This window comes from Hibiscus syriacus, unplaced genomic scaffold (genome assembly GCF_006381635.1).
Source record: "Hibiscus syriacus cultivar Baekdansim isolate YM2019G1 unplaced genomic scaffold, ASM638163v2 tig00111013_pilon, whole genome shotgun sequence".
NCBI classification, from domain to species: Eukaryota; Viridiplantae; Streptophyta; class Magnoliopsida; order Malvales; family Malvaceae; genus Hibiscus; species Hibiscus syriacus.
This window is the reverse complement of record NW_024062953.1, coordinates 1237165-1298112: the sequence shown is the minus strand read 5'-3', so window position 1 is coordinate 1298112 and position 60948 is coordinate 1237165. Positions and strand designations below refer to the sequence as shown.

The 60948-nt window shown below is 35.8% G+C and overlaps 5 protein-coding genes, 1 long non-coding RNA gene and 1 pseudogene across 10 annotated transcripts in view; 5 read left to right on the top strand and 2 right to left on the bottom strand.

Moving 5' to 3' along the window:
• Positions 1 to 4013: 4013 nt before the first annotated feature.
• Positions 4014 to 7622, top strand: LOC120150016 (annotated as a pseudogene).
• Positions 7623 to 9889: 2267 nt separating this feature from the next.
• On the top strand, positions 9890 to 10999 carry LOC120150017. The gene is made up of 2 exons (XR_005518498.1): positions 9890 to 10356; positions 10489 to 10999. It is a non-coding gene; the product is annotated as an uncharacterized LOC120150017 (long non-coding RNA).
• A 5572-nt stretch (positions 11000 to 16571) lies between these two features.
• Positions 16572 to 17204, bottom strand: LOC120149948 (ethylene-responsive transcription factor ERF017-like). The gene has a single exon (XM_039162666.1). The coding sequence runs from the start codon at positions 17187 to 17189 to the stop codon at positions 16581 to 16583; it is 609 nt and encodes a 202-aa protein (XP_039018597.1). The 5' UTR covers positions 17190 to 17204; the 3' UTR covers positions 16572 to 16580.
• A 2276-nt stretch (positions 17205 to 19480) lies between these two features.
• Positions 19481 to 30741, top strand: LOC120149951 (protein FATTY ACID EXPORT 2, chloroplastic-like). Its single transcript, XM_039162669.1, has 5 exons — positions 19481 to 19489; positions 22400 to 22403; positions 28916 to 29355; positions 29558 to 29692; positions 30496 to 30741. Exons 3-5 carry the CDS (start codon positions 28926 to 28928, stop codon positions 30633 to 30635), a joined length of 705 nt encoding a protein of 234 aa, XP_039018600.1. The 5' UTR covers positions 19481 to 19489; positions 22400 to 22403; positions 28916 to 28925; the 3' UTR covers positions 30636 to 30741.
• LOC120149977 lies at positions 28075 to 28606 on the top strand. Its single transcript, XM_039162687.1, has 2 exons — positions 28075 to 28440; positions 28589 to 28606. Exons 1-2 carry the CDS (start codon positions 28075 to 28077, stop codon positions 28604 to 28606), a joined length of 384 nt encoding a protein of 127 aa, XP_039018618.1.
• Positions 30742 to 32796: 2055 nt separating the features above from the next.
• LOC120150088 (brefeldin A-inhibited guanine nucleotide-exchange protein 5-like) lies at positions 32797 to 56928 on the top strand. 3 transcript variants are annotated; one of them, XM_039162799.1, is made up of 34 exons: positions 32797 to 32900; positions 33057 to 33215; positions 34096 to 34171; positions 34488 to 34740; positions 34886 to 35007; positions 35088 to 35146; positions 35239 to 35296; positions 35371 to 35455; positions 35553 to 35750; positions 35903 to 35961; positions 36064 to 36133; positions 36215 to 36283; positions 36656 to 36778; positions 36863 to 36916; positions 37031 to 37119; positions 37278 to 37374; positions 37475 to 37573; positions 37690 to 37887; positions 38024 to 38134; positions 38206 to 38390; positions 43476 to 44099; positions 44366 to 44783; positions 51814 to 52053; positions 52226 to 52349; positions 52429 to 52577; positions 52923 to 53279; positions 53471 to 53637; positions 53736 to 53977; positions 54432 to 54610; positions 55063 to 55182; positions 55267 to 55403; positions 55518 to 55803; positions 55922 to 56017; positions 56760 to 56928. In XM_039162799.1, exons 2-34 carry the CDS (start codon positions 33113 to 33115, stop codon positions 56820 to 56822), a joined length of 5310 nt encoding a protein of 1769 aa, XP_039018730.1. In that variant the 5' UTR covers positions 32797 to 32900; positions 33057 to 33112; the 3' UTR covers positions 56823 to 56928. The 3 variants fall into 3 exon arrangements, with proteins under 3 accessions (XP_039018730.1, XP_039018729.1, XP_039018731.1); XM_039162798.1 differs by having other exon boundaries at positions 54423 to 54610; XM_039162800.1 differs by lacking the exons at positions 32797 to 32900; positions 33057 to 33215; positions 34096 to 34171 and having other exon boundaries at positions 34600 to 34740; positions 34881 to 35007; positions 54423 to 54610.
• Positions 56929 to 60500: 3572 nt separating this feature from the next.
• LOC120150090 overlaps positions 60501 to 60948 on the bottom strand; it is a 9369-nt gene continuing 8921 nt past the window's right edge. Inside the window, exons 11-12 of one of the 3 annotated variants that reach the window (XM_039162802.1) lie at positions 60646 to 60948; positions 60501 to 60589 (exon numbers count right to left, since the gene is read on the bottom strand). The exon at positions 60646 to 60948 is cut by the window's right edge and continues 27 nt beyond it. In XM_039162802.1, coding sequence (XP_039018733.1) covers positions 60554 to 60589; positions 60646 to 60948 — 339 coding nt within the window. In that variant the 3' untranslated portion in view covers positions 60501 to 60553. Of the gene's footprint in view, positions 60593 to 60645 lie in introns of all 3 variants that reach the window. The other 2 variants (XM_039162801.1, XM_039162804.1) reach the window with 2 other exon arrangements.

Below are 60948 nucleotides of genomic sequence, written 5' to 3'. Positions count from 1 at the left end.
TGTCAACAAACAATTTCCCAATTTCAGAGCCAATTTCAACTTCACGACAAAGGATATTAGACTCGAGACAACACAAGTTCAACTTCACAACGAAGGGATGACTGGTTTGTCAATAAATAATTTCCCGATTCCAGAGCCAATTTCAACTTTACGACGGAGGATATTGGACTCGGAATAATGCTACTTACTTGGATTTCAACTTCACGATGAAGGATATCCAATTTCAGGCTCAACTTCACGACGAATGGGCCACCCGCGGTTTCAACTTCACGACGAAGGGAATCGCGCACACAAACATCATCCATCTTTAGATTGGATTTCAACTTCACGACGAGGGATATCCAACTCAAAGAAGGATTATCTGTCAACAAAGACCTTCGAGTTCGACTACGCTCAGCTCCAAGGCACATCATTTACAGCATAACTCAAGGCTAGAAGGGTTATCTACCATCAAAATTGTCGAGTTCGATTCCATTCAGCTCGATGACACATCAATCGCACTACTTTCCGGTTGCAGTCGAGGTTTTAGAGTCGAGAAGAGGACCTGGGTTAGCCGTGCATGAGTGACAAGCAACCATTTTCAAGAAGCATAGCTTAAGTCAAGAAAAAACTATATGTCAATGAAGATTTTTGAGTTCGATTCCGATCCAAGGTCTTTAAACCGAGAAGAATACCGAAGGGCAACGGGAAGCCACGTGCTGATTCAAATTTCGAACTACGGCTTCAATTTCATATCATTTCAAGATGAACTAGACTTCACGATGGAGGAGTCATCCGTAACTCAATTCGACAGGGAGTTATTGAAACATCAGAGTCAATTTTCAACTCCACTGAACGAAAAGTGTGTCTTTTAATCTTTGCTCTATCCCCGTTACACGACTATGGGCAAAGAGGGCATCTATCAACACATCTTTTTGTCCTACTAGGATTCAAACTCCTAAAAATAGGATATAATTTTGCTAGGATTCAAACTCTTAAAAATAGGACAGAGTTCTACTATTATTTAAACTCCTAAAGATATGATCTACAAGCATTATAAATAGTCATTGTAACTCACTATTGTAACACATTCGGACAAGAGATATACGAAATACCAAGCAAAAAATTACAAGCAACTTGTAGCCATTTTTCGAAGCATTTATATTTTGAAAGGTAAAGTTCATACTTTCGCATATTATTTTTCCTTACCCTTGCTGTGTTTTGATTCGAAAGAAAACCGAGAGAAGTGTTTTTGGCCAATGAATGTGGGCATTTTCGAGATCTAATTTTTTGAAAAACTATTCGGATTTTTATAAACGCGTCGTGTGGATCCGTGTGTTTTGCCTCTACAGTGGGTTAATGCCCATTTTGGTCCCCCTGATTTTAAATACACGCAGATTCATTTTTTCTTCAATTGGCTTTTAATTTCGACCCCTAATTCATTTTTTTTAATTTAACCCTTATTATTTATATGTATATATATATATATATATTTAATTATATTTTATTTATTTATTATAGTTCTCTTTTTTTCATTTTGTGTGTTATATTATATTATTTTACTATTATATATATATATATTAATTATATTATTATTATTTTATCTATGTTTACTTATTTACTATTTTTTTATTATATTTTCCTAACGTTATATATATATATTCTTACTTCATTTTATTTTATATTTCTATGATTACTATTTTTTAGTTAATATTATATGTATATTTATTTTTCATTTATTTATTATTATTATTACTATTTAGTATTTTATTATATTATACATACATTTTTATATTTATATATATATATATATTATTTTATTTATACTATTTATTTATTTTCATTATATTTTTAGTTTCTTTGCTCATATTATTATTTTTCTTTTTTAAAAAAATATTTTACATTTTTTATTCTTTTTGTATATATATATTTTATCTTCATTTATTTTATTTTATTCAATTTCATTTTACTTATTTTTGTTTCATCCAACTATTTTATGTTTATTATTATTGGTTTCATTTATTTCTTTGGTTTACTATTTAGTTTTGTTACTTTCTTTTATTATTATTATTTTCTTTTAACATCTTATTTTTTAATGGTATTTCCGTAAACTCATTAAGGGTAAGTAATTCGGATCAAATTTTACCTTTTAAGTTAACTTGTAATTTTCTTAATCAAAGACAACTGGAAATTACGTAGTACCAAAAGGGCGGTTCAAGGGTGCTCATCATTCCTTGACCGTAACCGACTCCCGAACCTGACACATCTTTGGAAAGACGCAGATCAGATAAGAAATAGGGTATCCGTTCAACCCATTTGTTTTAAATAAATGATCGGTGGCGACTCCAATCCACATTTGTTTTAAATAAATGATCGGACTCCAATTCACATTTTTCAAGTCGAAGCTCAATTCTGGGATCCAACCGAAATACGATTGCGACAAAACCCAAATCTAATGACTCAGTTAAGAGAAACCCAACAACAGTGGAAGGACTTGCAAGAAAATGAATCAGAAAGATTAATTGATATAACAAATTAAGAAAAAAGCATTAAAAATAATCCTTAAAAGAAAGTAACCTTGGCAACAGTAGTTTCAATGCGCTCATGCTTTACCAACTGGGAAACCATTGTTCTGAAAATGAAGGGGGAAAAAGTAACAAAAGATATAAAATAAGACGGAAAAAATCAAACAATCAATTTTGTTATTACAAAGGAAAATGAAGAACCTGAGCATGGACATACGATGACCAGTGGGTCGGTTAAGCTTCCTAAAGTTCGTCATTTTAGTTGGGAAAATAGAAAGAGAGAGGAAGACTAGAGACGCTGACTGAAAGGGTGCGGTGGCGAACGGCAGTTGGGTGTCGCAGAATCGCAGTGTTCGATTGAGAGAGAGGCAGAGAGAAATAAGAGTCGGGCTAAATCTCTAAAACCCAAAGCCTCCAGAGCTATCCAATGGGCTCTTTCATCAAAGCCCGTCGAAGAAATGATTTTGAGTAAATTACGATTTTTATCATTCAACTTTCTTTTTACTTTTATTTTAATTTCATTGAAGTGTAAAAAAATTAATTTCTTCATTAAATTTCCAATGTGTTCTTATTTTGATGATTTCATCGTTAAATATTTAATCATGTTATAATTAGACATTTTTGTTTTTAACATTATGAAGTAACTCTAAATTCTTTTATTTTTTATCAAAAAAAATTAACTTTAAATTTTCTTTGATTTTTCGATGATAATAATTTTTAGATTCTAACAGTGGAGAGGTGGTGAAGAAAGAAAAGAGTTGTATATCTTGATTCCACATTGATCAAATGATGGATATAGATCATAGTGATTTGTAGTTTCACGAGTTTTGAGTTTGAGATTGAATTTTAAAGTGATTTAAGTAAAATTTTAATTGATAGTAGTGAGAGATGATAAGGTGAATTCGGAGGTATCTTGCATGGTCAAATAAAATATGAAAGAATAGTAATTACAACATCAACGTGATACATGAATGAATCTGTAAAACTTTAATCTTTGAAGGAAGAAAATAAAAAATAAATATGGATGCCACTTAAATTCTATATCAATAAAAAAAATATAATCACATGTGGATATCATGTCATTCTTTTATTTATGATTTAATAATTGAATGATTAAAATAAGAATGAACTAAAAAGTTAATAAATAAAATAAAAAAATTTAAACCTTAATGATCAAGATAAAATTTATAATTTATCTTTATTTTTAGATAAATTGCAATCAAAGATTATTATTATTATATATATATATATATATATATATATATTCATGTTTAATAAAAAATCATTTGAGACGTTTCTTAAGTTCAAGTAGATTACAAAAAATTCAGGTACCAAATATGGAAATAACCCTTTGTTGTTTGATACATTTTGTGGTGGGAAAGTAAACTGGTAGTGCCATTAGCTAAAGCCATTTTCGAAGAGGAAAAGAAAAACCTGTGATGTGAAATAAAAAGCTGAGATACTAAGCAGCAGCCAAACAAGAAACGAAAACCAAAGCTCAAATCCCAACAACATAGTGACAAACGAATTCATGGAAACAAGTACTACTATATTTGTTTAATTGCTTGTCTTCGTTTTGCTTTGTTCTTCTCAACTGATCTCTTTAGCTTTGGATCCCTTTTTATCTGTTTCGCAACGGTATAATTTTCTTCTTGGATCTCTTGTGTACATTCTGTTTTATTTCAATTTTTTTAAATGTTGGTTTTTTGGTGTTGGAGTGACTTGAGATTCCCGCTAATTAGTGGCTTGAATAATGTGAGATTATAGTTTTGATCGATGCTTGTTTTTCTTTAATTGTTTGTCTAATAAATGCTTTAAAAAATATATATGATTAGCTTTTTTAATTGAATGATCCTGCTGTTTAGTAATTACTTTAGGAGTTTGTGCGTTCCTTTTCTGTTCAGGTTAAAAGCCTTGTTGATTAGTGAATTCCAGGGTTTTGAACAGCGTCTTGGCGTAATTTTGGTCTATTTATTGCTTTATGAAAATATTGTTTGTTAACGCAGCATTAAATGAAGTTAATTTTGTTGTTATTTGTAAGATATGGTTATCTGTAGTTGCCATTCGGTTGTTAATTAATTGTTTCTATTATGTTTGTTTCATTCAAATCAAGGAATTTTGCATGCATGAGTGCCAAATATAGTTTTCAGTATTTCTGTTATATTTATTGTTGCTTTCGTCATGATTTGTCATCATCGCCGTTTTTATGTAAAAGATTATTGTGGAAGTTTCTATAAAGAGTGATGTTGCGATTTTTGTGGCATTTCTGGGTATTGATCTAATTGTAGAATTCGTTAATGAGTTCTTCTCTTGTTAAGGATTAGTTTTATGCATGTGTGATTGTCTTCAATTTAAGATTCTTTTGTAAATTTGACTTGTTAATAATGCGATACAACGGACGGTTTTGCAGGTTTTGGTTAGAGTTTGGTGGAACTCCAGTGTGTATCCAGTGCATAGTTTCCTTTATCTGTGCAGAATCTATTCATTCATGTTAAGTAAAGAATGAGCTTATCCAAGAAAGGGGCCCAAATCAGTGACACAAAACTAATGCCCCTAGGAAGGTGACAAATTTGAATCCTAATACAGCAGAGTTTGTTCCATTTTCTCTTAGGTCACCATCTTCATCCGGAAGCATTAGTGTGGAGGATGCGACAGCAAGGTTTGCTACCCCTGGGACCATTAGAAAAGCTGTGCTTGACCGGTCGGAGTCTTCCATTACAAATAATTCTGATGAAGGGCTCATCTGTTTTGGCGTTGCCAGTTGCCTGATGACATTACCCCGGACTTTAAGGTTTTGAATGAGGATGATTCTCAAGGAATTGGGTCTGGGAGTCTCTCTGTAGCAGGTATATCCTTGCATGGTGGTAGTGAAGCTTCAAGGTTTCCTGCTACAGTTGGTAAGGAATTTGTATTTTGTGATGAACAGGAACTATTGCATCATTATGGTGATAGTATTGGTAATGGTAATAATTTCACTGAAAATTTGAGATATCCCACTTCATTCTATGGGGAGGATCCTACTTTAGCTAGTCCTTTGCACTTGTCAGCCAAACCTTGGAACAAGCAACTTGTTGACAATGGTCAGATTCTTGGCAATGGGATGGAGGGACAACCATATAATGGAAATTCGAGACGTGGATTCATCAATGAAATGCTGAGTGGGCAGGCAGTTATGGATGATACTGAAAAGAATCATGTGGATTTTTTGGCTTCTCAATTCTCTGGATTTGCTGCCGAAATCCTTGCTGAAATTTATTATGCCAGTGGTTGCGACTTAAATCTGACTATCGAGACGCTCACACAACTTGAAGTGAGTGGCACTCAACCATTTTTAATTGGTCTATTTTCAAGCACTTGTATTTATCTTTTTCTGAATATGAATTGATTCAACTTTCATTTACATTTACATTTACATTTTCATGTTTCATATTTCTTATTTCTTATTTTCTGATTATTGTTGTTAGAAAGTTGCAAAACTGTTTAAGGATTGGTTTGTGGTCAAAACCAGGATGCAGTCTTTAACTTCAAATTTTTATGTTCCTTTACTTTGGCACTGCAATTGCTTCCCCCCCCCCCCCACCCGCTTCTTATGTTGTATTTATGGGATGTCGGAATCTGCTATGGCTGTACTGTCATGGATGATAATGATTTGGTTGGATGCTAACTGTGTTTTGACAGGGAAAACTGGCTCCTCATAAAGTTTTGAGGTGACTCAATTCAACCATGGGCCTTGATATGGGGGGTAGTTGTTTTTATGCGGATTTCTTCTCCTTTCTTTTTTGAAGTTATATCTTCTTAGGTTATTGTGATGTGGTTTCCAGATTTTCAGAGTTTTTGTATGTTTTGCCTGTCTTAATTCTCTTCAATCTTTTAGGTTCCATGGGTCATTAAGTCATTTTTATTTTTTTGCAGCTTCAAGGTGCTGGTGGCTTCAACCAGAACTTGAATTCAAAGACCTTGTCAGCGCCCCATCTGAGCACATTAGACTTTGCTGCACTTACCGTGTCTGATGATCAGAGTTGTACTCCAAAACATGCCGGAGATGATCTTCAGCATGGTGCCAATCCTTATCGATCTTATGAAAAGGAAAATATGCTTATGTTCAAATCCAGATCTTCCCTTCCTTCTAGAGTATCCATAGATTTTGCGTCAGCTGGCAGGAAAATGGCACCTCAAGATTCTGGGATATGGAAGTACGATTCTGCCGATTCAATTGTTGGACCAAGTAGAAGCTCTCATGGTTCAGCTAATTCCTACAGTGTTTTGCCTGGCGGAGGGGTTTATGCTAGTAGGTTGCATGCTCGTGGTTCAGCTCATGTTTGGCTTGAAACGGAAGATGCAGTGGGTAATATACTGCACTTAAGTTCATGCATCCATACTGCTTTTAGAAGGAGCAATCTATTGTTTTTTTGGTATATTTATTTGCTTTAACATTATTGAGCTGGCAGAAAATTTGTACACTGAAATGCGAGAAGAAGCTCGAGACAATGCTTGTTTACACCGTGCATATCTTGAACAGGTATGTCCTTGGAAATCATTTGCACATAGTTAAACTGATACTGGACTTTCTGAAGTTGGGAAGTAATAAATATAGTGAACATGTATAGAAATAAAGTATGAGTCAGTATAATCTTTTTATGTATCCTGAATCAGCTGGCATTTGAGGAAAGTCCGGACTTTCCGTATTTGACGTTATCATTCAACTACAGAGCACACCTACTGTTAAAAGGCAAATAGGTAAAGTGTGAACGCTGTGTCAAAGCTTGCATGTGATGTCTGCTCTTGTACTAATATCTCTGCCCTCTTTCATCCGCAGAACAAAGTTAGTTCTACTTATCCATATCGTTAATTGCTACTACATTTTTCATATAATAAAAATAGGCACATAAATCATTTGTCATTGGCAACAAGGCTGTAGCAAAGGAACTCGGTGTGAAAGGACAATTGCACAATATGCATATGAAGACAGCTCTAGGAAAGGTTGAAGAGCCTATACATCGCCAGAGGTTTGTCATTTCTTTCCTGTTGAACTCGGGCCCATCAACCCATTCTTCTTTTGCTCTTATTTTTATGGCTTGTAATTTATCAATAGTGGTAAGATAATTTTCTGGTGGAGAATAAAATATTGGTTGCTGACATGTTGATCAATCAATGTGTGTATTCCGAATCCTCATTACTTTTGATATCAAAACCAGATCTGGATTTATCGGAATATCGTTTTACTTGGCTAGAATCCGTTACTTTAACCAAACGAGATCTTGTGAAATCAAGTTGTCGGTAGTTTTCATCCTTGCTGCTTTTAAGTTTAATATATTCTTATCCCTCTCTTCCTTCCACTCCTACCTTCATCGTTTCTTTCTCTGTCAATTTGTCCGTTTTTGCACTCCGGTTCAGATGAACTAACTTCACCTGAGTTTATCAGTCGTGAACACTGCATGGTTATTGCTTGTTCTTATTCTAAGTTCTTGTTATGTGTTATTTTAAAGAGATTGGTATACATAAAATTAGGTAAATTTAATAAGACATTTTATTTTATTAAAAATACAAAGTTTGGGTCGATGAAATCAGAAATTAGGTTCAGGAGTCATTTACGCGTGGGGAAGGATTATCACTCCATGGCGCTCAAAATTGGTACCTAGTCGATTATCCTATATTTTAAAATTGGAAGTTTTGAATTTGAAATTTTATTTAATTTAAGATCTACTATGTATGCATATTTTAAAAAGGATGCCCATTTACCAAAATTAATAACAACCACCACAAGCAAAAGCTGAAGTTTATTTATCAATCACAATAAATGGACATTGCCTAAATAATTTAAATGATGTGAGATTTTGAAAATGATGTTGATTTACTTCTAGAATCAATAGCAATTACCCCGAACAAAAGCGGAAGATACATTACTAACCCCTAATAAATGAATAGTGCCTTATTTAAAAATCAAAATACAGTCAACCAATCGATTATGGAACCTAATTATACTAAATGAAATAATTAAGGATTATCTCTAACTTAAAGTGTCAAATTATGAATTTAAAGAACTCAGGGATAAACCCTAAAATTATAGGCTCTAATCTTAACTCAAGTCATTTTTTAATAAATTATTGAATCGAATAATTAAATTGAAACCTCGAGCAAAAGCGATGACCAAATTAAGAATTCACCTAATTTAAGGACTAAATGTGAAATTAAGCTTAAGATGGAGGCTATAATATTAATTCTAATTATTTTTAGTCAATTATTGAATCAAATAATTAATCTGGAACATCGAGCATAAGCGCAGACCAAATCGAGAATTCTCCTAAATAAAAAGTTTAGGGACCAAATTTAAAGGAGTCTAAATTTAAGGACTAGACCTAAAATCTAAGTAATCTAGATTATGACTAAAATATTAAAAATCTAAATCAAAAGGTTTAATTTAAAATCTAAAATTCTAGGACTAAATTAAAGAAATTGAAATTAAAGACAAAAATTAAAAAGCAATTAACACATATACAAGACAAAATTGAAACAATTTAAAAAATAGAACTAAAATGAAAGAAATCATAACATAAAGCTTAAATTAAGAAATTGCATAAAATTAAACGCTGGAAATGAAATGACTAAAATGTAAACAATTAATAATCTTGAGCATAAATTAAAATAACATAATTTTGAAGGGCAAAACTATAAATAACAATAATTAAACAATCGAATATAAAATTAAAATTCATGGGTTAATTTTTAATTGTTACCCGGACCGTGAATAACGCGAATCATTCCCTAGGACAGGTCGTCACGAGGTCGTAAAATGATTCGAATATAATAAAAGTTAGCATTAGAAGTTAGAAAATTAGTGGGTTAGCGGTTAAAATTAAAATTTTACCGGGAGTATAAATAACAAGAATCATACCCCAAGTCGGGTCATCACGGGTAGTATTAACAAGAAGGATTAAAATGGAAAAAAATAAAATAACAGCAAACAAATTGTAAATAAAGCAGTGACTAAAACAAAGGTAATAAACAGATGAATCTAATTTGAATAATAAAAAAGAACAGGTGACTGAAGTGAAATAAAATAGAAAACAGTGGCCAAATTGAAATAATATTCCAAAATTAAAATAAATAAAAAATCAGTGACTATAATGTAAAAACAGTTCTAAATATGAGAGATTCAAACAGGATTTATCATTTTTAACCTTAATAATCACCTAACAAGACAAAAAGAAAAATTAGCATTGTCAGACCTTAGAAATCAAAATAAAATAACCCAAAATCAATTACTAAGATGGAAAACGCGGCAAAGATTAAGGGGACCAGAAGGAGAATAACCAAAAAAAAATAGAATAAACCTAATTTTATTAATCTAAAAAAAACCTAAGACTAACCTAAACTAAGCCCCCCACGCCCCCCTTTTTTTCTACTCTCTATCCCCTCCATTCAACACGTGGCCGCCGCTCTCCCTAGGACTCAAAGGCCAAACGTCGCCGACCAAACGCCGTACATCGGCGCGAACTCACTCCGACCACCGTCGCTCCAGCAAGGAAGCCCAAACAACGACCTGAACGAAAACGCCTCAAATTCTCTTCCACTCTCCTTCTCCCTCAAGCTCGAAACATCCTAGGCCGAAAACCCATGCCGTAAATAGGCTTCAGCCGAAATTACAACCACCACCAACGGTGGTCGGTTTAAACGTAGTCTAGACCTAAACCTCTGGGGTCCCTCTCCTTCCTCACGTGACCGGCGCCCCCAAAGAACTCGGCCACCAAGCCTCCTAGACACGACACCGTCGCCTCCTAGCCGTAAATCGGCGCTGCTCTCCCATGGGCCACCATCTATGGTGGCCGAACGAACCTAAAAACCGACCCTAAAGGTAAACTACTCTCATCTTGTTTTTACTGCTTTCTTTACTGCTTTTTGTTCGATAATAAAAGGAAAAAAAAAGAAGGAAAACCTTGGAAATGTGTTTTTTGTTGTTGTATTCATTTGGTTTCCTTTGAAGCAGGAAAAAGACCCTCTTGCTCACAATTTTTTTATTGAAAAATATGGGAGAGCTATTACAATGGTGTTTTTTTTCGAACGGGGGCTGAGGAGGCTATTACAAATGCTCCCCTCTCCTTTTCTTTTTCGATGTGGGGAACCAGGGACCTCCTCTCCATTTTTATTTTTTTGGGGGTTTTTATACAACCCCTGCTACAATGAAAAAATAAATTTCCAATGCTTTTCTTTTTGTCCTTTCACGTGTGGCTTCGATGGAGATTAGGAGTCTGGTTTGTTTAACTGTTGGAGCGTTTGGGGCTTAGCTGGAGCGTTGAGGAGCACAAGTGAGGGACCACTGTGCTCGATGGAGCCTTGTTGGCGGCTGTCGTGGCTTCGGGACCACTGTGGTGCTCGGTTGAGGTGCTGGCAGCTGGGGAGTGGGGACCAGCTGCTAATGTGGTGCAAAAGGGTTTAGGCTTGAATGTAATGGTTGTAATGGTTACTTGAGTTTGTAAATGGATATTTTTATTTAGACATTTAAATTTGGGTATCTTAAGTTTTGATTTTAATTTAAATTTCTAAATCCAAAAGTAAGTATGTATGGTCTCCAACCCAAATAGATCTAACGCCCGCCACCAAAGCTGCTTGAATTAATTCGATTAAGCAAATACACGTCACCACAGTCACTTGAATTGTATTTATCTTTGAATGTCTTCAATTTCGTTTGAAATGTTCAGACAAAATTAGGTGTTACAACATGGGAGGAAACGGAACACGAATTGGAGTTTGAAAAACAAATGAAAAAGAAGAAGAAAAATCGGAAGAGGGGAGAGAAAAAGAAGTGTATTATTAATGTTTTGCCAGATAATAGCAGCAGTTTTTTTCTCTCCATGTTTTCAGAAATCATCATAACTGGTCTATTGTAGAATTCATGTTTTTCAATTTTCCTTTATAGGATCGAAGCGATAATAACCGGATGAGTTTGACGTTTCTTGCCAACCCTAATCCTAACATGTCTACCGGCTTTCGGGGAACGCTGTCGGCCGAATGTTAGGCGCTATGACTGAAGATTCAATCCATTGTCAATGCGGCTATATATGATGCGTGACGTTTTAGGCTCTAATCAAAAGCTCATATACGTTACTGTTATTATCCCCGCTAACACGCTTCAACATTTCGAAGCTTCTGCGGCTTCCTAAGAAGTCGATTGGTTTGAAAATCACATACCCACCGCATTCAGCCCGTCTCTTTGCTAGATTACACCGCTCGGCATGCCTCGAGTCTGTGAATAGCAACCTCTATTTCGTGACTGGACATGTTCTACACAACAGCAGCAATGCATACAAAGAATTCAGTCCGTATGTTATGCTTGAACATTTTGTGTCAACAACATCCCGATAACTCGAGTCATACCTGATAGAAGGCATAGATATAATCCAAAACCTGCAAGCACGTAAAGCCATTATCACTGAAATGTGTCCGTGCAGAAGGTCCCATATCGGCAAAGCGGTCGACCTGAAATATTATGGTAAGAAAGTGGTTTTTGAATGTCAACTCGTTCCTCTCGCTGCGAACATGTTGCAGGGCGGGTAACTGTAAGACAATGCCTAAACTAAAACACGAAAACAAACACAAATAAATGGGGCATATCTCGTAGTTGAGAGAACAAGGACCTTTCTATAAGAGACGAGTTGTGTTCGTAAATGAGGCCCGGATCATTGCAATCCCCATTTGCATCGAAGAACTCTGATTGATGCTAACTAGCATCTCCGCCACTTCAGGAGTCTATGAAGATCGAAGCAATTGAAGTTGGCTCGGATATTGACCAACAAATCGAATACAGGAGACTGATCGGGCTTATCAGACGAATTGGGATTTTACAAGTCTCAGAAGAAAACAAATGTTCAAGGAAATGCAATGATTCTCAATGATAATACATTAAAACCATTCCATTAAACTATTGTTTACAAATCAATAAGCATATTCAATAAAGAAAACATAAGATTGTGCAGATAAGACCATTTCTAGCTTACATGCTATGATATGAAATATAGAATTCATCGTTTTTAACTTAGAAAAACTCGAGATAAATTTATGAAATTTTAGTTAAATCAAACGAACTATATTTATTCAAGTTTTTTTTTTTCAAATTCAAATACAATCACTACAGCAAAATGGGTTTATATCAGCATTTTTAACGGCGTTTTCTTAACAAACACCGGTAACTTTAAACCTCTTGTGGCGTTTTTATAACAAATGCCGCAATAGTCATTAACCTATAGTATCACAATAAACTGATATATAGGGGCGTTTTTTGTAAAATGCCGCTAAAAAGGGTATTTTAGTGGCGTTTATGGGAAGCGCCGCAATAATCATGTATAGTGGCGTTTTTGATAAAACGCCGCGATATAGTGATATATAGTGACGTTTTTTTGAAAAAGTCTGCTAAAAACCACTAAAGTGAAAGAGGTATGTAGCGACACTTATAGCGGCGTTTTGATAGAAACATAAATAATGGTATGCATATAGCGGCGTTTTAAGCCAAAATGCCAGAATCTGGTAACATTAATGACATTTATGAAAAAAAATCGCTAAAAATTCCACAACATATTCATATTTTAATGGCATTTTTTTAGTAAACGCCGTAAGTTTTGCATTTCTAAGTCCCTTTAACCTTCTTTATTTTTTCCCTTGACCTAGTTGCTACTTCTAAGTTTTGCATTTCATTCCCGTCGTTTACCCAAAACCCACACGCCGTTGAAAACGCTGATCTCAGTTTCTCTTCGCCTAATCTACTGCTTCTTCACCTATTTCTCTTCACCGATCTCACTTTCTCTTCATTGTCGGACATCTTCATTATCGGAAGCAGTTTTTGAAGACCCCAAATTTAGGTGATTCATTTTCTTCTCAAAATTGCTTCCTCCCCTAGCCTTGTTTGTTTTATCCTACTTCTACGGAGAACCCGCTGCTGCCAAGGTCACTTTATTATTTTGTTTCACTTGTTTCGTTTGGTTGCGGGGAAGTTGCGGTAAATAAAAAAAAGGTAACGATTTTTAAAATTTACTGAAATATTTTATAATGGTATCCATTTATTTTTGTTCGTTTCTGGAAACTTGATAAGCTCATGATTTTTTCCTAGGGATCCTTTAACTAATATAATCTCATTTTCCGTTTTCTGATTAAGAACAAGTTGTTGATGAAACAGTGATCGGTTAGCTTTAGCAAGTTTTGTTACGATGCTTGTTGTTTTTATTGATGAAGTTAGAAACAACGGCGGAAAAAGATCTGAGTTGTAGTATGATCCAGACGCGGAAAGGAACGAATTCAAATACTGTGTTCATTTTCTTAATGAAATTTATAATTGAAGTATGAATATTTGAATTTTCCTTGATTTTTGGAATCGCAATGGCCAATAGGTGCTTTGTTGAAGGACTGATTAGATATGATTCAAAATGTTACTGCTGAATTTGTCACAGTAAATGAATTACAATGAAGAATTTTATAGTTTTTTAAATGAAGAGCTGAGTTAAATCATAAATGTGAAAGTGGAATTTTAAAAGAGGATGCTGTAGTGTAATAGCAGAAACCATCAAATGGAAAGAGATATTTTAATTTTGCAGTTAGGGAACTTTAAGCAGAAAATACAAATAATTTATTTTGAAAATGATATATAGGCGAATAATTGCTGCATTATAAACCTATTTCCAATGTGACCCTGTCTTTTGGTCTCTCTTATTCTCTAATGAAGATGGATCTGAATTTGCTAATATAATTTTTGTACTGTCAAAAGTATTCTCTGTGGGACACTGATTTGATGCTTGCTTGTAGGGAAGATCATTGTAGGAAAGTCTTTATCTGATTCGTACTTTTCATCCTTCACTGTTTCTGCATCCAAGAACGTGTTTGCTCTCGGTGCCCAGGGTGATGCTTCTTCATCCTTGACAGATCAGTTGCAAAGTCTTAGCACTATTTCGGATGATCCACAGGTTTGTGAGCCTCTGAGAATACTGAAGAATGTGTTTTGAATATTATGGAAATATTACACTCCATTTCATGAAACATACTTGGAAGTAAATTTGAAAAATGAGATGTCTTTATACCATTTCAGCGTGTTGATTCTTGTGATTCTGAGTCTGAACACAGGTTTGTGCACTGTTTCGGATGTCCCACAAGTTTGGGAATGATATTTTCTCGGTTCTTATATCTTCGATGAAATCATCCAAGCTTGTTGGTTCTCTAAAACAGATTCAACTTTTTTCTTTTAAAAAATGTGATATTCTGATTGTGCATTATTACTCTTTTGGAAGAAAAATTATACCAATAATCTACGTAAAAAGCTGAGGAATAAGGTTGGGGAATGACAGTTTCTTGGTTCTTATTTTTAAGTTCATTAGCAGCTAATTTTGATGCACATTTCAGGTAAATAAATCAAATACAAGAGAAAAATCCTTTAGCAGCAGAAACATTTCACTTGTTTAAGGATCTTTAAAAATCCTTACAAATTTCATAACTTTGTTAACTATGATACTTTATTTTTATCTTCCAAAACATCTATCTTCTACCTCATAGTCCATGCCCCACCATTGATGTTTGAAAATGAAACATGGGCATATAAGACACGGACGCAGGTAAGGATTTTCACTTGTATCACTTGTTTCGTTTGGTTGCGGGGGAAGTTGCTGTTAATTAATTTAGATACACCAATAGAAGTTGCATTATGATTATATTGAATTTTCCATCACTTTTGGTGCTAGTAGCTTTGCTGTGATTATATTGCTTTCTTTAAACTATTATTAACTGTGTTTTAATTTACTCTTCAGCATTCGATCAAGGCTTCAAAGACTTTTTATGTCCTCAAAGACTGCTGAGCTAATGAGGTGACATCATGATGGAAGAATCGATGAAGGTTCTCAAAGAAGTCGTTCAAAATCAACTTCAAGCTATGATGTAGATGATACGACAAAATCAACCCTAGAGTCCACTATAGTAGGTGTTATTTTATATATATGCTTTTGTTTATTCTAGTTAACAATATTAAACTACGTTATATTTATTTTATTGTTAACTTTTATTTATTATTATGAATTTCAAGTTTATTGGATAATTTTACAAGTTAAAATTTTAAATTTGAGTAACAAAAGAGCAGAAACAACATTTGAAAAATTAGTTTTAATTAGCGGCATTTGTATAAAAAACACCACTAAATACATAGTCAATATCGGTGTTTTTAAAAAAATGCCACTAAAGTTCTAGATTTTTTGCGGCATTTATAAAGAAAACGTCACTATAGAAGTAGTCAATAGCGGCATTTTACATTCACAAACACCACTATATGGCACAACCTTTAGCGACAGTTGTAAAAATGCCGCTAAAACACATAACCTTTAGCGGCATGTAGTTCACCAATGTCGCAACTTTTTGTGACGTTTGTTTTAGCATAGTTTTTTGCGGCGTTTGTTTTAGCAGTGCTTTTTGCAGCATTTGTTTTGCGCCACAAGGGTTTTTAGCTGCGCTTAAAAACGCTGCTATATGACTAAAAAACGTTGGTAAAAATCTATTTTGCTGTAGTGAATTATTTATAATGTTATAATATTATTAGATTCTAATTTAAATAATTCTTTAACTATGATACTATATATATATATTCATTTTTTTACATATATAAACAATATTTATAATATTATATAATAAATTAAATATTATCTAAAATTATATAATATATTTATTATATCACGAAGAGTTACGATAACAACAAATAATAATTTTGGCTCAATGGTTGGTCATTTGCCTTTACCCTTGTCTATATATTTTGAAGAAAAAAATATTGAACAAAATTCTTATAAGACTTACACCACCGTATATGGCAAAATATTTCTAGAACATTGGTACTAATACGTTTCAAAAATATTCTGAAAAACCAAAACCTATCGACTCTCTTGTAGCTTCACCGTTGCTCTCGAGCTGGGAAAAAATCACGATTCCGGCAGCTAAAATTCGCCGAATTCATGATTATCCAGCTAGTCTAGTCTTCTACAATGTATTAAGAAAAAGTATCGATAAACAGAAAAATCCGAAAATTCGGATATAGAAAAAACTTTAAATGAGATGTTTTGGCCTTTAGAAGTTCCAAAGAAACGATGACTGCTGAGAAAACCCGTCGCCGTCGCCGTTAACATTATCGTCGGCTTCGTCGTAAACCGGCGAAGGATAAAATTGGTCACCGACCCCCGGATAAAAGCCATAGTCGGACATCCCTTCGTTGATATCCAACATGCTCAAAAACGACGACCAATCCATCGTTTCATTGCACTCAACTTGTATGGCGGCGCCTCCCCCATCCGACGAAGACAACGCGTACTGTCCCGTCGTCGTTCCCACATTGTTGTTATCGGAAGCGCTGTTATTAGTCGACTCGTTCGCGAACTTAGACGCGACCGCTTGGATTTCGAGCGGACTAAGCGACCTTCCCCCGACAATATCCGGAGGATTGTCGGGAAAATTGAACTTAGCTTTGTTGCCACGCAAACAATATTGTGCGGCATCGAACGCCCGAGCGGCTTTCTCCGGCGAGTCGTAAGAACCTAGCCAGATACGTTCGCGGCAGTTCGGGAGTCGGATTTCGGACACCCATTTCCCCCATTTACGTAGTCGTACGCCTTTGTACTTGGGAGAAGAACTAGTGCTGGATTCAACGTGCATGTGTGATTTGGGCTGCGGATTCGCCATGTATTGATCAGAACAGTTTGTTGTTTGGTTCCCGAGAATGTTACTGGGAAAATAGTTTCTTTTGAATGTTCGTACGAGCTTCGAATAATGAAAATGGCGGCTGCTTGACAGAGATATTTATAGGTGAAGCGGGTGATACTGCCTTTTGTTGAAGGATCTAAGCGTGTTGAAGTGGAGTAAATCAGTAAACAGAGCGAGTACGTGGAAGTTTTTGGTGGCCCCAAAATTAAAGTATAACGCGGTTGGACCTTGGAAGTAGGAACCGTTAGTGAACCTGTTCATACATGATTAGGTCACGTATTAGGTCACTACATCGAGACAAAATAGATAGTAAATTATTTAAGTATAATTTTATTAAAGTTTATTAATATTTAAATTGAATTTTTCATCAATCGAAATTAATTATTTGACATTTAATTTGAAAATATCGTAGATAACTCAAAAATAATATATTACATTTTAAATTGTTTAAGTTAAATTATTAATAATATTTATATTTGTATTTTTTAAATGCAGTATGAGGTTTTCATACGTTTAAGATTCATGTTCGAGCTTCAATCGAGCTAAATCTTATAATGCTACGAGTTTAAATTTTTTTGAGTTTCAATTTTTTATTTCGAGTTTAACAATTTTAAGTTCGTGAACTTTCGAGTTGAGTCAAACTCAACTCGTTTACAACCCTATATATAATCTAAAAAATTTAACCGAGTTATTATCTAGTACACTAACGGGTCACAAGTCAAATCGTATTAATATCATTTGTCTTATTTAGTATTTACGATTATATTATTTAAAGTTTAATATTTAAAATTTAAGATTTAGGGTTTAAAGTATGAATTTAACTGTTTAAGATTTAAAATTTAAGATAATTTAGATATGTAAGATGGATTTTGAATAGATGTATTTGTAAATTTTAAATTTTACACAACATGTGTATCAAAATTTTTGAAACTAAATTGTTGGTGATCATTTTATAATAATTTATACGTTTTTTAAATTTTAAAAATAATAAAATCTTTTGAATTTAATTTAGGATATGTCAAGTACTTCATCCAAAGAAAAAAAAAACAGAAGCACTCTCAAGGAAAGAATAAAGAATGTACGTTTAGACATTTGAAATAATATATTTGTGTTAAAAATATATACAATACATACAATATTCGTGTAAAATGTAATAAAAAGACAAATATTCGTGTTAAAAATAATTTCAAGAATAATATAGTAAAATTAGGTTTTATCTTCCAAAAGGATTATAAAATGTAAAATAAATCTGATTTCGATAGTGATGGTCCAATGCATCCATACAAGTAGGAGCTCTCAAAACTGTAAAGGAATTCTGGAAGGAACATAGGGGCGCCACAAGAGGCTGACATTTTTGTCAGCACTTGATCTTATTAGGTTAAAGTCAATTTAAATATAAAAATAAATATACAAGGGAACATAAACGTACTTAAGATTTTGAAGGACTCACTCTAGCCCCGTTATGATACGTGGAGCGACCGAGTCATGATTGAATTATGAGGGGATAATTTATTTAATTTTAAAATAAATAAGGTTTTAAAAAGTAATTAAACCATTAAAAATGAGAAATTAAATGTTTAATTTCATCAATTTTAAAATTCAAATATCTTAAAATGTAATTAAATCAAACAAATTTAGGATTAAGGCTTAATTCCATTAATTTTAAAACTTACATTGACATAAAAAACAATTATATCAAAAAATTATGAGAAAAATAAAGATTTAATTGCAATAATTTTAAAATTACTTATAGTTTAAGAGATAATTAGACTCAAAGTCTGATAAGGTCACTGCCGCTTATAACATGTATCCATCCCTAATATGCGTTTGCGAAAGAAAAATAAATGAAGACGATGATAAGTACATTTAATGGAATTGTCAAATTTTCTTTGGCCGTATATAAGTTCGTTTTCTTTCATAAACCTAATGGAAATGGGATAAACGTCAGAATGATTCTGGAATACCATGTCCCCATCTTTATTGCATGTTATATTTAGGGTAAACTATAAGTTTAGTACCTAATTTATTACTGTTATTTAATTTTGTTACCCAAACTTTATTTTGTTTCAAAATCATATCTAATGTTTAGTTAATGTTTCATTTTGGTACCCACCGTAAAAAACTTAACGGTGGTGTTGATGTATCACCATAATGTAATGTCATATCGTCATTAAAAAAATAAAAAATGCAATGCCAGTATTTCTGTTAATTTTTAAAAGGTAGGGTACCAAATTGAAATATAAACTAAATGTTAGATATAGTTTAAAAAAAAAGTTTAGGTACCAAAACAAAAATAAAAGTAATAGTTTAGATACTAAACATATAGTTTACTCTTTCATTTATTGTGAACAAGTTCCTTTTTCCATTTTGATACCTGTGTACATGTACAATTTGAGTTTTGACTCACTGGTCCCAAACCCCAATCACTCGGGTCATCCACCTGGTTCTGGTCCCAAAAGTTTAGAGATTGCACATCATTGTTGACGCGCTTCCGATTTTAACAGGTCCACCTTGGTCGTGCAAAACAAGGGTGAATTATTAAGGTTTCGAAGTTTGCGTTAGAGAGGCGTTAATATGACATATGAGTAGGAGCAAAGAAATAACATTGTTATGGATAAATGTCATTTTTAATTACTCAATAAGTATGTATTGATAAAATTAAGGAAAATAGATGTCGGAAAATAATTAGGAATTTAAGGATGGTATATGGATGTTTCTATTGTGATTGATAAAGTCATTGACAAATGAAGACAACTTTGATCCAATATATATATTTTTTTACATTTAGGTAGCAAATTGTAAAGAAATAGAAGTAGAGGATTAATTCATTTTCATGAATCAACATTAATTAATGTTTGGTGCCTTTCTTAAATCAACCGTTCATTTTTATTGTAGTATTTTTTGTAAAATTTCATTTTTGTCCATATACTTTTAATTTGATCCTAAAAATACAAAAACAGAATGGAGCAAAGTCGCCAATAGTTGCTGGCAACTTTGTCGAAGTTGATTTTAGTTGTTGATGTCTTTGCTTGCATTGCAAAAACATCCCTATTTCTACCATTAATCCAATATCATCCCTAAATTTCTAATTTTTTCTTAACATCCATTTCCTCCTAATTTTTTTTATATATGTTTAACAGACTGTGTTTAAACACTTTATAAAAAAAATATTTAACCAATATGGGGTTTGGGTTAGAAATTGATTTTGTCAAGTGTTTAAATATAAAATTTTAGTCGTACACTTATTGAGTGATTAAAGACAAAGTTTATACACAAATATTGTTATGTTTACTCATGTTAATATGTGTCTTCAACACATACCGTACATATTTATTTTAAAAAAAGAAACAAAATTTGTTATTGTTTTTCTTTCATTTTGGTCCTTGACAAACCGTATGTTACTTAAAATTCGGGAAAAAACACATTTCAACGACTATGCCTTTGATATATTTAATTTTAAAACAAATTATATATTTGGGTAAAAAATTCTAAATGTGGTGTAGGAGCATTTCTTAAAGAGATTTTATATATGATATTTGATTGTTCAAGAATAATAAACTTATTTGACGAGTTTAGGTTATTGGCTTTTTATAATTAAAGCAAGCTAGTTATGCCAAACAAAACATAAGTTGGTCATTTAAGATATAATTATATATTTTTTTCAGGTCAATATGAGTTAAATATTTTTTACCATAAACTCAAATTCGACTTTATTCAAAATTTTCTTCTAAAAAACTCGAATTAAATTCTGGTGTCGTGCCTAATTTTACTCGTAACCCAAATATAACGCTGGTTGTGTGACATGCATATATCACTTATTTATCGATTAAAGGAATTTGTTGTTAACAAGTTTATTTATTCCCGTAATAAAATCTATATATCAACAATGAATCACTCAAATAGTAATATATGATATTTTTTTATAAAAAAATCCATTTTTTTGGTATAATAATAAGATTAACCTTAAATTTTTTTTTATCATTTTTCAATTTCATTCTTACCGTTTCCTCTTATTCTCCCAAATCCCTCTCCCTTTGAATCTTCCCCGAACGCATTACACTAGTCCCCAAGCATCTCACCGCACCATCGACAAAATGAATCAAATAGGGCGTTGGAATCGTGTATATAAATGGTAGAGAAAATATTTTTTGAGATGAGATGATTGTTATAGTGCCATCAAGAAGACGTCAAGAGCACAATACATCTTCAAGAAGATGTGACGAATAAAATACGTATTTTGTTAGCAACCACAATGCGTCTTCTGCTTTATTAATTTGTTAATATTAACGTTTCCATTACATAAAATATGAGGTGTTGCATTATGTTCTCGATATTTTTTCGACTGTAACAATCTCCCTATCTTAATAAATATTTTTCCTACCATCTTATACGAGTTGATTTTTTTTTCAACATCTCATTTGATCGGTTTTGCCCCGCACCATCACAATAACGTTGAAGCGCATCCTTCATCGGGCTCAGCAACACCGTTGACCGATGGATTACAGCCAATTGACTGATTTTATTTTTTCAAATCAAAGAAATTTAATCAATGAACCCAAACTGAATATAAGGATTTCTGCTGACTGAACGGCCAGCACTAAGAGAATTTTGTTGCTATTTACGCGTTTGCAATGTCAGACATGTAATCTTTGTGCAACAAGACTCTCGATCCCTAGAAATATGTCCAAAAAGCACATTATTTTTGTCCTTCTAGAGATGTATATTCAATCAAATAAAAAAATAATTAAGTTTACGAGTATCATTTTATCATTGAATTTTTTTTTTAGTTGAATCATATATACATTTTTCAAGTTCCTGTTTAACTTTAAATGTAATTATTTATAATGTTATAGCATCATATGATTTTAATTAAACAACTCTTTTCTAACCATATATACAATACTCTTTTCGGTGTAAGTAAGATTTATAATATTATTTAATAAATGTTTTAATACAAAATAAGTATTCAAATTATAAATTTTTTTCATTTAGATGTATAAACTATTTTTTATTAAAATATATATCAACCGTTTTATTTTGTAATCATTTTAAGATTTTACTATAATGTTTCTTAAAAAAACTTGTTATCCAATAAAATAAAGACATGTAACAAACACCTATTTATTTCATCACATTCCAAATACTTGATGGAGTCTACTATTAGCCATTTTTTTCTCATTCTTTTATAGAAAAGTATTAACCCCTTCGATCATCATTGTCAATCAATTGTTTGTCACTGATTTTCATATGTGATAAGATTGTTATTAAAATATTCATGTCATTCCTCATTTTTCTTTATAAAATGATTTTTTTTCTTCATGTCACTCGAAATCAATGAAAGCGGGAAATTGTGTGAATTTGGATCGAAAATCAATGGGAGGTGGCAGTGGAACATTGAAGAGAGGAGAACTCTTTTTTCAAGGGAGCTTGACATTTGGGAGGATTTTATGCAAACTTTAAATAGTGCAGCAAACGATTCATGTGAACTTGGAAACTAATTTGGGTGAACTTGGCTCCCCCAAAAGAAGTGTCTTCTGTCTGGAGGGCATGTTTACAAAGAATCCCGGTATTAAGTGAACTAGCGAAAAGGGTTGTTGTTGTTTCAGAGTATATGGCTTGCGTACTTTGTGCAAAGGAGTGTGAGTCGACGGATCATCTATTTTGCCATTGCGAAGTTGTTTGGTGGGGGTGGCAAAGATGGTTTGCATTCTGGAACGTTCAATCTGTTTGTCCAGGGAACCTCAAAGACTTTATTGCCTTGGTTGGATTTATTTGGTCCATTTGGCTGCGCAGAAACGACGTTTTGTTCAAGAACAAGAGGTGTAGCGAGAGCCAAATTTTTGAAGCGGCTGTTACCAGAATTGGATCTTGGTTTAAGTGGCTTTGTCCTGAAGCTAATCTTTCACTGCAGGATTTCCTGAGGTCTCTTAATCTTGTGATTTCCTTTAAGCGTTTTCAGACTGGTCAGACAAGGTTGGAGGTCTCATTGCTTGTTTGGTTTTGGGTCTTGTCAGTTCTGTGTTTTCTGTTAGTTGGAGTTGTATTGGTTTCTGACTGCCTAGTGTTGGAGATTCCATGTTCCTGCTTTTTTGTTATTTGTTGCAGTAGTTTCTCGGGCGATTTGTGTGTGCAGGTTGGGTTGCCAATGTTTTATTCCAGTGTTGATAGTACTTGCGACTGGAGGATTTGAGCCAACCTTCCTTAACACGCTGTAGTCCTGAGTAAAACAAGTCTGTTTGTATTGAGGGTCGATGTTGTTAGTGTGATTAGGGTCGGTTGCGTTCTGCTGGAGGCTGAGGTGTTGCGGTGGTGAAGTGCGGTCTGTGTTTTGGTTTTTCGGGCAACTGAAAGGTGGCTGTCAAGTGTCAGGAGATTGTATGTATCCAACTAGCTTGGAATGCAGTCAGGTGTGAAGCTTTGGACTCTCCTTTCTATTCTGTTGGGAGGGTTCGTTTGGCGTTTAGACTGGTCCAGTGGTTGTAGCAGTGACATTGGTTAGCTTTGAGCGGACTGTAGGCTCTTCTCTTTGGTGGATGGAGCAGGGTGAGCGCGTAAGGCCTTGCGTGCAGTGGTTGCATTGGGGCTAGTTGCAGGCTGCCCTTCTGTCGTTGTTCCTGATCTGCTCTTCAGGTTTTGCAAGCAGCCAGGTGGTAGCTCAGCTCGTGTAGGTTTCTCTGATGGACATGTATTCTGCTGTCATAATGTTGTTTTCGCTTTGGTTCGTTTTGTGTTATCGCTGCGTAGTGATTTTATGGATTGTGGAAGCTGTTGCCATCGTGTGGCTGGGCGTGTTTTGGTTGGCTGCTGTTTTGGCTTGTTCTTGCTGTACGATTTTTTGTTGTGTTTCTGCTGTGAGGGAGGCGCATGGTGGATCTGTTTCCTGTTTTCCTCCCTTTTGCTGTTGTGTTTTAAATCCTTCTTTTGGGGCTGCTCTTTTGCTGTTCAATTTTTGCTTCGCGGTGCTGTTTGTTGGGCGGAATTACAATCTTGATTGTATGGTAAATTCTACTTGGAAGTGACACTATTTTTGCTTCAACTTAGGCTTAATGAGGTTTTTTTAACAAGGTTCTTATGACGTCGTGCATTATATGAATTTTGATATAAATCATACAAATCCCCTTTTCAAAAAAAAAATAACATTCTAATGCTTTGATCTCCTCTTACGTTCATATGATAAGATTAATTTATAAGTATATTATTCATATTTTCTAAGAAATACTTTTCATTGTTTAAATTTTTGAACAAACTCTTAAAATAGAAGAAAGTCATAAACTCTAAAAAAATATAAAAAAAATATTTAATTTTGTGAATTTTAAAAATCTAAACTAATAAAATAATAAAAAACGATGATCATCAGTGTTTAGGACGACTTTATATACATCGAGAAATGATGATTTTTTAGTTGCGATTGAACATGGATAAAACCCCCTAATTTTGATGAAGAAAATGAAGTTGAATCAAAAATTATTTTTTTTGACTTTTACGCCAACATCACATTATCTGGTAGTTAATGGTTTAGCAATCTTGTGCCTTCACTGAATTGTAACTGAAATTTAGTGTTAAAATTAAAGTAATTTAAATTTTAGTTCTAAAAGGGTAAAATCCAAATTTTATCACTGAAATTTACTTACTTTCATATTTTGCTCACTAAATTTAATACATTAGGTTTTTTGTCACTCTGTCGTTAAATTATTAATAGCGTTAAAATGACATCGTTTAAAAAATAAAATTTTCAACAAAACGACTGTAACACCCCCAACCCGTACCCGACCCGGATACGAGTCTGATATGTCACATTGACTTTTTAAAACAATATTCTTACAAAATATCAAAACATTTGAACTTATATTAAGAAAATACAATAAATACTATTAAATTATGCTTCAGTATAAAAATTTGAAAAAAATACGTATTTATGAACATTAATATACAATATGAACAGTGCCGTGAACAATACCATGAACAGTGAAAATTTCGAATATAGATTAGTACTACTACAGTACTTTCGTAAAAATACGTATAAACTCGTAAAAATCTAAGTTTCATCCGTATAAAATTTATCAATTACATATACGCATTTAAAACATTACAAAACTCAATCGTATGACTTTTCAAAACCGATTAGAACATATCGGATTTAATCCTTTATTTACATGTCAACCACTATCCTTATTACCAAATACATACTATACATTTCTTTTCTGATCTGATCTTTGGAAAGGAGAAACTGACCTGTCTTGCATAACTTTTATCAATCTTCCTCTTCTCGGAACCTACGCATGAAACAATCACACGCTAAGTCGTTGACTTAGTGAGGCATATAAAACATAATTATATGCTAACTGTAACTTCTACAATGCATGAACATTTGATATTACCTTATCATACCAAAGCATATATTCTTTTCTGTAATATATACATACATGCACATATCATGTAACATAACATCATTAACATGCTTATCATTTCTCATTTTATCATCACTAATTTCTTTATATACCATGTCAGCATATAATGTAAACTCTAAATCACACCATTGCATAGACAATTAGCAATCTCATATAACAAATACATTTCACTTAGGAATACACACATTATCACATATGAATCTTGTAAATACTTTTGATATCTTTTATAGGCCCATGTACATTACTGAGAACTTAAGGTATGTGAGTATTGTGAGGTTGTGCACTATGCTGTCACCACAGCTCGTATAAATTTGCACCGTAGTGCCATGTAGAATTTGTCCCGAAGGACCACGTAGAATTTGTCCCGAAGGACCGTGTAGAAATGCACCGAAGTGCCACGTAGAATTGCACCGTAGTGCCATATAAGATTGTCCATAAGGACCACATAGAAATTCCTTAAGAATCATATACATATACCAATGATCAAGTAGGTGTCTCAAAAGACCTCATACATGTTCCAAAGAATACATATATGTCCCGAAGGACCACGTAGACCCTCTACTCTTGGCATGCCAACTATACCCCTAGCTCTCATATCACATAACATTGGCATTATCATTTATGTCATTTCACATATTTATATATACACATGATTCACTTACACGTAGAACATTTTCATATGATTCACTTTCACATGTCACATAGCTTATATCTTGTTCTTATGTCTTCTCATAAACATATAATTTCCATACCTTTATCACGTAGCTCATATAATTTTTCCTGCATATTCATGTCACATATTTCATATCACTTTACATGGAATCACGTAGGTTGTTTCATATGGCTTATATCATTTCTCCTCTGTTCATATACATATGTCATATATACATCACATAGCACATAAGATAACATATCATGCAATCACATAGTTGTTATCATATTTTTCATATATATATTCATGTAGTTCAATATCACATATTGCATATAATCACATATGACACCTATACACATTTTCATGTACTCATGCACACATAAAGATCACGTAACATTTTAGAAATTACTTCTTACCATAATAACTCTGTCACTGGCTCATCGCAAGCCAATGTTTAATCGATAACATAAGTACAATTAAATTTCACTCACCTTAGCCTTACTTGCTTTGATTCAATCCTAACTCTTCGATTGTTCCATAATTCGTTTAGGCTCGATATCTACATAAATATAATTTTCAAGATGATTATCAAAAGCCTAAACCTTATACTTCGATGCTATTAACTTAAACGGATTTAATAAACTCATATTCCTAATTTTCTTTAGGAGTGCACCGATGCACTATGGATGCATCGATACCCAAATTAGGTTCGAAATTCCCATGCATCGATGCACATTCAAATTTTGTCTTAGTGCATCGGTGCCCATTCATAGTGTACTGATGCACCCGTCAATTATCAACTGATTTTACCCGAAAATTCCATAACTCTTCATTAAAATTCTTCATGTTTCATTCCCTTTTCTATTCTTAACTCAAGTACATATACTTAAACTAATTTCTACTCATTCAATACACATTTAACCTTAAAATTCCATTTTTCATATGGAAATCAATAATCATACTAAAATTTCAAGATGCTCTAAATCCAATTCTATCACTTCTTATCTCTTAATTAAGTTGATGACAAGTCAAATTTAGTTTCAAATTCAACTTATCAACTCTTTTCCAAAAATTCACTTAAAAACTCATTTTCTTTAATCTTTCATAACTTCTTCATCTTTTGATTTTAAAATAACTTAAGCTTAGTTATCATCTAATGATCAAAACCCAACCTTTTCGAAAACTTACCTTTACGAGCTTGCTATCTCTTTCTCTCATACATGAAGAAGAAGAAGAAGATGATGAAGTGGAGAAAATATCTCCTCATCCTTATCCCCACATGCCTATATATTATTTTCAAGTCAAATGACCATTTTACCCTTTAATTCTTTTAATAATTACCAATAACCCTTCAGATATTATTTTCAAATAAATCATTGAACTTTTAAACTTTTCCACTTTAATCACCAAATTTTAAAATTTTACAATTTAGTCACTAACCCATAGTTTGGGATGTTACAACGACGTTGTTTTGCATCTCTATAAAAGCCCATTTATAATGTCATTAGTGAGAAAACGAATGAGTGACCAAAATTTTAATGCATTAAGTTCAGTAAGAAAATTAAAAAGATTTAAAATATATTTAGTGAAATAGGAGAGAGTAAAGTTTAATACTCCGAATGAGATGAGCTGGAGCTTAAAACAGCTTCTAAAATTGAGGACTGAAGTGTCCTCTATTTTGTCCTCTCATACTCCGAATGTTAATACTCTCTGGAACGAGATTAGAGTTAAAAATCATAAAGTTAAATGGCACTCTTTACTTTGGTTCCCTCATCTCATTCCTAAGCATAGCCTCATTGTCTGGATGGCGTTTCTTGACCGTCTTCCTACGAAAGAAAGGCTTCATAAAATGGGGATTGTTAATGACATGAACTGCATTTTTTGTGATGCTGCTGTGGAAACTAGAGACCATATTTTCTTTGAGTGCACTATTGCTTCCTCCCTGTGGTCTGCTTTATTTTCTCTTAATGGTTTACAGTTTAAACATCATTCTTGGGATGCTTTTTTCGATTGGGCTGCTGCGTGTTGGAAGGGCAAATCCCTACTAACTACCATCATGAAAGTTGCATCTAATGCCTTGATTTACACTATATGGAAGGAAAGAAACAAGAGGTTGTTTCAAAGCCAATCTTCTAGTGTTACAGAAATGTTCATAGCTATTAAGGAACTGGTTGGTCTTCATCTAAGGGGAAGAAATATTAGAAGACTAGGCTATGTTAATATTAATCTTTGTAACCAATGGGACATTGTTTGATGGCTTAATTGCCTTTCTGTTTGTTTGATGCTTATTGTAATTCTAACTCTATTGTTTTGTGCAGTTTACTGCCTTTGGGTAATAAAAATTTGAATTATCCAAAAAAAAGTTTAATTACCATATTTGTAATTTACTCAGTTCTAAAATGAATACACAACCTAAAGTTAGTGACTAGTTTACCCCTAAATAAAAGTATTAAAACCATAATTAGACCGCTTTAGAACGTCGATCGTATTCCACAGTGCCCAATGGAGCAGGCCTGAACTTCTCGACCCAGCCTGGTTCATGCCTTTGGGTCCAGATTTTTGTTGGTCCAATTTAATGGTTAACAATGGCCGCAAAGAAATCAACTCTTCTGGAAGGCCGAGGACGGGAAAGGGCAATTGGAAAGCAAAAGAGAAATGGCTGATTTGTTTATAGGCGTATCGAAGTCCTCTCTTCTTCACCTTCACCCAAAGCTTGGACCATTTCAAAGGCAGCAGCTCTTTAACAACACCGGTCACCCCAGAGTTGCAGCGCCTAGCAACCGTCAACTTCATTTCAAAGGGTTGACTTTGGCCGGCCTGGTATCTTCTGATTCAAAAGCACCCACGATCGTTACCAACACCGTCGGTTCCGAAAAGGGAGGGATCGACATCGAAGTTGGCACGGGAAACGGCGGAGGAGACAAGTTTGAAGGCAGAAGCGGCGGAGGTGGTGGGGATAACAGCGGCGGAGGAGACGATAGTGGGAGTAAAGGAGAAGGGGAGTTTCCGGACGACGGCGGTGAGAGAAAGATGGCTTTGTCTATGTCCCAGAAGTTGACTCTTGGATATGCTGCACTTGTTGGAGGTAAAATTCTTGACCTCCTTCGCTTCTTGGTGCTGATATTTGATTTGGTTTTTGGGTAATTTAGGCTTAAGTTTAAGCTTGGTAGTAAAATGAATTTGGTGATAGATTTGCTATGGACGTTGGAATTGCAAATGTGCAGATGTTTCATTTTGACTAAGGGGTTCTTATTGTTTTTGTTAATATGTGTGTGTGTGTGTATTAGTGGGTGGTGCTATGGGCTATATGAAGAGTGGCAGTCAGAAATCGCTTGCTGCGGGAGGGTTGTCGGCCGCAGTGCTCTATTATGTTTATACTCAGCTTCCTACGAATCCAGTTTTTGCCTCATCCATTGGGCTTGGTAAGTCAGTCACTCTTTTTTTATGTTGTTGCCATTTTGGTGTTGTGTTTTTATGTTGCTATTGGGGGAAGAGGATGATGTACTATCCTATTGGGGGAAGAAAGGAAGAGATATCCAAAGTTGTTTTCCATGGTGGATTGTGGTTGTGTCTCAAGTGGTGAGGTTGGAAGAGACGGGGCTTGCCTTTTAGTGTTGAGCTTGTTATGAACATTGAATTCCAATTTGCCAGTTTAGTTTATTTTCACAGTGTTGCATTTGTGAAAAGGAAAGGTGAGAGAGTGGAAGAGGAATGGTTTAGGTTTTATCGTGGACTAAAGTTCTTGTCCATGGTGGGTTATGGTTTACATATCGAGTGACTAGGATAGAAGAAGGGGTCTGCCGGTTAGCGTTGAACTTGCCATAAATGCTGAATTCTAATTTGCCATTTTGTTGTTCTTTAGAGTGCTGAAAGGTGAGAGAGAGGAAGAGGAAGAGATTGTTGTCCAGTTTTATTGTTGTAAGAAAAGACACCTCTATAGTTCTTTCCAACAATGGTTTGTGTTCTTTCACGAACCAAGGTAGTACATAACAGAAAGTACAGAAACCACCTCGAGATAACACGTGCTTGTGTTTCTTAGCATGAAGCTTAAGAGAATTATAAGTGATTCTTCTAGTTGCTGACTTTGTTAACCTTTACTTGTAGGGAATAAGGATGTGAATCTTTTAAGTTCTCATTCGAATGTTAATTATAGACATGAGGCCATTAATAGGATTTAGCTTCATCTTGTTTAACCCTATTTACGTTAATGATATCTGATTTGAAGGTATATCTGCTGCACTTTTGGGAGTGATGGGTTCCCGTTTCAAGAGGTCAGGAAAAGTCTTCCCTGCCGGTGTTGTGTCGCTTGTGTCCCTTGTGATGACGGGAGGCTACCTACATGGCATAATGAGGAGTATGCACTAGTGTGAAGTAGTAGTCTTATGCTCAAACCACATGGTGTTTTGGTATGCAGCTACATATAATGCTTTGCTATGTCTTTAACATTTTAAATTGTGAACTGTTTTCTTTAGACCATTGCTTTTGTATTTGGATGTCTTTTACTCCTTCATGCCAATAAGAAATAGTGCACGCTTTTTCAGCTTTGAAAATTTGAAATTTTGGAACATTATGCTTTTAATGATATCAAAACGGTATTCATAAGAAATACTTGACTCAATATTTTTTATAAGATACTTTCCAGTTTACTTTGCATTTTACAATAATAACACATCTAGGTTTAGTTTTTTTTTATCAAACATATATAAGGAATCCCATATGCTCAGCTTAGGCAACATGAGCTCGAGCTTTTGGTTGGAGCTCGTCTTGACGAACGGGTGACGTCCCAAAGCAGACAGAGACTGGTGAAGTTGCAGCACTGAGGTTGGCTTTGGTGTCATCGACCATTTTTGGCGCCAATGGACCAGGATATGGGTTCCTTTTCACCAGTCTACAAAAGGAAACAGATGCGTAAGTACACTTACCATACCTACATTAGCTTACAAGCAATGCAAATGAAGCTGGGAGAAGTTAGTTTTGAGTGTTACCAGCATGCTGTTTGCAAAGAGAAGTCCTGGGAAGAGGATCCGATCGAGCCTGTGGCTCAGGTGATGCCAACACATATATGGTGTTAAATAAAAGCCAACATTCCTCACAGAAATTGCATCAAAATACACTCTTCCGACATAGAAGATGAGTTGGGACGGAGCAAGACTCGGGGTATTTGGTCCATATGCTGGCATTGGTAGGGAACTTTCAAGGGACATACGTAAAATTAAATTTTATCTTAGGGATGAACTTTTAAAATATATAAAATTTTATGTTAGGGATGAATTTTTAAAATTTTAGGAGGAGACGGATTTATAAAATTTCAAGGGACGAAAATAGATTTTTAATAGAAAATATATAGAAAAATCAAAATATATGGTATTTTTAATTTTTCAGATAGATTGTTTCAGTCCGCTCTCCCTTTGGTCTATCCCAACAGCAGAACCATGGCTCACAACATTATTGAGCCTTGCACCAATATGACTATTGTTCTCTTTTCCTTCGCCCATGTGGAGCAAGGTAGAGTAATAATCATGCAACAGAGAACACTCCATGGCCGATGATGTTGTTTTAAATGACCAAGGAAATGAAACATAGAGCAAGTATAAGGAAAGATTTTATGTTTAGGGATTTGAATTTAAAAAGTTGTACCATTAAAAATCTCATAATGCAAAATTAGATCATTAATAGAAAATATAAAAAATATATTTAATCTATATAAAAATTTGAAATTTTTAAGAGTCGTGCATTCTCTAACACTCTCTAAGCATCCTTGAACAATTATAACTTCTAACCTATGCTTATTAAATCTACGACTTCAATACAATGGATGCGATGCTCAGGTCTTGGTTGTACAAAAAGTGACATTGTCACCATGATCCCTATAACAAGAAGCACATGTTGCTCTTTTCTTCTTCTACTCGCTGCACTTAAGCCTGTTCTTACTTCTTCACGGGCGCATTTAGGGTCGGGATGAAACTATTAGTAAATGATAAATCGTATGAAATAAAACAAATGAAATGATTTACCATGTTGTTTAATTCATTGTCTTAAAAATTAAATTGTTCAAATTAATGTAATCGAAAGAAGGTACGTATCCTAAGATTAACACAATCACCCAAAATAAAAAACCAAAACTCAAAATAATATCGTCTTTTCTAATAAAAAAATATTGGCAAATATAATTATTCTAACACATACTTAAATTTTAATCTATAAATTGATTTAACACACAAAACTAAATCAAAAAGAAAATGAAAAAGTAAAGAAAAGTTTAGATCATAATAATTGGGTAATTGATAAATTTAATGATCATTTTATAATTTATGAAACTTTAATAGCCAAAATGATTATTATGACATAATTCAACGACAACTGATACAATTTACTCCAAAACAATCTAAAGATTCTTCTAAGCATCTAGCCGTCATTAGTGTCTGCTTTGGACGCCAAATTCCAATCAAAACCGAGCATCAACTGGGCTCATCGCAACTAAAAGCCCAGTAGTCGCTCACGGAGTCACGGTCATCTCGATAGATATCATCCTCAATTCAATTTCCACAGATCTCGTCGGATCTGCTCATCCCGATCTTCACAAATTTCTTAATTCCGTCTCCAATTGATTGTCTCTCAGAACAAAGAGCGGTAACTTTCATTCTTCATTCTTTGTTTCTCTTATTTCCGTTTCTCTATTTGTATGTATACACTCGTAGATCCTAACAGTCTTCTTCAACGATCTGCTTCAATTTCTATAAAATAATGGCTAATCACTTCATTTCTGCATTGACGTTTTCGTTGTAGGCGGGAGAGAAGGAAACTCTGGAACTATCGTGTTGGAAGCATCGGCTTAGATCGAAATGGCGGCAGGTGGATTTGTGAGCCGGGCTTTCGAGTCGATGCTCAAGGAGTGTGCTGGCAAAAAGCATCCCGATCTTCAAAAGGCTATTCAAACTTATCTAGGTTAGATCTGTACTTTCTTTTTTAGATTTTATGTTATCGATCTTCATTTCCTTTATTGTTTCTTAGAAATTCTTTTGCTCACCGTTTATCTGGAATTGTTTTCATGATTATAATTTCTTTGTTTTTAATCTGTTTTCTTTTTTTTTCTATTTTCTAGTCTAGTTTTTATTCTCAGCGAATGAACCGGCCTTGTGAGTTAAAGAACTTTTAAGTTCGGATTATGCTCTATTGATTTTTCCACTGCGTTAGCCGTTGTTTAGCTATTTAAGTTTTGCTTCTAATTCATTTGCATTCTACTATACCATCACTTGTAATGCAATTAGAATGGTATTTAGGGATATGAAATGGAGTTTAGTAGCAGTTGTTGTTCTTTTCATGCTATAATCTCTTTTGGCATTAGGTTAAGAAGTATTTTTTATGGAGTAAATGATGCCCATCTTATTTAAGTTATTACTTTCGTATTTTAATGAGAAAAAGAGTGAGTGAGATTTATGTTATATGTCTGATGGAATTTAGAAGGGAGATTGTTTTCAGTCAAGATGGGAAATTGCAAAAGAATAATGCAAAGATAAATTTATAATGATCCCATTTCTTTTTCTTTTTATAACGCTTGTTCTAGGAATTAGTTTTTTCTTCTTTTTCACCTGAAATCTATAGTAAGTGTGTAATTAAGAGGAAAAAAAGAGGATGGTAGAGTAAAGATTTGGACCCTTCACTTCCTACTATGCACTGTCTCCATACATTAAGTAGAAGATATGTTCACTAGTTTTCTTCAATTTTTGAACTTATCTCTGCATGTTATTTCTTGTTTAAATTGCTGTGGATTGGTCATAGCTTTCATCTATTACTTTTGATCATTTTTGTTTTTGCATTTCTTCAGATGGTCCTAAGCAAACAATTCAGCATTCTTCATCCAGTGAGCCAGACCAAGCAGCGCCTCCCACTGGAGATGGAAGGTTTGTATCTGATCAGTCTTATAACCTGCTACTCCTTTTTTTAGTTCCAACTTGATTCATCCCTAGTTTTTTACCCAAGATATAAACTCTACAAAATAGCCTTTTGATATATATGTTTCTTTGTTCTATTAGTTTACAGTTGTTTGTTCTCCATAGGTTAACAGCTGAAGTTTTGCCTATCACCATAACCTTTTTCAGATTCAGCCTACGTGGCCTTGTAAAATATGTTATTAATTGATATTACTTGCAGTAGTGTTATCATGACTGAAGTTTAACAATTATCAATGGCTTCTAATTTTAAGTTTTGGTCTTGTAGTTCCCATGAAACTGAAACTGTAGCTGAAAAAACTGGAACAGAACCTGATGGATCAAGCACAGTTTCAGAAAATGCGGGGGATACTGAACATGGTAGTAAGCCAACAGGTGCAAGTGGAACTATAATAACTGCCTTAGCAAATGCAGGATACACCTTGGAAGGGGCTGAGGTGGAGCTTGTTTTAAATCCTCTTCAACTGGCATTTGAGACAAACAACTTAAAAATCCTTGAATCTGCTTTGGATTGTCTTCATGTATGTAGTTTTTCTTTCTTGATCTGAATACCTGTTAAATACTCCTAAAGGGATCCCTGTCTTGGTTCTTTGATTTTGGAAATTTTAATGCCTTCATTTTCTACATAGTTGATTACTTATGATCTGTTTAATTCCTTAAGCACAGAAACTAATTGCCTACGATCATCTGGAGGGAGATCCAGGTTTAGATGGCGGTAAAAATGTTCCTCTGTTTACCGACATTCTGAATATGGTTTGTGGTTGTGTTGATAATTCTTCACCTGACAGGTGTGTGGCCTTGTCTGTTAACCTTATTTTTAGCCTATGCCTCTTGTTATGCATTTTTAATTCCAGAAAATGATTTGCAGCACAATTCTGCAAGTGTTGAAGGTACTTCTTACTGCTGTAGCATCCACTAAGTTCCGAGGTAAGTTGTCCAGGATCATGTGGTATTCTCATCTGTTTTATTGTATAGCTTCTGAATTGAGTTGTGTTGCAATTTACTTATTAAAAATGCAGTCCATGGGGAACCTTTGCTTGGAGTTATCAGAGTCTGCTACAATATTGCTCTTCACAGGTATTGTTTCTATTTGTTGAAGATAGTGATAGTCCAACTTAATATTTCTCATAATTTGTGGCTTGGATGTGTAGCAAGAGCCCGATAAACCAAGCGACATCAAAGGCAATGTTAACACAGATGATTAGCATCGTATTTAGGAGAATGGAGGCTGATCCAGTATGTGTTTTTTAAACCAAGCCATTAACTACTTTTTCTTTCCTCTTTTATATCAGGATGAAAGTTGATAATCATGTATTTTTTAAATGGAATATAGGTTTCTACTTCATCTAGTTCGTCTGATCATACTGAAGCTGCTTCAATGGAGAATTCTGCCTCAAAAGCTGAAAAAACTTCCTCAAATGATCAAAATGATGATGAAATGACTTTAGGGGATGCACTTATTCAGGTCAAGGATACCACACTTGCATCTGTTGAGGAACTTCAGAACCTTGCTGGTGGTGCTGATATTAAGGTGCATCTTTTTTATTTGCCATTTGTTGTTTTGATAAATTTGACTTGGGGAACTCGGGTTTTTGTATGGCTCTATATGTGTTTGCTTTGGTAATGCTTGTTTTTATTTTATTTTGTTTATGGTTTTTACAGTGTCATTTAAATGTTTTATAGGGTTTAGAGGCTGCTCTTGACAAAGTTGTGCATGTTGAGGATGGTAAGAAAATCACAAGGTATGTACTAAAAATATTTTACCCAAAATTTCAGTTTTGGTTTTCTTTCTTTCCTTTGTATGTCGTTGCTTCATGTCATGATTCTTGAAACTTTTCTTTTAGAGGGATTGATCTTGAGAGCATGAGTATTGCTAAGCGTGATGCATTACTAGTGTTCCGCACCCTTTGCAAGGTTGGTTCTTTTATCACCAATTATTATTGCCATTTTGAGGTCATTGCTTTCATTCCCTTCATGAAATATTTTATCTTGCAGATGGGTATGAAGGAGGATACTGATGAGGTCACAACCAAGACACGCATTCTGTCTCTTGAACTTCTGCAGGTTAATTTTATGAATTTATTTTATGCTTTGTAAGAAAACTGGTTTGTATTCTACTAGTCTTTGAATAAAGAATTCAGTGTTTTCCCAAATATGTGGGTTCATCTTTATAAATGCGTCATTTTTTAATTCTCTTGTTAAGATGATATGTTTTCTATTTTCATTCTATTGGGGAAGCATCTATTTATCCTCATTGTATTTGAGTTTGAATATATGAGTAGCTTTGACATTGTAGAATAGACTTCCATTGGTAGCCCTAAAATAATCTCAGCATAAACATTGTTTTAAAATGCCCAAATTCGTTTATTTTTTAAAGGTAATAACGGAATGATTACTAATGTTGTTCACCATATTTGCTGGTCTATGCTATTTCAGGGTTTATTGGAAGGGGTTAATCATTCATTTACAAAGAACTTTCATTTCATTGATTCAGTGAAAGCATATCTCTCATATGCTTTGTTGCGGGCTTCCGTTTCACATTCCCCCGCCATTTTTCAGGTTATCTTGCATTTATGTTCGCTCCTGATTTGTTGGAAGAATCTACTACGATAATTTGCCTGACTATTTATTTCTTTCTGGCAGTATGCTACTGGGATATTTGCTGTGCTTTTGTTGCGATTCCGAGAGAGTCTTAAAGTATGATTATCATCTTGACAGATTGTTAGAGCTAGTTCTTTCAAACATGGTGCTAGTTTTGTGATACACACCAGTTCTGCTTGATGCCCGAGTTTCTTTTTTTATCTCTTTCAGGGTGAAATTGGTGTCTTTTTCCCCTTGATTGTTTTGCGGTCATTGGATGGTTCAGACTTCCCCATTAACCAAAAAATGAGTGTTCTTCGGTACAGTGCCTTTTCTAATTGATTGGATGATGCAATTACCAATGCTAATTGGTTTAAGTTAAACTGTGTTTTTCACTGTTCAGCTTTCATTATCTTCAAAGTAGTTTGTGATTTTATTTAATATTATCTCATCTTTATTTATTTATTTACTTTTTTAGGATGCTTGAGAAAGTTTGCAAGGATCCCCAGATGCTTGTTGATGTTTATGTGAATTACGACTGTGATCTAGAGGCACCAAACTTATTTGAACGCATGGTATGAACTTAGTTACTATTTACATGCCATTTATTTATATGTTTACATGTTGTTCTTGGCTTTTTTATATAAGCCTACCATTTGCCTTATGATCCTGTAGGTCACGACTCTGTCTAAAATAGCTCAAGGGGCACAAAATGCTGACCCGAACCCTATTGCTGCCAACCAGACTACTTCAATTAAGGGTTCTGCACTCCAGGTAGGTTAATCTTGCTCTACTAGATCAGCTTGCCAAGTATATGGTCTATTATTCGTTTGAATTTCTATGCTTCCATGTCCACCATTGTTTGATATTGTTGTACTTGAACTATTCAGTGTCTTGTCAATGTACTGAAGTCACTGGTTGACTGGGAGAAATCTCGAGGAAAGTCGGAAAGGAAGAGGGGAGGAAGCTGGTCTCCTGAAGAAGATCCTACTGGAGAATCTGTTGAGTTAAAAAGCAGGGACGATGTTCCCAGTAACTTTGAGAAGACAAAAGCCCATAAATCTACCATGGAAGCTGCCATCTCTGAGGTAAGTGATTGGGTTTTACGCTCAAGGAGCATTTCACACTGGAACTTTTCTGCAATTTGGATATATGGCAGTTCAACAATCCTCAATTTCTTGAATTGTAATTAGATTCTAAATTACTGTTTTAATTATATGGCAGTTCAACAGGCAACCAGTGAAGGGTATTAGGTACCTGATATCAAATAAATTGGTGGAAAATAATCCTGCCTCAGTTGCCCAATTTCTAAGAAATACTCCCAGCCTGGACAAGGTCAAATCCTTATATGATGCAACTTTTGATTAATTGCTGGAGAAATGGTCTAATGCTTAGTATTGTTGCAGGGAATAATCGGTGATTATTTGGGTCAACATGAGGAGTTTCCCCTTGCCGTCATGCATGCTTATGTCGATTCAATGGCATTTGCAGGAATGAAGTTTGATACTGCAATACGAGAATTTCTTAAAGGATTTCGTCTTCCTGGGGAGGCTCAAAAGATAGATCGCATCATGGAAAAGTTTGCAGAAAGGTATGGGGGTATCTGTGCTATGTGCATGAAGCAGTCATTTTCCTGAAATGTAAACATAAGCTTGACTTTATTAAATTATAGAAACAGACTTGATGTTCTTTAGTTTAGTGATGGTTCTTTAGCCATTCCAGGTAGGTTTTATGCCAAAATTTCACTGGTAAGGTTATTGTTAGAAGTGTCGATCATCATTGCACAGATAAATTCCACTGTCTTGAGAACACCGTCCTAATATATCTTAAGCATTGTTCGCACTTCCATCTGTTGTTTGTTTCATTAGCTTAGAAAAGTGAGCCAGTTTAGTGTTTGTTTCAAGGAAGGGAGGGAGGCTTTTTTGGATAAAATTAGAAAGATGGAGGAAGGTGCAGGGGTGACTAATGAAGCTGGTTAGTGAGCCAGTTTCTGTTTCTCGAAGGTTTGGATTGAAGTGTTTATGATGGAGTGCAATATTTTTTCTTGGAATGTTAGGGGCTTAGGAAGAAAGGAAAAAATTAGAGGGGTGTCGAGACTTGTAAATAAGATCAAATCAGTCATATTGCTTTTACAGGAGACAAAACGGAGTAAAAGCCAGAAGGGACTTAGTAGGAAATTAGGAGGAAAGTTGCTGAAGGGAGTAAGTTTCCAGCCAGCGGATGGGTCTGCTGGTGGATTGATGTGTTTGTGGAATGAAAATGCTTATGAGGTAAACGAGGTGTTTAATCACAGTAGATTTCAGGTGTTATCAGGGAAGTTCAAGGTGTCTAAAGTGGAGTGTGTTGTTATTAATGTGTACGGTCCTTCGGTAGTGGAAGAGAAGGAGGAGTTTTTCAGGCAGCTGTTGAGTTTTGTTCACTCGGTAAATCTGCCAGTTTGCATTGAGGGAGATTTTAATGCTTATCTTGAACAAGAGGAGAAGATTGGTGCATCACAAAATTGGCATTCAATGGGTCTGCTGAGGAATTTCCTGCAACAATCAAATTTAATAGATCTTCCTTTGGTAGGTGGAAATTTCACTTGGGGTAGTAATAGAGAAACCACTACGTGGGTAAGGCTTGATCGTTTCTTATTGAGCAGTAGCTTCTTAAGTTGCTTCCCCAAGGCGATTCAGAAATTGCTCCCTAGATCTCTTTCTGATCACAACCCGATATTATTGGTAGAAGATGGGAAAAACTGGGGACCTAAACCCTTTCGATTTTTTAACTATATGCTGGAGGATAATGGTTTTGTAGATATGGTTCAAAATGTAATGTCAGATCGGGTCAATGGAGGGGGAAGTGGAATGTATAGTTTATTACAAGGAACTAAAAAACGTATCAAGGAATGGCCAATCAGAAGTAAACATGGGATATTTGAAGCTATTTCAGGGTTGGAGAGCAAAATAAATGACTTGGAAATTAAGGCGCAAGGCAGTGGGCTTTCTACTTTGGACTGGGATCAGCTTCTGTCATCCAGAAAAGAGCTCTGGAAAATGCACAGGATTGAAGAAAGTATTTGGTTTCAATTGTCGAGGGTGAAATGGATTAAAGATGGTGATAGAAACACTAGGTTCTTCCACCAATGTGCTGTAAACAGAAACAGATTCAACACTATTTCGGCATTGAAAGTGGATGGGGAGGAGATGACAGATCTAGAGTTGATAAAAAATTTTGTCTCCCAGTTCTTCAAAGAAGCCTATAATTCTAAAGATTTTTTAGAGGTGGAGAACTTGAATTTAAATTTTGATAAATTGAGTGGAGACCAAAGGAATAGCTTGGAGGTTATGTTTTCAGAGGAGGAAGTAAGGGAGGCTATTTTCTCGTCGGACAGCTCTAAAGCTCCAGGTCCTGACGGTTTTACGATGGGTTTTTACAAGAAATTCTGGTCAACTATGAAGGGGCAACTTATGAAGTTTATGGAGGATTTTTATTATGGGAGAAAATGGGATCATGGAGTCAATCATGTGTTCGTTTCTCTGGTCCCAAAGAAAAACAATCCGGAAGTTATTGAAGATTATAGACCTATAAGTCTAGTTGGCAGTCTCTATAAAATCATTTCCAAAGTGTTAGCAAGGGGACTAGTTTCAGTGATTCAAGATATTGTGAGCCCTTCACAGTTTTCATTTATTCCGGGGAGACAACTTCTAGATTGTGCTTTTATTGCAAACGAAGGCATAGATTGTTGGAGGAAGCAAGGGCTGAAAGGGGTAGTTTTCAAGGCTGATTTTCAGAGGGCGTATGACTCGGTTGAATGGCCAATTATCTTTAGATTATTGAGAGTCATGTGCTTTGGGGAGAGATGGGTTTCCTGGATAAAATGTTGCCTCTCCACGGCGTCTATATCAGTGTTAGTGAATGGCTCTCCTACAAAGGAGTTCTCGATGGGCAAAGGGTTGAGACAAGGATGTAGTTTGTCTCCTCTCTTGTTTAATTTAGTGGGGGAACTGTTGAATCGTATGTTAAAAAAAGTGGCGGATGTGGGACTTTTTCAGGGTTTTGCTTTTGGAAGATCGGATTCCCTTAGTCTAACTCATTTTTCAGTTTGCGGACGATCTGATTTTGTTTTGCCGAGACTCACCTACTTACATTCTTAATATTAAGAGAGTCTTGAGGATTTTTAGCATAATGACTAGACTCCATTTGAATTTGTCGAAGAGTAATTTGTATGGAATTAATGTGGATGACGAGGTTTTAAATGAATGGGCTAAGGAGACTGGTTACGCCGTTGGGGTTCTTCCCACAGTTTATTTAGGTTTACCATTAGGTGCAAAAAGAAATTCAGAGGCTCTGTGGGAGCCAGTCGTGCAAAATTTTAACAAAAAATTATCCGGATGGAAAGTTTCCACACTATCTATGGCGGGCAAATTGGTGTTGATTAAATCAGTTCTATCATCATTGCCAATTTTCTTTCTCTCTATTTTCAGAATTTCGAGTAAGGTTTATAGGAAGTTAAATTCTATTATGGCAAACTTTTTGTGGGGGGAAGGTTCTTCAAAAAATCGAATTCACTGGGTGAATTGGAAAAGGGTTTGTCAACCCCTAGAGGAGGGAGGTTTGGGAATCTTGGATTTGAATTTTGCTAACAGAGTGCTGCTAAGTAAATGGGTATGGAAGTTTGCAAATGAAAAAGACACTTTGGAAGAACATGATTTGCAGTAAACATAATGTGAGTATGCTGTCTTTAGGCCTCAACAAGGTAGTCTCTCCTTCGGATTCTTGGATATGGAAGGGTATTACAAAAAACTACTTTACAGAGGACGCAATTGGAATTGGTTTGAGAACTCACTCGAAGATTCAAGTAGGCAATGGAAAGTCGATTGTATTCTGGCATGATGTGTGGCTAAATGAGGATTCTTTAAAGAATCAATTTCCAAGGATTTATGCTCTTTCTAACAACAAATGGGGAAAAGTTTCAGAGTTTGGCAGTCTCTTGAGTAATAGATGGATTTGGAACATTCAAACGAGAAGGAATCTGTGTGATTGGGAGATGGATTACTGGATTCGATTGATGTCATTATTGGAGAATGTTGGTCTGTCTGATTCGGTGGATGATTTTCTGGCGTGGTCGGGGAAGGGAGATGGACTGTTCACCGCTAAAGCTTGTAGATTGACTCTTTCTTCCAATTCAGGGGGAAGCCTCATTTGGAAAAGGTTCGTTTGGTCAGGTTTGGCTCCACCAAGAGTCGAAACCTTTCTCTGGCAGGTTTCTCATCAAAAATTGGCAGTTAGAACGGAGTTAATAAGAAGAGGTGTTACATTGGAGGAGGTCTCTTGTCCGTTTTGAGCTAAGCAGGAGGAAACAGTTCAGCATTTGTTCATATCGTGTTTGGTTGCATAGGACCTATGGAGCAGTTTCTGGAGGTCATGGGGAATTTCGTCAGTCTTGCCTAAAGATCCAATCTCTTTGCTGTGTACTTGGTCGGACATGAGGCCAAAGTCAATAATATGGAGCTTTATACCGGGGGTAGTTCTATGGACATTATGGAAGGCTAGAAACTCGGTGGTTTTTGATGATAGGAAAATGGACACTCCTACTCTTTTCTTCATTTGCAGATTTAGATTGGCTAAATGGTTCCTAACTAAGCACCCGAACGTTATTATTCAGGTTGACTCTCTTGTAGGGGACCCTACACTTGCAGACAAGCATTATACTAGGGTCCCTAAAAGGAAGAAGGTTCAGGGCTGGCTTCCTCCTCCACTTTATTTTTTTAAAATTAATGTGGATGGGGCAATTAGTGGGGACGGGCTGCTGGGGGGAATTGGGGGTATTTTAAGAGACTCGGAAAGTAAAATTCTTGGGTCTTTCTCGCACGCTGTTGGTCCAGGTCTTCCTCCACTCGCAGAGCTGAAAGCCATTGACTTTTTTCTCTCGTCGGAATGGGCGATGAAAGGAAGGTTAATTATAGAGAGTGATTGTAAATCAGTGGTGGATTGGATTTTGCTGCCGACATCATCTCCTCGTTTTATTAGTTCGTTGGTTCAAAAAATTGTTTCCCTAATCTTGGAGAGGGAGATCATTGTTAGACATATTCCGAGGAGCTGCAATTGTGAGGCTGATACTTTAGCTAAACAGGGGATTTGATGAATATTTATAATAGCCTTAGAGATTTTTTATTAGGGTTGTTGGTTTATGGAGGTTGTTGGGGCTGTGATAGTTTTGCTGTTGTGTAAGGGAGGTCTGGTCGTATAGGGGGTTTGTTTATTTGTTCTGTAATTTTTAAGGTTTGGTTAGTTTGTCTTCTGGTTGTATTTTATGTACTTTGTCTATGATTAATAAAATCCTAAGGCACTCTTTTCCTCCCTCTGCTGATTAAGGAGCTTTCCTAAAAGATCCATTAATCAAGAGGGGTTTTTAATGAGGCCTGTAATTCTTATCAAAAAAAAAAATTAGCTTAGAAAAGTCATACAACTATCGTTCTTTAAAAACTTCTGAGGTTCTTTCTATAACGAGTCTAGTGGCCAAGATGAATAGGAGTTACATGCCTTTGTTGGAAAATCATTACTTTTGTATAAACAATTTTACTATATTTTCAGTGAGTTTTTTAAACAATTCTTGATGTTCACTTGTCTTGTTGATTACACACACGCCTTTCTGCAGGATCAGTGATGAGTTATCTCATTTTGTGTTTGGCAGGTATTGTGCTGATAATCCAGGTCTTTTCAAGAATCCAGACACTGCATATGTTCTTGCATATGCAGTTATAATGCTGAACACTGATGCCCATAACCCCCTGGTCTGGCCTAAAATGTCAAAGTCAGACTTTATTCGTATGAATGCAACAAATGATCATGAAGAGACCGCCCCTACTGAACTTCTGGAAGAGATATATGATTCGATTGTTAAAGAAGAGATAAAAATGAAAGATGACGTAAGTGGCATTGGGAAAGGTGTCGGGCAAAAGCCAGAGGGAGAAGAGAGAGGTCGTCTTGTTAGTATCCTTAACCTGGCTCTACCTAAACCAAAATCAGCAGTTGATGCTAAGTCTGAAAGTGAAGCAATAATTAAGCAGACACAGGCTATCATCAAAAACAAAGCAGCAAAGAGAATTTTTTACACTGCAGAGAAGATTGTACTTGTGAAGCCCATGGTTGAAGCTGTAGGATGGTCGCTGCTTGCTACCTTCTCTGTTACAATGGAGGAAGGTGAAAATAGGGCGAGGGTTGTTCTTTGTATGGAAGGATTTAAAGCTGGGATACATATCACATATGTCCTTGGAATGGATACAATGCGTTATGCCTTTTTAACATCTCTGGTCAGGTAAAGCTATCTCTTTCTACTTGGAAAAGTTCCTTTTGTTTCTATTATTGCCAAGTTGTTTCCCCATCCTTACCGTTTTTATCCATTGCTTTTGTTTTACCTTGTCATTGTGTTTATTCTGGTCTTACCTTGTCTTATGTTGTCCTGCCCCTGCATCAATAATTACTTTGTTTAATTATGCAATTTATACGTCAACCATTGTAATTCTCTTAATCCTTGGGCAGTACTTTAGCTACGATACTTAGTCTGCGAATTTTGGATGTTAGGTTTACTTTCTTGCATGCCCCAAGGGATATGCGTAGTAAAAATGTGGAAGCATTGCGGACTCTATTGGGTTTATGCGACTCCGAACCTGACTCTCTTCAAGACACGTGGAATGCTGTTCTTGAATGTGTTTCTCGGCTTGAATTTATTACGACAACTCCTGCAATTGCTGCAACTGTCATGCATGGATCAAATCAGATATCCAGGGATGCTGTTGTGCAGTCACTGAAAGAATTGGCTGGGAAACCTGCTGAACAGGTTTTTACAAATAGTGAAAAATTGCCTAGTCATTCAGTTGTGGAGTTCTTCACTGCTCTCTGTGGTGTATCAGCAGAAGAACTAAGACAAACCCCAGCTCGTGTTTTCAGCTTGCAGAAGCTTGTTGAGATCAGTTATTACAATATTGCTCGTATACGTATGGTATTTCCTTCAGACTTACTGACTGCAACATTCTCTTGTTTTTGTTTATAATTACTTATCAAGATTTTATAGCTAGTCATATTCTGAAACTTCTTATGTAGATTAAGATATGCATTACCTCAATGGGTATATCGAAATATTGAGGAGAAACATGTAGGAATACCAGAGAGAGGACTCCTTAAAATGCTCCGACCATCTTTGAATTCCACCCATCTTCTCTTAGTTCAAAGCTTTTCATTCCTTCTTGAAAGTTCTTTTCTAGGAAAAAAGGTTCATAAATTACATGATTTATTGTGCCATGCTCTCTTGATAAACTGTAGATAAAATTCTGTAAAAAGTTTAAATAACGCATTGAATAAACTTTATATGTAAAATTACTCTAATTTACTTGAACATAACATTTTATGTTAATTTGGTTTTCTTTTACCACATACTAGCACTTTTTTTTATAGAAGATTAGGCCTCATTAAAACCCCATTTTTCACCCTCCATGTTATGAAAGTAACATGAAGGAGAAAGGAGGAAAAGAGTGCCTAAAATTTATTAGATGAAACAATAGTACAACCACACCTCAACCGAGACAGACAGAAACCATAACATTACCCTATCCCATCTTTAGCTAATTTGTCAACTTCCCAATTTGCAGCCCTCAAAATGTGCCTAATAATGATATCCTTCCCTGCCATAAGAGAAACTATATCCTTCACCAATAATTGAAACATAGGAGTGCATGAACCCGGACTCTTGATCCACTTCAGAGCATTGCTTGAATCTGATTCGAGAATAAACCTCTGATTAAGAACAAAACTTAAATCTTCCAGAATACATAACCCCCTCTTAATCGCCAATAATTCTGCCAAGATAGGAGGACCACCCCCAACTCTTTCTGAAAAACATTGAAGCACCATACCTTTGCTCTCCCGAATCAGTCCACCAATACCTCCCTTATCCCAGCCCTTTGCCATTGCTCCATCAACATTTAGCTTTAAGAACCCATCCGGAGGAGGAACCCAGCAAATTGGTGTAGAGTTACCATTTCCCTGTCTTCCCACCAAGTCAGCAAGTTTTAGATCACCCACTAGTGAGTCTAAAGGGATATGCACATCCTTGAACTTTGCAACAAACCAGTAAGCTATTCTAAAACGAACAATAAAAAGCAGTCTCACCACATCCAACTTTACTTTCTGAAAAATAACCTCGTTTCTACATTTCCACACTGACCACATCAATGCCCTTGGAATAAATTTCCAAATCAAAGAGTTCGGAAGTAAATCATCCCACAAATTTAAAAAGTCAATGATATTCTTTGGAATCACAAAGGACAAATTCCAGATATTCAAAAATCTGGACCACAAACCCCATACTACCTCGCAATGCAAAAAGAGATGACTAACTGATTCCATTTCCCTACCACACAATGAATAAAAAGAGGTGATTATGTTTTTTGTAATGGTGTTTATCCTCGTTTGAGGGTATTTCGTGTTTTCATATGTAATGAGGCGTTTTATTCAATGAAATATGAGGTACTCTTTTCTTTCTTCCTATGTTCATTAACATACTTCTTAGTATGTGGACGAATACGAAGGGAGTTTTTAATGAGACCTCCAACTTCTATAAAAAAAAGGATCATCAATCCCTGCCACACCTCGCTTCAGTAATTCCTCCTTAACCGCCACTCTGTGATGAGCAACTTGCCAAACAAATGTCTCCACCCGTGGAGGAGCAATCCCTACCCAAATGTGCCTCTCCCAGATCTCCTGCTGAAAACCATCTTGATCAAAGAAAATGTTGATACAAGATTTAGCTGAAAAACAACCCTCACCATTTCCTGACCAAATCCAACAGTCTTCCTCACATGGAGATATAGAAATATTGTTCAACATAGAAATCAACTGCAACAGCTGTTCTATCTCCCAATCCGCCAAATTTCGCCTCATTTGAATGCCCCACACCCAACCAATGCCATTATTCACCCTAAACTCCATCACTTTACCCGATTTGTTACTCGAAAGAACATAGAGTCTAGGAAACTGAATTTTCAAAGGTACTTCACCCAACCATACATCGTTCCAGAACTGCACAGAATTCCCCTTCCCTGTCTTCAAACGCAAATTCTTCCTAATACAATCCCCAAAACCGTCATCGATAAAGAAATTTTTAACCACACCTCCAAATCCATGATGCACGGGCTGGCCACGAATTCCCGGTCATAATGCATTTCGGATCCATGTCATATACACCACATACCACCCTCTTCCACCAGGACTCTTTCTCTGATGCAAACTTCCATACCCAGTTCCCCAATAATGCTCTGTTCAAGAGTGATAAATTTGGTACCCCTAAACCCCCAATTTTTTTGGTTTACTAACCGCATTCCAATTTAACCAATAGATATTTTTTTATCCGCCACACCCCCCCCACAAAAATGAAGCCATGATAGAATTAAGTTAGCACAACAACTGGAATTTTGAAAATGGAAAGAAAATAAACAGGGAGCGAGCACAACATTGTTTTAACCAACACTACCCTTCCTGCAAGCGATAGGGAATTAGACATCCAACCACTCAACCTAGCATGAAATCTCTTCACTATTGGCTCTCACATAGCAACCGAATTTCTCTTGTACCCCAAGGGTAAACCTAGATACTCTGATGGGAAATAGCCTACCGAACAATCAATATCATTAGCCCAAGTAGCTAACACCCCATCCTCAACATTGATACCATAAATTCTGCTCTTAACAAGATTAATCTTCAACCCCACCAGTAACTCGTATATTAATAACACTCTTCTAACATTCCTCAAATCACGAGTAGAACCTTTACTGAAAATTATAAGATCATCCGCAAATTGCAGATGCGAAAGCTTAAATGCCCTATCTTGAACACCTAGATCGAAATCTGAAAGCAGTCTCATGTCAACTGCTTTAGTTAGCAACAAATGCAGTAACTCACCGACCAAATTAAACAACAAAGGCGATAACGAACAACCCTGTCTCAATCCCCTCGCTGTGTGAAATTTCTCTGTAGGTGACCCGTTTACTAGAACTGAAATTGATGCTGAAGACATATATTGATACATCCATGACCTCCACTTTACACCAAACCCCATTTTGCTCATAATTTTCATCAAAATATCCCAATCAACCGAATCATAGGCTCTCTTGAAGTCCACTTTAAAAACTACTCCCTTCAACTCTTTCTTCCTCCAAAAGTCAATGCTTTCATTTGCTATAAACGAGCAGTCCAATATATTCCTTCCCAGAATGAAAGCAAATTGAGACGGACTCATTATATCATCAATACACAAGCTCAATCTTCTAGCTAAGACCTTTGATAAAATTTTATATAGCCCTCCGACAAGACTAATTGGCCTAAAGTCTTCCAACCCCTCCGGATTAGCCTTCTTAGGAATGAGAGAAATAAAGGAATAATTTACCTCTGAGTCCCACTCCTTCCCCTCATAGAAATCTTTAAAAAACAGAATCACATCATCCTTCAAAGAGGTCCAAAATTTCTTAAAGAAACCTAAATTTAGACCGTCCGGTCCTGGAGCTTTATTACTATCCGAATGAACGATAACATCCCATACTTCCTCTTCCGAAAATGGCTTCTCCAATGCTAGACACTGCCCTTCCGATAGTGTAAGAAAATCCAGATTTAAGTCTTCAACCTCCAAAGTATTCCTTTCATTAAACAACCCCTCACAGAGGCTTTAATAACACTGGGATCTTCCGTGACTACATTGTCAACTTTGAGAGATTTAAGACAATTTATCCTCCCTCTAATTGCCGCACTATGATGGAAAAATCTAGTGTTCTTATCTCCTTCCAATCTCCACTTTATTCTAGACTTTTGCATCCAAATGGATTCTTTTTTTTTTGTAGCTCTCATAATTCTCAATTTGCTTCAATAATAGATTGCATAGACACCATGTGAAGTCCTTGTTGCAAATCCATTTCCATATCCTGAATTCCTCTCTCCAGCATTCTGATTTTTCATGGCAGCTGAAGATAATCCCTCCTCGACCACCTCTTTGCCACATCCTTCACCCGATTAAGTACTTTAGAGATGGACATCGGATTCGCCCCTTTGCAGAATTTAGACAGCTCCGTTTTCATCATCTCACTAAACCCATCTTCCAACACATAATTAAACAACCGAAATGGTTTTGTCCCCCAATTACATTCCTTATTCTCCAACAAAATGATATTATGGTCAGAGACAGACCTTGGATGCAAAGTTTGGCTTAATTTTGAAAAAGACCAAAAATATGTCTGATCAACCAAAAACCGATCCAACCTCTCATAAGTGGGAATTTTCCTATTATTACACCACGTAAAACGACCTCCAAATAACGGCAAATCAATCAAATTCGTCTGACTAACAAAATCTCTGAAACAATTCATGGATATCGGATTCACTGCTCCTCTATCTTTCTCTTCCTGGGACAATACTGCATTGATATCTCCTCCTAAACACACTGGGCACTGAAGTTGTTCCAAAAAGGATGATAAATCCCTAAAAAATGCTCCTTATCTGTATCAACACTCGGACCGTAGACATTAATAAAACAACAAATTCCTTGTACCCCTTCCATCAACCCCTTTATTGCCACAAATCTACTATGGATGACTTCTTCCTTCACCACAAATTCCTTTTGATTCCACAAAGTTATTAAACCACCAGCAGAACCTACAGCAGGAACTGTTACTAAACCAGTTAGAATTTTGCCTCCCATTTTCCTTACTAACAAAGGACTTACAACTTCCAGTTTAGATTCTTGTAAAAATAAAATTGTAGGCTTTTTCTCCTCTACAAACCTCTTTATTGCTCGAGCTTTCACCCTCCTACCCAAACCCCTAACATTTCAACACATTATGGACCATTCTACCATCATAAACATACCATAACCTTAAATCCATATTCCTACTACCGACCATCAATCATCTCTCTCCTTTACCATAGGACCTACTTTGGTCAAGAAATCTGTCTCACCTCCTTTAAATTTAACCCCCAACAATTTAGAGACATTCCAACATTCCAAAGCTTCTGTCCTCCCCTGGTTCTCCTTTTCTGTAACATAATCACACCCCTTACCACTGCAACTTTTAACTTCCTAACTCCTAGCATACACATTCTTATAGAAACCTTTTTCAGCTTTACTGACTGAAGCACTCCTCCCACTAGGACGCCGCTGGGCCATTGAAAAACGTCCCATTCTATAGAGCAAAATCAGCTTGTATACAATTTATTAAATCTGCAGACTTAACCCCATTTCTATTTGTTCTTGGACTTCCCTGGTAAGGCCCAAACACCTCTCTCCCCCCATGCTGTAATTAAGCCCATCATCTTTGTCCACTTTATCTTATCCCGAGGTATCACCTCCCATGCCCTTCACCCTTTTCCTTCCTTCAGAAAAAACCCTTGACACTTGTTGCTGACTGTGAACCTCACCTAGTACTGTCCCCTCAGAACAAAAGTCAGCATCTAAGATATTATTGACTTATGCATTTTCTTTCAAATTTCCACCGGTAAGCGTGTCACCCCCATTTGTAGCATTCCTAACCCATGCTTCAACCCTGTTCTGAGTGTCTGCCATCTTTTTGAAATTCAACTGCTCCTGCAGACCCTCCCTATCATCCCCTTGATTCTCTTCTGACGAGGTCTCCTCCCATGGATCAGTTGTTCCCTCCACAGAACCCTCTTCATCAACTCCATCTTCTATCACAGGAAAGAAATCCTCACTGCCTTCCACTTTAATCTTAATAATAAAAGACCTTCCATAAGTGTTAATGGTGACATGGGATGGGATATCAAATGGGCTCTCAACCCTTAACAACATATGAGCTACCCTGCAATCCACTCTTTGAGCAGTATGCTCCTGGATCTTCACTACTTTGTCCCATCTCGATGCTAAACTTGTAAAGAATGAAACTGACCAACAGTTTAATGGGACTATCATGGAAACTGCACAATAAGGTAATGGGACACACTTCTCTTCCAAAACAGGCTCTAGCCTTTCGAACCAAAAGGACAATGCCTCCCACTTGTTTTCCACCGCTGCATCTTTCTCCTCCACGGACCGAAAGACTATCAAACATGCATTTTTTGCATAGCCCCACCTTACCACCTTGACATTGATTCCTTCACTTCTTAAAGCCCTCTGAACAAACTCAACTTCAAAAATCGCTTTACAAATACCTGTTAAAGACGTTCTCAGCCATGTTCTCTCCTCCATTGGAATAAAGACTTCCAAAGGCTTCTTCACCTCCCTCTTATCTCCAGAGTTGGAAACTTGCTGACCCTCAACATTTCTCACTCCCACTACCGTATCCTTATATGTTCTACCATCATGGAACTTATTCAACAGCTTCTTCCCAACATCAACATCTTGACATAATGGACTTTTCCTTTTGGAAACCTCCACACCTGCATCTCTAGACCCAGCTACACTGTTATGCTTAAGGTTCCCTGAAAAACTACTCTTCTGATATTTCGCAGTCGTTACCACTATTCTCCTCCCATCTACCATGACATTGTTCATCTTACTCATTGCATTAAGCAAATCCTCCTTACTTGCAAAGTGCACAAAAGCAAACGTTTTATCCTTATAATTAGGTCTTCTATTAACAAATGGAATGAACACCTTAACCACCTTGCCATGGAGACAAACGATCCCATAAAACACTTCTATGCACTCTCCTACTAAGATTATCTATGAATGCTACCCACGATCCTCCACCAAGCACTGCTCTACCTCTGCCAGGAGAACCATTGCCTCTCGGCTCCACACTCTCTCTCTCACTAACTTTCTCACTCATCGTTTTGTCAAATGAAGTATGTCCACATACTAGCACTTTTATACAATAATTAGTTTTGGATGTGCCATTTTAACAGACGAGCTGTTATGTTGACTTAGTGAGATCTAATTATGGTTTCTAAATTGACCATATATCGAAAATGATTTATTTTCCTACTAAAGTTCACGCTTTCTTACATTCTAAAAGTTTTAATGTTATGCCTTCCAGGTCTGGGCTAGAATATGGACTGTCCTTGCAGATCATTTCATTTCTGCTGGCAGCCACGCTGATGAAAAAATTGCTATGTATGCCATAGATTCTTTGAGGCAGCTTGGTATGAAGTATTTGGAGCGTGCTGAATTGACCAATTTTACTTTTCAAAATGATATTCTTAAACCTTTTGTCGTTCTCATGCGGAATAGTCGAAGTGGAACTGTAAGGAGCCTTATTGTTGACTGCATTGTTCAGGTTTGTCTGCATGTTCAGATTTTCTTAACACCTAGCTCTCCCGCTGGGTGATGTTTTTTCCTCTATCATCTACATTTTGCTGTTAATATATTTTCAATTTTAAATCTCTCAGTTTTTTCTTTCTCACTTGGATCCTTGTGTGACACTGAAACTTACAATGATGTTATTGCAGATGATAAAATCAAAGGTTGGAAGCATAAAATCTGGATGGCGAAGTGTTTTCATGATTTTCACTGCTGCTGCAGATGATGATTTGGAACCAATTGTTGAAAGTGCATTTGAGAACGTGGAACAGGGTAAGGAACTGCCATTTTTTTTTTCTGACTGATCCTTCTCTTCATTTTTCCAATGAATTTAACAGCAGGTTCCTTGCAGTTATACTGGAACACTTTGATCAAGTTGTTGGAGATTGTTTTATGGACTGTGTCAACTGTCTTATTAGGTTTGCCAACAATAAAACTTCTCACCGTATAAGTTTGAAGGCTGTGGCCCTTCTCCGTATATGTGAAGACCGTCTAGCGGAGGTTTGTTTTGTTTTTCATTCTTCAGCTTTTGTTACTTGAGCATGTTGTTCTCCCCTCTTGATATCTTCCATTGTACGTCTAAAACTAGTCACGATCGCCAACCCTTCTACCAAGAAGACTTTGTTTATCGTCTTTCTTATGATCAACATGCTATAATTTTTTATTTAACTTGGAAGTTTTCTATTAAATCTTTTTGCTCTTCTCTGTGGAAAACAAAGTTAATATTAGCTATTTCACCTCATTGATTATTTCAAACCATGTTTGTGAATTTGCAATTTCTTCTGCGTTCTTTTCTTTGTAATTGACATCTTTGTCAAGTGTTTCAACTTTTTTTTTCAATTACAGGGACGTATTCCTGGTGGCGCTCTTAAACCAATTAATGCTGATGGTGACACGTCGTTTGATGTAACTGAGCATTATTGGTTTCCAATGCTGGCTGGTTTGTCTGACCTGACATCAGATTCAAGACCTGAGGTTAGGAGTTGTGCACTTGAAGTTTTGTTTGATTTGCTGAATGAAAGAGGTAGCAAATTCTCAACATCATTTTGGGAGAGCATTTTCCATCGTGTCTTGTTTCCCATGTTTGATCATGTGAGACATGCCGGAAAGGAGAGCTTAATTTCCTCTGGGGATGTGTTGTTCCGTGAAAGCAGCATTCATTCTCTTCAGTTGTTGTGCAACCTTTTCAACATTTTCTACAAGGTACATGAGTTTTGTAGTTCTCTTAATATTATTATTCACATGATATAAAATGCAGAGGGTGGGGTTTAGTTTGTGTGACGGGAAAACATATTTCATCTAAATTCCCAATGGTCCATATAATCTTGTGTTTGGGGCAAGCTTTCCTGACGTTACTGGTTGCCGGAACTTTCTTGTCTTTTTGTTTCCTACAGGAGGTATGCTTTATGCTGCCACCACTCTTGAGTTTGCTGTTGGACTGTGCTAAAAAGTCAGATCAGACTGTTGTTTCAATTTCTCTTGGGGCGTTGGTCCATCTCATAGAGGTTGGAGGACACCAGTTCAGTGAGAGTGACTGGGATATGTTGTTGAAGAGCATAAGGTATGTATATCTTTAGATTTGAGAATGCATAATCTTTATACAATTAGAATTTTTATTTTCAAGTCGTGTATTTTGTTTACTTCATTCTTTATTTCCAGGGATGCATCGTACACAACACAACCGCTTGAGCTACTCAACACATTGGGACTACAGAATCCAATGAACCCCTCAATTTTAAGAGATTTAAAGGTTTATACAGATGGTGAAATTTATCAGTTTGGTTCTACTGATAATGGGAAGACTTCACCAGTTGCATCTCCAAGCGGCGCAAGGAATACTAACGCATCTCTTTCACAAGACCACAATCAAGAATTACAATCTATTCCAGATGGATATGAAGGTGAGCTATGGAGGATCTTTCCCCTTAAAACACACCAAACAGGGAATCTATATCTCCAACCGTTTGTAAGGGTTTTTTGGAATAGTTGTTCCAAGGTTGTAATTCTATTTTCTATAATGAAATTATAAGGCACTCTTTTCCTCCTTCCGATGATTAAGAAGCTTCTATACAAGCTCCATTAATCAAGAAGGAGGTTTTTAATGAGGCCTTCAAATCTTATCAAAAAAAAAATATCTTCATTAGTTAATATTATTCAAATACCAGAATTAGTTGCACTTTGCAGAATCATCTAACTTTTTACTAAGTTCAATTTTCTAACCGTATGCTGATGTCTTGTTTTCCTTCATACTCTGAGTAAAAGCTTGGCCCATAGACTACTGTCCATACAGCCCAATATGGACATTTGAATTTGTACATTAGCAAACCTGACGAATATAAACTGTCTTTCTTGTAGGTGTCCCCTCACCATCAGGTAGAGCTCAGAAGTCTGCTGAAGCTGGGAATCTACAACGAAATCAAACAATAGGTCAAAGAATCATGGGAAATATGATGGATAACATATTTGTTAGAAGTTTTACCTCAAAACCAAAGAGTCCTACATCAGGGACTCCAGTTCCATCTTCACCACTGAAGGTACGCAAGTGTCTTTGGTTGTGCCGTTTGGTGGTCAGTGATTCCTTTCTTTGTGTATTTGAAGTTTTACGTCTCTTTTCAATCGCAAGAGATGTTCTGTTTATTTATTTTTTCTTTCAAGAATTGTTACACTTGAGAATTTTTTGACATGTGATAGCTTCAGTTTCTGCCGCTGTTCTCTGTTGCTTTCTGCACAAGCCTTTAAAATGCTTGCTTATTTATTGCACTTACTTGGAAAAAAAAGGAAATGTATTTGTTGGACCAAGTTCGCTTTTTCCGATTAATGCAACTTTTTGCTTATAAGGATCAAGAAGCTGGTTTTGTCAATTCAATCTTGCCAATGTTTTTATTTAAGGATCAACCGAAGAAGTGTGGATGTAATGTGTTATTGACACGGTATGCATTCTCCCTTTTTCACTTACCCCTCTCTTGTTGATCCAACATTTCTCTAGGTTCCTGATTCTGCTGATGAGCCCGAAGCTAAAGATGAGGAGGAAAGTCCACTGATGGCAGCTGTTAGGGGCAAATGCATCACTCAGTTATTACTTCTTGGTGCTGTTGATAGCATTCAGGTTTGCATGTTTTTACTTTGGGAAGTGGCACCTGTGGTATAATTTTTGTAATTCTCTTACCAATTAAAGTGTCTAAATTGGCAGAAAAAATACTGGGATAATTTGAAAGTAACTCAGAAGATTGCCGTAATGGACATCGTGCTATCCTTACTAGAGTTTGCCGCTTCATATAATTCATTTACTAATCTCAGAACACGCATGCACCATATTCCTGCGGAAAGGTAAGAAAATCAATGTTTCCTAATTTCATCTTTTAGTAATCTTCTTGCCTATCCTGTTAATTATTACTCTTAAGGTCAAAGAACCTGGTTTCTAACAACTTAATATTGTTCCAGGCCCCCTCCAAATCTTCTTCGTCAGGAGTTAGCGGGAACTTGCATTTATCTGGATGTCTTGCAAAAAGTAACATCGGGACTTAATGACAATAACGGACAACATCTAGAATCTAATGGGACTCCCGACACTGAAGAAACGAAATTGGAAGGAATATCAGAGCAGAGGCTGGTGTCTTTCTGTGAACAGGTACTCAGGGATGCAACTGACCTCCAGTCTACTGTAGGGGAAACTAGCAATGTGGATGTTCATCGGGTTCTGGAGCTGCGGTCTCCAGTCATTATTAAGGTACTATATCAGGAAAAAGAACTAAAAGTAAAAAGTGATATGGTTTAATTTTGTTAAATAATTACCTTATTATCCGCAGCAGTAATAGAGAATCTCGCTTCGTTTTTGCGCTTTGCAGGTGCTTAGAGGCATGTGCTACATGAACAAGAAGATTTTCAGAAGACACCTCAGGGATTTTTATCCTTTGCTCACAAAACTTGTTTGCTGTGACCAGGTAAAATCTCCCTTTCTCCTTCCCTGTACCTTAGATTTCATAGATTTAGGGTTGCAAGTTTGTATCCCAATATGAGAATGTGTAATGACATCAGAGGTCATTTAATTATGTTCAAACAATCGTTCTCATTGAACTTTCAGAAGTTACAAAATGATCATTAAATTTGTTGAACTGTTACAAAAATGGTCACTGCAACACTAGAACAAGTGTAAAAGTTCGATAAAATTTAATGAGCATTTTGTAACTTTGAAAGTTCAGTGATCAAAACGATCATTTGAGTATAGTTCAGTGACCTCCGGTGTACTTTACCCTATAAGAATTGCATCAAGTTTATTGACATTCTCTTTTCCATCACTGCTGCCCCTATCTTGGGTATAAGCTTTCAACGAACTCTAGATTCTATCAATAACTTATGCATTGCATGCTACTCCCATGTTTTAAAAGAATAGCACAGGACTGGAAGTCAAACTAGTATTTTTTATTTGGGTAAATTACACCAAAAGTTATCAAACTGTTACAAAATGGTAACTGTGACGTTACAATAAATGTAAAAGTTTGATAAGTTTAATGGTCATTTCATAACTTTTAAAGTTTAGTGGGCAAAATGATCATTTGAGCATAGTCCAATTACCTTGGATGTGCTTTATCATTTTTTATTTTTGTTTCGTGTCTGAATTAGATAAAATATTAACATCTTATTCTTTGAATTCGTCGCTGTAACTGATTATATCATTGTCTTCAGATCGGTGTTCGTGGAGCACTCGGTGATCTTTTCAGGATACAGTTGAAAGCTCTGCTTCCATGAAGAGTTATAATGTCTATTTTTTAGCAGCTTTCTGAGGAATGAATTTCAGCGTTGTTGCGAATTGCATTGGATCATAGCCACTGTTGTGTATTATTATCTGGCTGAAGAGTAAAATTAGATGGTTTAAAAGTGGTATTTCTTTCTTGCAATTGCTTTATTATTTACGAGGTAGCATAGAATTAAATATGGGGAGGCTGCTTCAGCGATCCTTTTTGCATACAACATTTACAGATAGCGAGACTTTTGTTATAGGGATTGAATATATTTGAATTTCATGTGTTTTTCTGATTGAGTTCTGCATTTTTCTTAATGGTAAACTACAAGTTCCATTACTGAGATTGACCGTTTTCTTGTTTTGGTCCCTAAACTTGATCATTAAAACCGTCAAAATGCTTTGTTTTTTTTTGTCATTGGAGCGTTCAATTAGAAATTGCTCGGGTGATCTGATCAGTTTTATGTTGATGTGGAAGCCACCCATTGGTTACATTGACTATTTTTTTTTTCACTTTGTTTTCTTTCTTTCTTTCCTCAAAGGTGTATTTCTTAAGTATCCGTGTATCACACTGACATCGGAATCGCTACTATAGTGTTTTTTTCAATCACGCAAGACCCCGACCAATTTAGATTTTTTTAAAAAAAATAATTTAAGGCTCATGAAACTTAGTCTAAAATCTAAAAAAGAAAAAAAATCAATTTATAGTTTTCACCATTCAATCAACATAAAATCGTGATATATAACTTCACTGTTGGAATTTGAAAGATTTTCTTAAAAGGAAAACGGCCCCAATGTACAATGCCTATAATAGAAAATTCAAAAGAAAAGCTAAAATCAAGATTTATTTTTTAAGAAAATACAGTTATGAAAATTTTCATAAATTTTAGAATACAAATGCTCAGAAAATTGAAGGTAGAGTGACAAAAGTAAAACAATTCAAAGCTAATTCTTTTTCAAAATTTAGTGATTAAAAAATATGGTCGAAGTAGAGTGATGAAGTTTGCAATTTAACCTCTTTTTAATTAAATGTCACACCCCAAATTTTATATAAAATACAATTAATTTATTTTATTTAATTAAGGGACTAAAATGAATAATTTTAAAATTTTTAGTCAATTTTAAATATGTTGAGAGTTCAGGAACCAGTCCCATAATTTTTCTATAACCCACCTAATACCAAAAATAAATAAAAAAGTGGTTGGGAGGCTTGAACCCTAACCCCTAAAGTAGCCAATCATACCCCTACCACCTAGGTTAGGCCACAGTTACTAATAAGAAATAAGAAATATTTATTATTTGTTTAATACATTAGGTTTTAACCCATCTTCTAGAACCCCGTGTCGAGAACTAAAGCCCCAAAATCCATCAATCTCCAACCCAAGCCACCCCCGTTGCCTCCGGCCAGCCACTCCGATCGACAGTTGAGTACACCACCGCTATCAATCGATTCGGCATCCTTCCGCGACTCGACCCCAATCGTCGGAACACCAAGATCAATTGTCGTTCATCACATAGAAGAGGGATATTTTTTGGCTTCCCCCGTTCGTCGCCCCCTCGATTCTCCCTCCTCTAGCCAACGATGCACGTCACCGCCCGTTCCAATGAAGCGTCGTAGAAGTCTGGACAAAACCCCTAAGGTCGATCGGTGCAAGCTGCCACCGTTCGTCGTGGGGACCTCGACCATCGTCATGCTTCACCGCCTACGTCGTTAGCGTCCCTACCATCGTCCGCTCATAACCCGACTGAAGTCATCATCGCTGGTGTAGGTAATCTCGGTTTATATTTCGATTCATTTTCTCGAGTTTGAATGGATTTTTGGTTTGTAATTAGAGTATGGTAAGTGGAAGTTGTTGGAGTGTTCGGTCGTCGCCGTCGTCGTGTGCATGTGAGGCTTGTTTTGGGTCTAATGAGCTTCCTAAAACCGGTTTGAGTCAACTCGGACCAAACCTAGTCAACCCGAACCAGTCTGACCCGTTGAAATTGGCCCGAACCGTTGACTTTGACATGCCCGTTGACCTGCTCATTGATCGTTGACCTGCACATTGACTTTGATTTTGACCGTTAACAATTGACTTTGACCAAAAATCAAATTTCGAAAAGTCATATTTTATGTTTTTCGACGTCCTGAGTTGGAATCTGAAATCCGTTTTGCCAAATTCGAACCCAAAATCCTCTTAATTGACCTGTAAACTCGAATATACATATGTAATTTAAGTATTTATTTTAGTACATCTGATTTAATTAAAGGGTCAATGACTAATTTATGTTATCGTATATTTAAGGTACTCATGGATCTCCTAATCGTTCGTCTGCTCGACCCGATTCCTCCCGATCTGTCCGTCAACGCGAGCTCGTGATTACTTGTATAGTTCTGTAACCTTTTTAAATACTCAGTTTAGTAGACTACTCCGAGTATAACAGTGTTTTGATATAACCTAGGTTCACGTACAATAGAAGAGCGTAGTGAAGCCGGTGCTCGATAGATCTCTTGAACTGGTTTTTTTTTTTTTTGCAATGTGTGTTCCTTGTGTGTCATATATATGTTTTAAATATATGTTTGAAGCACATGCTTATTTTCTCTGATTTGAAATGAATGGTTTGCTTTGTTTTGACTATCGTAATGATTTATCGGATTTAAGTATGATTCCTGATTTACTGTATTTTAAATCATGCTTGCTTGACACATGTTCTATGGTTACTGTTTTTACTGAGAAATAAATGTCTAAACTCTGATTTTCTGCTACCACTGGTTATTGTTTGAAAAATGTTTTTCTTCAGGGTACTCTGGGATCTAGTATGAAGTCTCTGCAAGTTCAGTTCTGATCAAGCTGTTAATTCCTTATATAGGTTCAACACGTTCATCCGGTAATTCCTTATGGACCTAAGGTGACCCTTGGGCCCAATGGGCCTAATGGTAAGTCCTTATGGGCCTAAGGGCACACCCGTCAGGTGAGCACCTACGCTTCGGCTAGGGTAAGACCTTATGAACCCAATATACTCTCTTAGGTTGACACCTACGCCCTTTGGGCCTAAGCTAAGTCTTTATGGATGCATTTTTGGGGAATTACATATGGTGTTCGGTTGGAGGGTGATTTCGTATTTTCCAACTAAAACTCTACTGACGTTTCATGACTTTAATAATGATATGTTTTAGAAACTTAACTGTATGTTTTTTTTTGCACTGCTCGAACACACTGAGCTCCCTAACTCACTCCTCCAACTCTCTTTCAAATACTTTTTGATGGACACTTGGAAAATCGACACATTCGTACAGTACATTTTGGTTGTAATGTTTTTATCTTCAGAGTTGCAATTAATATGGGTGCCTACTTCCAAAATATGTGTTTTATGATTTATACTGCTTTTGTTACATATGTCAGATTTACTTTGACACTGATTATGAAATGTTTTATTTTACTCGATCATTAAATCTTTAATTATCTAAAATTGATTTTTAACGTTATCAACTATATTTTTAAAGATATTTATTTAAAATATGATTTTAAGTTATTAAAAAAAGTTTTAAATTTTTTTATCATAATCCGCTAAATATGATCGTAACGCATGGGCCAGGTCTAGGGGTTTATTAACTTTAAGATGGGTGAAAAATGCCCTTTAAACTATATGAGCCTGGAAACTAAAGGACAGTTTCTTAAAAATTAATAGTTCACTTTCTAATTTGGGTAACCCTACAATGAGTTCACGTAGGTAAATCTTTACCATCAGCAACTTGCTGCTATACAATAAGATGCGGATAACGCTGTTGTGTTGAATTGGTTGCTCTGCTTTGGTTTCTGATATTCAAAGCATGCTGTTTTCCAAAACTTCAGATTTTGAAGGGTGGCTGGTCTTATCATCCAAAAGGAAGAGAAACCTGAACCTAGAATCGAACGCTAGGACGGAGAAGACTCGAGCACCTAGGAGCCTCCACTTATTACCCGATACACAGCTCCTAGCCATGGAAGCTTGTTGTGGTGATAAGAACTGACAAATCCATTCGGGTAAAACCGAGTCTTCCACGGTTCCTTTGGCGAAGCAATGCAACAATTTCGGCACCAACAGTTTCCCTTTGTTACTGATGCCAACGGATGCCTGGATGTAATCTTTCATCGATCGTTTTAGCAACTCGTT

What these genes read in the sequence shown, in the direction of transcription:
- LOC120149951 (XM_039162669.1), top strand. Translation starts at nt 28,926, where the DNA reads ATGGCTGATTTGTTTATAGGCGTATCGAAGTCCTCTCTTCTTCACCTT. An exon ending in ATATGCTGCACTTGTTGGAG is followed by an intron (nt 29,356 to 29,557) that starts GTAAAATTCTTG and finishes TGTGTGTATTAG; the next exon opens with TGGGTGGTGCTATGGGCTAT. An exon ending in TGCCTCATCCATTGGGCTTG is followed by an intron (nt 29,693 to 30,495) that starts GTAAGTCAGTCA and finishes TCTGATTTGAAG; the next exon opens with GTATATCTGCTGCACTTTTG.
- LOC120149948 (XM_039162666.1), bottom strand. Translation starts at nt 17,189, where the DNA reads ATGGCGAATCCGCAGCCCAAATCACACATGCACGTTGAATCCAGCACT.
- LOC120149977 (XM_039162687.1), top strand. Translation starts at nt 28,075, where the DNA reads ATGGCGTTTCTTGACCGTCTTCCTACGAAAGAAAGGCTTCATAAAATG.
- LOC120150088 (XM_039162798.1), top strand. Translation starts at nt 33,113, where the DNA reads ATGGCGGCAGGTGGATTTGTGAGCCGGGCTTTCGAGTCGATGCTCAAG. An exon ending in TTGTTGACTGCATTGTTCAG is followed by an intron (nt 52,054 to 52,225) that starts GTTTGTCTGCAT and finishes ATGTTATTGCAG; the next exon opens with ATGATAAAATCAAAGGTTGG. An exon ending in ATGTTGTTGAAGAGCATAAG is followed by an intron (nt 53,638 to 53,735) that starts GTATGTATATCT and finishes CTTTATTTCCAG; the next exon opens with GGATGCATCGTACACAACAC.